Source organism: Diadema setosum, chromosome 10, assembly GCF_964275005.1.
Source record: "Diadema setosum chromosome 10, eeDiaSeto1, whole genome shotgun sequence".
Taxonomy (NCBI): Eukaryota; Metazoa; Echinodermata; class Echinoidea; order Diadematoida; family Diadematidae; genus Diadema; species Diadema setosum.
Genome location: NC_092694.1, coordinates 18,158,887 through 18,230,624, shown reverse-complemented (window position 1 = coordinate 18,230,624; position 71,738 = coordinate 18,158,887). Strand labels below are relative to the sequence as shown.

General features: G+C 39.2%; 3 protein-coding genes across 3 annotated transcripts; 2 read left to right on the top strand and 1 right to left on the bottom strand.

The window, feature by feature from the left end:
* Positions 1 to 16,254: 16,254 nt before the first annotated feature.
* Positions 16,255 to 22,165, top strand: LOC140234208 (patched domain-containing protein 3-like). Its single transcript, XM_072314272.1, has 4 exons — positions 16,255 to 16,737; positions 18,107 to 18,535; positions 18,845 to 19,148; positions 19,816 to 22,165. Exons 1-4 carry the CDS (start codon positions 16,432 to 16,434, stop codon positions 21,534 to 21,536), a joined length of 2,760 nt encoding a protein of 919 aa, XP_072170373.1. The 5' UTR covers positions 16,255 to 16,431; the 3' UTR covers positions 21,537 to 22,165.
* A 12,090-nt stretch (positions 22,166 to 34,255) lies between these two features.
* LOC140233828 (probable methyltransferase-like protein 25) lies at positions 34,256 to 48,905 on the bottom strand. The gene is made up of 8 exons (XM_072313920.1): positions 48,897 to 48,905; positions 45,078 to 45,306; positions 44,362 to 44,651; positions 41,009 to 41,272; positions 38,971 to 39,074; positions 36,984 to 37,077; positions 36,339 to 36,485; positions 34,256 to 35,012 (listed from the first exon to the last, which is right to left on the bottom strand). Exons 1-8 carry the CDS (start codon positions 48,903 to 48,905, stop codon positions 34,923 to 34,925), a joined length of 1,227 nt encoding a protein of 408 aa, XP_072170021.1. The 3' UTR covers positions 34,256 to 34,922.
* Positions 48,906 to 50,972: 2,067 nt separating this feature from the next.
* On the top strand, positions 50,973 to 56,669 carry LOC140234076 (uncharacterized). Its single transcript, XM_072314157.1, has 4 exons — positions 50,973 to 51,087; positions 51,840 to 51,900; positions 54,525 to 54,641; positions 54,932 to 56,669. Exons 1-4 carry the CDS (start codon positions 50,973 to 50,975, stop codon positions 56,511 to 56,513), a joined length of 1,875 nt encoding a protein of 624 aa, XP_072170258.1. The 3' UTR covers positions 56,514 to 56,669.
* Positions 56,670 to 71,738: the final 15,069 nt, after the last annotated feature.

Here is a 71,738-nt window from a genome sequence, read left to right as displayed (position 1 = left end):
AATAGTTTCCCTTGTACCCCCCCCCCCCCCTCTTTCTCTCTCTCTCCCTTTCTCTCACCGTATCTTTCGCTTGGCCTTTATAGAGTCCGGTTGTCATATATAATTCAAACCAGACTTGGGAATCATTGCCAGAGAATAAAAAAGACCTGCGACTTAACCTTGTGACTAAATCACATCTCCAGCCATAACCATAATATTGTGAAAAAAAAAATCGCTACTAAACGTAAACAGGAAATATAAAAAGAGGTTTGTTTTTTTTTGTCATCACAGTCGATAATAGTGGAACAATTCATTTAAAAAAAACATACAATATACATGTCAGTGTGTTACAGAAAGCTTAGACACATTTAAATAATATGAAAGTGATTTAAAAAAAACCGACAGTGACCTGTTGTAAGACATGATGAGAATGTTAGTCTAATTTCGCATAGGCAAAAAAACAAAAACAACAACAACAAAAAGCAAACATACAAGAAGTATTCACAAAATGTTATTTTATTCTTTATCTTTTCCTCAGTATTCAATTTCCTTTTGTTGGAGTATGAGGGAGTCACAAGATCGACCTTAGTAAACAATGTTGTTCGTACCTATGTGATTATTACAATAAAAATCAAGGGTAGTGATTGAATCTAACCGGAGCGTACAAGATTGCGACCTAGAAGGAATCAAAGCGACAAAGGATATCCCGATTTCATAACAGTTGAACACATCGAATAAGGATACTTCAAAATCATGACTGCCAACATTTCAGGACTCCGTTATAGTTTGATAAAATGGGTTTTGCACGAGAAAATATATAGGTCTGCAAGTTTGAGAAGATCAAAATGGAAACAATAGCCCTACGAGTTCTTCGTCAAGGCGAATCTTCGAGGGAATGTGAATCAGATAATATATGGCATGTATCACAGATAAATCTAGTGTAGGGCGTTGAATTACGATAGACTTATCACTGGGAAAGGATAGCATGAATGAAGGGTTGATGTGCCACTGACACCTACAACGAGTTTATATCTGTCAAAGTCGTCTTCCGAAGATAAAAGTGAGAAAAAAAAAACGACGACTAAAATACCTTTATTTGCACGAGACATAATATGACGGCTAGACAGAAATTTCAATATTTGTTCTCCTGAACAAAAAAAAAACAAAAACAAAAACAAAAAAAAGATATCCGATGCCATTTTATGGCATTTTTGTATACTTAGGACTCGGAGAGATTCAGTCCAGGCACTAGGAACGTTGCCAAAATAAACTGTAACCAAAAGGGGTATCATGTTCGGGGAACTAGTAAACGTGTACCATGTACACCAGTCCTCTCCGCATGATGGCGCAAGACCAAAGTATACCAGTAACCAGCATGAGGGGGAAATGAAAACACAACACAGAAAAGAGACCGCTGAGTGAAAGAGACACAAAGGTAGTACAGACTCTTGGTCGCGATTTTTGTCGGTAGAGGCCGCTATTCCATTCTGGCGGCGTTGCTGGAAAAACCCGCTGATCTCTATTTCACACAGAGATCAGTGGAAAAAACCTTACACCAGTAAATAAAGTGCGCCATCAGCTTGAGCCCTATGACAAAGATACTGAAATGAATCGTGGAAAACGTCCTAAAAATATGCCATACCAACCTAATAAGACCTACACTGTAATTAGATGTGATTAATAAGGAAGCATTCATCTTCAAAATACACCTCAGCTGGAGGCTGCACGAGGATTATTCATGTGGGCGTAGAGTCAACGAACAGGATTTTTGGTCTTGAAACACAAGTCTTCCTCTGAAGAACTCTGAGCGGAGTTTCAGCTGAAGAAAAAAAAAATACATTGCGGAACTGAAATGAAATAATTTGTTTCACAAAGACGTTGAACCTTTGGTGTGTTTTGTAATATTTCTGATATGTTATTTTGGCTGTGTCTCTATAATGGAGGACGATTTATAGAACGCGTGACACAAAAAACGGTCTATTTAAAGTGAAGAAGTCTAGTTTTCGGCATTTTTCATGTTGTTTATTTAGGAATCATTAACATTATTTTTCTAATTCGTGTTGAATGTATACTTAGGACTAGATGAAAATCGAATTGACAGAAGGATCGCTTTGTATCATGCATTTTTGATGGAAATAAATAAACGATTCAATTGAAGTGAATAGGAAGGAGAGTCGTCGCTAAAATGGTGAGCGACACCTTTCACTTTTACTGTTGTTTGCCATAATGACACCATTTACTAATCTCTGGATTTATTAACGATACCTCCAGAACCTCACTCGTCCTCCAGTAGTGAAAATTATAAGAATATCAAGCAACAAAAAACTAATCTGATGCTTACCGGTCAATTATGTTATGATTCTCTTTATTGTCACTACTCATACAGACAAAAACAACATCAACAAAGAAAGATAAAGCATTTTTGCTGTTTGGTCAGCATATTATTATAACTCCTAGTTATATAGATGATAGCATGAAGGTCCTTTTAGGGATTATCTCCTTTAGTTGAGTTTCCCTTCATAGGGAAAAAGATCCTCATCAAGCAAATTTATTACTGTAATGTAATTTGAACTGTAGATTAGACCACAAAGTATAAGAGGTTTAAATCTCGTACTATACTAATAGATGCACGTGTCCATTGTGAGAATCATCACCCGCACTAAGATGGTACGGTGGGATGTGATGTGAATCATGTTGCTATATCTACTATCTATGCATCCTTCACTGTCTGGGGCTGCCTCACCCTCACGTTGTCAATCATACATAATTTTAATCACAATTATGATTGTGAATACCACTACATACTGCGTATTCCGCAAGCCTTATTCCGCATACCTTACCATATGTCCGTTGATCTGAAAAAGAAATAGGGTGCGTAATAACGAACCTTTGGAATTAAGAATTACCTTGTTTCGTTTTCGGAAGCGAACCTTATTTCATTTTCGGATTAACGAACCTTCGGAATAACGAACTGTAACCATAATATGTATGAACACATTTAGATGAATAGACAATAAAACAAAATAAAATGTGCGACACAGCAAGATAGAGTATAATTGATACACCATATTTAGACGGAGTGTTACAAAATCTCAAAGGCATTCCAGCCCTGGTTTAATAATCAATGTAGAAAGGCTATAAATATAATAATCAATTCTTGATAGAACCTTTCCCCCTGTCTGATACATGGTCAGTCTCTGTCCGTCACCTGTCAAACCTTCCCTCATTGTCCGTTTGGTGACAGAAGGTCACCTCCGAGGACTTTGAACCCTCAGCATTCATGGACGACGAAATGTAGGTGATTGAACAAAAGAAGACAGCTTTTGTTTGTTCTAGAATTTACCCTCTGTGAGTTAATTAATAACTAAAATAAGCTGTCTGTATTGTTTCAAGTAGTGTGGAAAAGTTCGCTTACACCAAAAGCAGTGATAACGTCGTTATCGTGATGTTAAATGCTTTATCGGGACCCGTTTCTGGCGATAGGACATCGTGTTTTTGGTCTCACAATTCGAGTTAACCTTGACTCGAGATGCACGTCCAATATCGCCGAGATTGCGTTATCATCGTAACAAAAAGATACAGAAATGTAATATCTTTGCAAGAAGTAAGGTTTTACAGGCTTAGTTGACTTACTGCACTTCTTGTTTGTAATGATAAATATTTTTGTTATGAGTCCAGGAACGCAAACGAGTTCACCGTGCATATTTTGAGCATTCGTTAATGCAAATAACACATTAACATGTATGCAATATTATACAAACGTATGTGTGTGTACATCCATGTCTGCGTAGATATAAACATACATAATCATAAGCATTCAAATGATTTTAACACACACACACACACACACGCTTCTTTTAGTTTAATTGATTTACCGTTATCAATCAATGATTGTGCTTTTATGAAATTTCTTTGCAATTCTTACTTTTCAACAATATTTAAAGAAGCTTCGTCTCCTCAGAGAGAGAGAGAGAGATAGAGGGAGAGAGAGAGAGAGAGAGAGAGAGGGGGTGGGGGGGGGGGGGGAGTAGGGGTCAGGGGAGGCAGTTAATGGAGATGGTGCAATAATCCTAAGGTGTTTCCTTATCCAAATTATTCTTTGTTGTTTTCCTCTTTATGCCACTATAGTAATAACTAGAATAAACAATATAGTGAGCACATACCAAGAATATATAGACTCTGACTTCTTTTCAAAATGTATAAGAAAATTAAATGGCTACGCTCCTTTCAGAAAACGTGGTAATATATCGATAAAGTTAATGAATGTGTCCTGATTACCTTCATGACTTTTTCAATTATTTTAACTTCTAAGATGTTTTCACCCGTGCTTAACCTAGAGTTATCGACATTCTGTACGAAGTCCATGTAGGTTAGCCATGGTTAGCATGGGTAAGCCATCGTCTGTTTTACTAGCATTTGAGTCTTAGGTAAGAAACGATAAGATAAGCTACCCCATTCAATCTTTTGAACTTTGTCTCAGAAAAAAGAAATGAAGACCTCATTATTTATGGATGGATTAATAGATTACAATTATGTTGAATTTTGAGTTTTAATCTATCACCTGTCTATAGGGACAAACGAGATTTCGGATAATCAGTTTGAAATACTGAAACGAATCAATCTATGATATTTTGTTGTTGATTGAGGAAAGCAAATTTCGTATAGGTATGAATTATTTTTCAGGAATAGCACATCGCAGGCAATGTGATGGCACAATGATTGAACATTTATGAATTTGAATTACTGAAGAAAATAAATGGAAATGTATCTTCAGACCCATGAAATATTTGTCTCCAATGCTGAAGGAAATATTTCAGAAATATTAACGCTTTCTCCTTTCTTTATTTTCTTCTTTCATCTTTTGTTCATGCTGTTATTCGTTATCATGCTCTTTCAGCGAGCTTCATTCATTATCGTTATCATTTGTCTTGTTTTCCTTTCTCTGCTTAACACGTCAGAGATGTTGCTTGAATTGAAATCAAGAAGTTGGAAAAGTAATTTGTCTTCCCATGCAGGCGCTTATAAAGTGATGCGCGCTCATAGTAAGAACTCCACGTGGATATATTAGTGTAGTACTGTAATTAAACATGAGGAAACTAATTTGCTGATGAAACAATGAAAATGAATCTAATTTGATGCGTGCAAACAAGAGACAATATCAAAGAGACAGAGACATCTGTATTAGAGTAGAGGAAGGCCGCTTTGTCAGTCCCTCAAACTGAAAACTGAAACCAAACGCAGTATCACATTTTACATCCCTCATTTATGAAATCCTGTTTAGAAATGTGCCTATTATATGCAACCAAACATAACATTGCTGTGATGTTGATTAGGTTGAAAACAAAGTACCAACGGGAAAGAAAATGTACTATACTATGATATTAATGGTATATATAGTGCACTTTTCCAATAATGTCGTCATACATATGCGATTATATATATTTCTTTTCGTCGATAGCGTGTGTAAAATGTTTTTGGTACTGGTATACCGACCTCATCGGAGACCACCGCGGTTCATTGATCCTCTGCTCTGCAATATGCAATTAATAAACATTTTTATTTGAAAAAAAAAAAATTCTTTTTATTTTTCGATTCGATGGATGGATATAAGACAAATATACCATGCACCGTTTCGAGTCACTATATAGTTAAATATTGATTCACGGATGACAGACATTGAACTATTTCCTACGGGGCTGCCCCCCTGTGGAAATAGTGTTATAAGCGTTACCTCGGAATCCATACTTTCAACTACTAGAGCCTCTCATGCAATGCATGGTATATAATTGTTTACTATACAAGCAAACACCGGAGTTCGTCTACCCGAACGTTGCCCCCCGCCAAAATATTTCTATAATTGATACACATAGATAAACTTTGCCTGTATTTCAAAGATGAAATGATAACTGAGTCGAGTAAATATTAACCAGTAATAAGTAAAATGGGTCACGAGGACACTAACCCGAGAGGAAGCGAAACGCAGACTTTACCCTCTTTATGGGTTGTTGGAGGACCGCAAAGCGCGCCGCCGTCTCGCTGGGGGGGGGGGGGGGGGGGAGACTCTCCACTTGACCCCTTCCTACGTGCAGATCGTACATCCGGTCATGACATCAATGCCAGTACCATTGATAATCTACCAACTGAGGCATCTCGTCGGTATAAGCGTAATATGTTACGTCAGTGATAGATGCACTCCCCTCAGACAGAATTAGCCCCTCTATATTAGTACACAGTACTTTGCTCCTTTTTTGAGAGAAAAAGAGATAGAGAGGTAATACATTCTTAAGTATAAACCATGGGATTATCTACAATTTATGCAAATGTTACGCCCATCATCACTGCATTAACACTTTTGTCGATTCAATTTGTAACATGATTACTTGCGGATGTCAATAAAGAGATGCAGCGATGATGTACAATTACGACTCAAAATGACAACGTAATATATCAAACGTATGTCAGATGCAAATTTATCTAACTGACAAAAATTATTAAAACTATATCAATACTAACAGGTATTAACACTCCTCGTTTCACTTAAGATAGCATTCACATTAATCTATAAGCTTTAGAGAGATTATATCAATCTAGAATTCTCGGGTAATGACAACCCACTATGAGCTATGTGTCTGCCCTGTATAGGACCAGATTTAAACACCATACACGCTTAAGAGCAAGATTCAACCACCACATCCTGCGAACTGAAATGTTACTCTGAATATCTTTGTTTCCCGAAACATATGGCTTGTAAAATATGATTAATTTGATACAGCTCAGCAAATAGCTTCAAGAATCATTAACAGACCTCGTCGAAAGTTCGTTGACATCCCTGTCCCTCAGATTCTATAGGTGTGTTCGAGTGTGTGTGTCTGTATGTCTGTGCCTGTGTGTGAGTGTGTGTGTGTGAGAGAGAGAGAGAGAGAAAGGGAGAAAGAGAGAAGAATTGAACATGAAGTTGGGGGAGCGCCATTCAATTTATATAAATAGCTAGACATAACCACATGTTTACACGTCATATCGGGAAATGATGCATTTCTAGGAACACGAATTACCATGTCATTAACACAGAAAATGTATGTATGTATACATATATATATATATATATATATATATATATATATATATATATACATACATACATATATATGTATATATGATAAAAACCTAAAATATATAAATGATATATATATATATGTGTGTGTGTGTGTGTGTGTGTGTGTGTGTGTGTAGTGTATGATTAAAACCTAAAATGGCATTAAAACGTACCATTATAATCTTATTATAATCTAATATTGTTGTATATGTAGTAAAATACGTATAAACATTTACTCTTTCTCACGCTCGTAATACATATTGTGTGTGTGTGCGTGTGTGTGTGTATGTGTGTTTGGTTCCCAACTTGCTGAGTCAACTATAAGATGACGTCGGGACACTAAGATATACATACCTTGTAAAACAAGCCTCACGCATGAATGCTATTCTGACAAAACTAACTAGTCAGTGGAAATGTATTGGTTGTCAATAGCAACATGATGGGTGAATGATTATTGACGAGAACAGTGGACTCTTCTCCAGTCTCCTGTCATTGAGCTGGAGGGTGACGGTCATCTGATATTTCGCGACTCATGCTTCTCAGCTAGTCTATTTAAGAAGACCATGTATCTCGTAGAATGCAATTGCGCATGAGTTTTCAATCCCATACTGACCGTGTAGACACCAACAACATCGTAACTCTCTGTGATTCTTTACTGGACATGCAGTTGGAATTGTTTTCATTTGAGGCACAACGGGTTGATGCCATTATGTTTCAGTCAGTGTTACGTGTCATAAATAAATTCATGAGATTAAACTTGTCTGTGAGCTCAGACTACACGTGAACTTTCCGACAAACTTTTGCGATTTTGCCCATTGTTAGTATTGAGATAGCTACGATGATAAATACCAGCCAATGGTATTTGTATTTGTGTAAAGGATTTTCTCTTTTCCTGCTCCTGTCACCGACTTGACTCCTATATCACTACTTATGTCCATCTGCCATTTTGTGATGACCCTTTGGCCGATGCAAGGGTCATCGTGGTCTGACTACGTCTCATTCTGATCTAATGATTTAGCCAGATGAGTACATTGCAAAAACGTTCTGATTCGGAGTGAGCATTTCGAACTTTTTTCTCGCGCTTGGATCAGGAAGCGAGCGCATCTATATCATAATCAAGGTAGGACCTTTTCTGATACTGTATGCAGAGTCCAATCAATTTTCTCAAAATCTTTCCGAATATGAAGGGGGAAATGTGTGTCCGAATGTGAAACATTGTTTGATGGAATTTTCATGAATAAGTTGTGTGTGTGTGTGTATGTGTGTGTTTGTTTGTTTGTTTGTTTGTTTTCAATTGGTATAATCCGGAGTGTACTTGAGAGGAGGCATCAACGAATGACCGGTCTGTGAAAAGTCGTTTACTGTTTGGGAAATAACCAAAAGAAAAAAGAACGAAAAAAGAAAGAAAGAAGAAGTTAACACCTCATACAAGATTTTGGCAGCCTGTCTTATGAGGATGACGTGACAGTTACAGTTCCTTATTTAAGGTTCGTTACTCCGAAGGTTCGCTATTCTTAGGGTTCGTTGTTCCGAAGGTTCGCAATTCCGAAAATGACATGTGTAAGGTTCTTCATTCCGAAGGTTCGTTAATCCGAAAAAGAAAAAAAAGAATTTTTTTTTTTCCGACGCGTCGTGAATCCGAAACGAAGGTTCAATTCCAAATGGTTGTTAGTACGGACCTTCTATTCATTTTCGGGTTAACGAACATCTCGTTCTGTACGGAATGTTGTGCGATTCGGAATAACGAACTTTCGGGGGGGGGGCGCACCGGGCGCAACTGCTGGCAATTACTGGCAGCAACATCAGGAGAATGGCATAACGATTAAATGCGAGCGAGCGAAGCGAGCGAACTTGAAAATTTTGACATTTTACAGTCCAAAAACTGCCGTTTGTATCTATATTTTTCCGCTTTGGAAATTAAGACGGGGGGGGGGGGGGGCGCCCGGTGCGCCCCCCCCCCCCGGATCCGCCAGTGGTAGTCAAGGGTGTCGGTTTATGTTCATGATTGGGGGAGGTATGACCAGAGAGGGGGCGTCGAAGTGACCAAGCGGGGGAAAGACGTCCAAAATCTGCACTTTAGAGCATCCCCTAATTGTTTGTGTTTGTATGTGTGTGTGTTTTATATGCATGGAAAAGTTAGGAAATAGCCCAGGTCAAGTTTTATTATTGGCAATGCAAGGCATTTTAATATGGACTAGTATGTAAAGCAACACTGCAAAATCAATGATCTAGCTTTGATATGACGAAGCGTAAGGTACAAAGGTGTACATTCTACATCACATTGCGCAACATTGCAGCGACTTTTCTTCTTCTTCTTCTTCTTCTTCTTCTTCTTCTTCTTCCAGTAAAGTACAGACCGCCGTTGGCGTATTATCGTACTTGTGCTTGTCAAGTGCTCAGATGAAAAGTGCGAATAAAAAGATCACTACAGATTCTATATGTGCAGTTAAAAAAGACAGAAGAGGCTTAACGAAGCCTAATCTGTTGCACCCCCTGTTTCAAGATCTGTAGAGAGGTGCTTCTAATTATTCTTGGTGGTAAAGAGTTCCATAGTTTAATTGCGTCAGGAAAGAATGTCTTCTGATATGTTTGGGTTCTGGCAAACGGGATTTGAAATTTGTTTGGATTCCCTCGTGTAGATGGTCCAGTGGCTGGTATGAAGTGTTCATCCGGAATGTCGATCAGCCTGTGGATTATGGAGTACACCATGCACACTCTCTGTTGAGCCCTTCTCTCCTGAAGAGTGGCCCACTGAAGTTGCTTCAACATGTCAGTTACGCTGCTTGTACGGCTAAAATCTCCTACAGCAATACGAGCGTAGCGGCGTTGCACCATTTCAAATTTCATGATATTCTTCTGGGTAAATGGGTCCCCCACACCACGGCAGCATATTCTAGAAGTGGGAGGACAAGTGTTTTGTAGCAGAGCACTTTTGTTTTCAGGGGGCACTCTCTGATGTTTCTCTGAAGGAAGCTGCTTGTTGAGTTAGCAGACTTGGTAGTGACATCCACATTTTTGTTCCATTTGAGATTACCCTGGAGATTGAGACCAAGGTATTTTGCCTTTTCGGTTTCTGTCAGTGGTATTCCATGTATGCAGTAAGGTGTTGAACTCTTGATCACCTTCCTCTTGTTGGAAACGTGCATGACTTGGCATTTCTGAGGGTGAAATTTCATGAGCCAGTCTGTTTCCCACACTTGGAGCGCATCCAGATCCCTCCGCAGTTGTTCAGTATCTTCCTCCGTCTTGACCTTTCTATACACGATGCAGTCATCCGCAAAAAGTCGCACAGTGGTCTCTGCAGAGACATACTCGGGAAGGTCATTGATGAAGAGGAGGAAGAGGAGAGGACCGACCACACTCCCTTGAGGAACCCATGGGAGGACAGGTGTTGTATGTGATGCCACTCCTTCAAGCAGAACTTGGATCCAAGTGTAGGCGCTTCCTCTGATTCCATAGAAGTTGACCTTGTACATCAGCCTACCATGGGGAACCTTGTCAAATGCTTTTGACAGGTCTAAGAGAATAACATCAATTTGTTCACCATCCTCAATACCTCTTGCAAGGTCTTGTACAGCAAGTAGGAGTTGAGACGCGCATGAGCGTTTCTTACGGAAGCCATGCTGGGCATCACTTAGGATGTTATGGTCATCAAGGTGGTCAAGAATGCTGCTACACACAATGTGTTCCAAGATCTGACATACGATGGATGTCAGTGAGATGGGTCTGTAGTTCTCTGCCTTATATCTCTCCCCCTTCTTGAAGACAGGAACTACGTCTGCCTGTTTCCAATCATCAGGAATGATGCCTTGGTTGACTGATGCCTGAAAGAGGACAGTGAAGATAGGCGTGAGTTCCCTCGCAAGTTCCTTCAGAAGCCTTGCCTTGCCTTGTGTATCTGCAGGTTTGATAGCAGTTTGTGAACTCCAGCTGGATTGATATAAATTTGATCCATGTCTGGATAAGGGCTGGGTCCTTTATCTTTAATCGTTGTCATGTTTTCATCCCTGTTGAAAACAGATGAAAACTGATTATTCAAGATATGTGCCTTGCTTGAACTATCTGAGACAGTCCTTCCGCTGGGAGCTTTGAGAGGTGCCACTCCAGTGTTGTCAGTCCTCTTGCTGTTGATAAAGCTCCAAAAACGTTTGGGTTTTGATGACATATCAGAGCTTACTATGTGGTTGATGTAGGCACTGTACGCTTGTTTGCAGGCAGTCCTTGAAGACCTTTTCAGGTCCTTGTACCTCTGGAAGTCTTGTGGCTGGCCACCGCTCGCTTGAATGCACGTTTCTTCCTTCTAGCAAGTCGCTTGGCTGCAGAAGTGATCCATGGCTGGTTAAAACGACCTGATGTCATCTTTGATGGTACATGCTTTTGGAGTAATTTATGTAAGATGGTCTTGATTTCCTCCCACGTACATGTCAGCAACTGTGTTCATTATGTGACTTTAGGAATTGCTGTTGGTACGCATGACATTCCTTCCTCATTTCCTCCAGGTTGGCATTTTTCCAGGTGTGCACTAACCTCTTTACTGGTTTGCGTCTCTTTGCTGTAATATTTGTGTCTATGCTGACTATATCATGGTCTCCAATGCCTGAAAGTGGGGTGCACTTTTTGACCAGGGTTGGTCGATTAGTCAGGAACAGATCCAAAGTGCTCTCCCCACGTGTGGCAAACATCACCATCTGTTGGAGAGCACAGTTGTAAGTCATGTCCATGAATCTATTGTTCAGGCAGGCTGGGTGGCTATGACCGCTGATGTTGAGGTCAACCCAGTCAATATCTGGTAAGTTGAGATCACCGCCAATCCACAGAGCTGCTTTCTTAGTTTGCGATGCATTGAGGTCATTGAGGTAGTGAATGTCACTGTTTAAGGGCGGTATAGAGCTCCAATAATCAAACTGATCTTGGCACCAAAAGAGAGTTTTACAAAGACCTGCTCTCCAGTATCTGTTGTGTCCATGATGTCGTATACGATGTCATTCTTTATTGCCAGTAATACGCCGCCATAGCCATCCTGTCGATCTTTACGAACCACTTCATAGTCACAAGGGACGATCTCTGAGCTCCTGATGATGGGGTTGAGCCAGGTTTCGGTGCCGATAGTAATAGAGGGATTCGTTGTCTCAATGAGAACAGTCAGCTCTTCCTTCTTATTCTTGATGCTTTGAAAGTTTATGTTGAGCACTTTCATTGTTCTTGGCCTAGAGTGTTGTTTTTCCCTTCCAGCCTTTAATGGAGAAGAAGCCTGCAATGGAGAACCGGGACCATCGGCTGATAATGAAGAACTACTGGTTGTTGTCTCCATGCTGTTTGTAGCGATATTATCAAGTGATCCTAGGACATCAAAAGTGTTACTAACCTCTACACTTGTGGAGTTAAAGAGGCTGGATGAAAACTGTGGCATGCCGCATTTGATACAATGCCATGACACATTGTTCAAAGCCTCATAAACTTGCGTCGACATTCCCATGCAATATGCATGATACCACTGGTCGCAGTCATCACAGGCTACACTACGTTGTCTCCAGGTTACAGCACGTGAGCATATTTGGCATGGGTATTTCGGAGCTCGGGGTCCTGGATTCAGTTCAATGTCAGCAGCATTTGATAGTACGATAAAACTCAAGTAAAGAAGCGTATGGCTCTTACGATGCATGGTGTACTGGCAGTTCCTCAACTGCTTGCGAGCAAGTGTTGACATAAATAGGGAGTCATGAAACAAACTGGAATAATTGCTTTGGAGATTGCAAAGGTTCCCATGAATTTGTATGAATACACCACTCAGGTTGCCAGTCAATTGCAAGTTCATCAGCTCAGGATCGTCAGGCATGTAACATGATGAGGTACGTGTATCAGATGTGATTTGCCCTTGGTGTGCATGTATGTTGATGATAGAAGCTGCTAACAATAGCCAGCAAAGGTGGTCTACAAGAAGGCTAGGCATGATGACATGTACATGCAAACTTTCAGTACAGTAAGCAGTATTATGTGTTCACTCAACCACACAGCCACAGCATCCAGATAGTTGTAGAAGCAAAACAATCAATATTTGGGAGTCAAATTGTTAATCACAGAAAAGGTAGGGGATACCTTTTACAGACCTCCCAAAATGCAGCAAAACATTAAATATGAACCTCAGGGGACTTGTTTAGACCACTGCTGAGAAATTTGGAAGTCAACAGTTATCTACAATTTGAATAATGCACAAAACTCAACTACTCAGTAGTTCTGTGTGTCAGCCACACTTAAGCCTTTTTGTTGGAGTCTTCTGTATTTTTTTATCTATAAACACAAATCTAAAAGTATAAGAGCTGATGTAATAACGTATAGAGTGTGTGGCAAGAATGTATATAGAAATGTTTGTAAGTTTTGATGAACTTTCTTCACAAAATATACATGATGGACACACATGCAGTGCATGGATGGGTCTGCAAAGGTAGCCTAGTAATGTACTGGAATTTACGGTGAGCCCCGAAAAAAATTCAATTCAAAATCTAACGGTCAATAAAAATGTACTAAATGTTACCTTCCACTTTCAATACTTAATGGGAGTTTCTAAAATGATACTCTCTTCAACATACCACTGTATTTATACAACTCTTCATTTAAGGCCTGTAAATGGGATTCCCTACCTTTAAGACAGACTGATATAATTTGATCATCATATTGAATGATCATATCATTGATTGCCAAGTAGAAAGCATGCTGTACACTTTATGTCACAGGCCATAAATGATGTCTCCAAGCATGGGAACATCCAACATGAGACCTGTATTGTGTGGGACAAGGATGGCATTGCTTCCAACATGAAACTTCATGTGTGGGACATGAGTGATATTGGATCCTTCAAGCTGGTGCTCCAGGGTTGAAAAAAATATCCTGTAAAATGTCTGCAATCCTAAGCAAGGACTCCTTAAAAATTCAACTCTGAGCTTCTGCTGTCCCTAGTTGTCATAACAAAATAGGTTATAGCAACTATTTTCGAAATTCTTTGAACAAAAAAGATGAAATTTGGAGGAGGTTCCACAAGCACAATCATTGGGCACTGACATAAAGCATACCTTTTTGCCGTTCGGATGTTCTGAGTACACTGCGCACATCCTATATATTCAGAATGCCAACCAGGAATCACGCTGAATCACAGTCTTTTGTCGGCTCCGGGCTTTTTGAACAATGTTTCACACTATATACCTCTTTAATTATGGTTAAAAGAAATCTCAGAAAATATCTTATTTCTTGATCACCCTTTCATGTCGATTTGAAAAGCAGTTTATTAAACCCTTGAATTACCATTTTGGTAAGTCTTTTTTTTTTTTTTTTTACCAGCGGATGGGGGGGGGGGGAGGTACATGTCCCCCCCCCCCATGCCCCCACCCCCCCCCCCGTAATTACGCCACTGCATGCCCCTGCATACGAGGGGGCTTTTGCATTTTTAGAATTCAGATGAAAATATCTCGTAAACACATTTATGATCTGGGGAAATTTCAATCCCAGAAGTGTATACTATTTTTTTTTTTAGGGGGGGGGGGACCCTTCGTTAATTGAAAGTATCCCGTAGTTACGCCACTGCTAACAGTCGTTCTGTAATATAGCATATTATATAGAATGTGATAATCGAAGAGAAAAAGTGATCATATAGCATGATTCGGCGATGACGATATCAGTGTGATGCTAACACACCGATCGTGTAATAATGATGATGTCAACAATAAGTCAGATTACGATGTTGACGATAGTGATGATGATGACGATGATGATGACGACGACGATGATGATGATGACGATGATGATAATGATCATGATGACGATGATCATGAATCCCTTATTTCTTGTTACGTTAACGCAGTTCACCAGAGAAAGTATCGAGCAGTTTCCAGTTAAATACACAGTTTTCCCAAGACATGACACCGACTTAAAAAAACACTTTGAACTAAGGATCAATGACAATAAACATGATCACTTTACAATACGTCAGTTGGTCATAGACTAGTTTAGTGTTATGGATTCAAATCTTATAAATAGTTTACCCCCTGAATATCTCGCTGTAGGCTATTCATTTCCCCTCCATGTATCGTACATAAGTTTCAAAGCTTGAATTTCGTCGCTATGTCGGGCAAACCACTGGCAGGCTTCTGACTTGCAAGAATCAAAATTGTCATAAATACATTTGTCGGGAATTTAGATTATTTAGCAAACTCATCCAATCATGAGAAGATTTGGAGAGGCTGACACGTGAGCTGCGGATTGTCTGCATCACTAACATGCAAACTGCCAGGGGTTGCCCTAGTTAAAGTTTAATCCAGGCTCTCGATACACAGCGTCGACCTAAATATAACCGTGATCAAACCCTCAGAGCCTACCGGCACACGTAAGGGAGATATGAATATTCGGATTCTTATCAGATATCAATTTTTAGCTGCCTAGATGTCATTGTTGGTCTTCGCATCATGTATATCGTCTGCTTTCGCGCGTTTCTGTACTGTGGAGATGTGCACGAGTGGTATTAATAATAATATCGCAGTCGTGTACTCGCAATTTACGCGTGTGTCGGTGAGCAAGCAGTGACGGGTAGTTACCCCCTGAGTTCTGGCGTATCCTACCCGTAGAACGTGTTCTGTCCGTTTCTTAGGTGGTCGTGTTCAAACTTAATTAAGGTTTGTTTGTTTGTTTGTTTGTTTGTTTGTTTGTTTTTGTTAGGATTTGAACTGTAGGAATAGCTAGTATCCACTTCAGAAGATTACTTGTATCGGCTTCCGACATGAACTTGGTCTTTCTCAATGACGTGCATGAGCCTAAGTAATAAACCATCCTCACCAGTATTCAGTCTCAATCATTTATCCACACTCCACCTATGACTGTATCGCATCCAGTACTACAATCATATTACAGCATATCGCCTAATTATGATAGTCTATAGTTAAAACATCACACTCTGAGAATTGAACCTATAATTAGGTCAGTTTGTACGTGTTACATCTATCATCACGTCATGTCACTTTGCAGGTAGGTCCTACATTGCACATTTTTTTTTTTCAGCTTTTTGAATCTGATGTACTTTTTTTTTTGTGGGGGAGGGGGATAAATATTTCATTTATATTATTTTCAAAAAGGAGGAAAAACGGTCTACTTTTAGTATCAATAAAGAACTTATTTTCTGAATCCTTCCTCAGACTCTACCGCCTCGTTTGCCCGAAGGACCCCAGTCACTCGTATGTTCTCTTCGGTTCCCTACGGTCAGGCTGATGGTTTCACAGTGAATCGACACCTTTTCCGCTTATGATAAGATACAGACGAAGCAAACCAAACGTGCTCGAAGTGTTCACTGGTGGAGAGAGAAACCGGACTCTGGCATCATGTACACCCAGGAGGCACCCGAGAAGCAGAGTTACCGCTGCATCGACCGCTGGATGACCACGGCTTTCTACAATCTAGGCAAGCTCGTGTCGCGTCATCGAGTCTTCTTCCTTCTCATGCCACTCGCTGTCGCTATCATCTGCGTTCACGGAATCACCTGCCTCCATATCGAAGACGACGTCGTCTATCTGTTCACCCCTCAGGGCAGCACTGGCCGCGCGGATGGTAACGTCTTCATGCAGTACTTTGCCTCAGGCGACAACGAAACAGAGTTCCTGCCGAACCGAGAGCTCATTGACCGACAGGTACGGGTTGTCTCGACGCAGAACTGTTGTATTTTATTGCGAGACAGTGAACAGACTATTAACAAAGATATGAAATAATGTGTAGGCCTACTTATGCAGATTACCTTTTTTTCATAATTCATCAGTAAATTAACAGTATTATAACTGGTGATCATCTTTACTCTTTACACAACGCTTCCGTTATCGACGAACCTTGCATGATTCCCCTCTGAATTTACGACACGATGCGACCTGTCGTTAGGCCCTATACTAGTATTACTCCATCATTGTAATTCGCGATAATAACTTCTATGCGTTTCATTCCTTATCCGTTATCATTTCGCGTGTAAATCTTCACATCAAATTTGTACAAACCAATAATTTCACATTTGAATTTATACAAACGTATTGTTCTTAACACATATATATTAATGGACAGGACAGATGAAAAGTGGTATTTGACTCACTTTAATAGCATCAGGTTGATGTTGGCTTATGATGGTGAAGGATAAAATATTAATTAGATAGGGATCTCGGATAATAAATTGTCTTGATAAACGAAACTGCTTAGAAAACTAGACTGGTATTTCAATTTTAAGCCGCAACCCATCCTTAAATAAAATAAGTACATAAATACGTAAATTAAACATTTTTTAATCTATCAATAAAACTTCAAGAATATAAATATTTGTTTACGTCACTGTTGAATAATCCATAATCATTGAGATGATATTATTATTAAATGGTGATTGCCACTATCTGTTGCATCAATTGTCTTTTGGTATTAAATACCAACCGCGACACAATAATTCTCCTTCAAAGCCTTAAAAACAAACAAAACAAAACTCTATGCCTCAGTATTCTGTGTCTGCAATGAAAGAACACTACACGCGTCCTGCAGAGCGGAAATCTAAGTCTCGAAAATGTTAGTCACTCAAAACTCAACTAAAAACACCTTAAAGTTGCCATTTAATCACCAGACTGTGGAACCGTTAGCGTCAGAGTAAGCATGTCTTTTTGCGAGAATTTTGAAGCCTCATGCTTCTTAATTCGTCAGGATATACTATGAATGTTGGTGTCGGCCCTTGAAGATAGAATAAGTTGATTTCCTTGTAAACATCCAAGTAAATGCCATCTTTTGGTTTTCGCTAGATAAGGTAAATTCCGTTTTAATTATCCACACTTTCTGAAAACTGTCTCTATACTGTGCATTGTTTTAACTGCTCGTTTGATATTCTAATTGTTGATGTACCAAATTGTTCCTTCGGAGGTACGTGCAATCATCTATCATGAGAGCATATTGATTTCTGCCTTATGATATTTCTGAAAGCTGAAATAAGTTTAAAATTCCATTCATTCCCTATCCATTATATCAAATTGATCTCCGCAGACCCGAGGCAGCCTCATTATTCGGCAGATCGACCACGGGAACGTGCTCACCAAGGAAGCTTTTCAGGAGATCGTCCGCCTCGATGAGCTCATCCGAACCTTCACTTTCACTCACAACTTCACCGACTACAGCTACACCCACGTGTGTCAGACATGGCTACACGCTTGCCATGACAACATCATCATGACATTGCTACGTGACAATGTGGAGTACATTGAGCACATGAAGCTGACGTTTCCTTTTATGCAGCTGCCCACGCCCCATGAGGGGCGTGTCTTTATTGGGAACGCCATTGGAGGAGTCAAGCTTCTTCCCGATTCGAACGTGATTGAAAGTGCCAAGGCGATTCTCCTCATCTACAGCATCACAAGAGAAACGCAACATGCAGAAGAGCTCTCTTACGAGTGGGAGGAACACTTCATCCAAGAGGTAATTCTGACGAATCGAACTTATTCTGAGTTATCGAGTTTTGTTTTTGCTATTTTTTTAATGAAAGAAAGAAGGGGGGGGGGGGTGAGAGAGGTAGAACAACAGTCAAGCTCGGATATATTCCATCGTCAATTCAAGTTTAGGTATAGCATTCTAATGATCCTCACATTTTCCCATAGTTAAATTGACACAACCATAAATTGTTCTGACAACCATTACTGAGTAAACTCCAACTTTGGATAATTTTGTGATATATTGTCGCTAACTTGCATATCTATCAATTCTTTCACACGTTGCATTATGGACTAGGTGGAGAAGTTCATCGAGACGGCCGAGCACATCGTGGTTTCATACGAGACGAGCTTCGGGCTGGCTGACGAGGTCGGCGAGGCCAGCAAACGGGTGATCCCGCTTTTTGTGGCCACCTTCTGCATGCTGGTCGTCTTCGCCGTCGGCTCGTGTATCATGCGGGACTGGGTGCAGAGCAAGCCCTGGCTGGGTCTGATCGGCGTCCTGTCCGCCTCGCTCGCCATCGTTTCGTCGATCGGCTTCCTCAGCTACTGCGGCCTGTCCTTCAACGAGATCGTCTCCCTCATGCCCTTCCTTATCATTGGTGAGTTTTAATCTCGTGACACTTGGACATCATAATTGCCCCTTGTTCCGAGACATTTCCTGATAAGAAGTTTGGAGAGCAACAGTGGTCCGAAATTTGTCTTTTCTTTACAGATTTTTATGTGTTTTTGGTTCTTGCTTTCAAATAGATTACAATAACATCATAATTGTGCAAAAATTACGAGCAGGCAGTATTTACTCAAAATATTTCCAAATATCTGCTGAAATATAATTTTAATGAAAGTGATCCAAATAATTTCCATCATCTTCGGGAAATTTTCAGTTCAGCACGGATATCTCGCAATAAAATGTGTGAATATGAGGTTTATGAAAACGACAGGACATTCGTTGCCTGGAAGCGCGTATGGAACACATTATCTTGCTTTGGCAGTAAAATCTTTCTGAGATTAAGTTCCAACTTTTAACATAGCTGAATTCATTCACTATATACCTCAAGCTACAATAGAAGATGATGCTGAAAATGGGAATAAACATTCCGCTGTTCAGACTGACTGTAATCATAACGATAAAGATGTGGTAATGAGAACATGATCTCTAAAGATGTCGCTATTTAGGATAATGATAAGTGGGACATTTAAAACAAAATACAGACAAAGCACTGAAAATAGTGAGTCATCATTTTGATCTATTTCTATTCTATTTTATAGGTGTTGGTGTTGACAACATGTTCATCATGATTGCTGGGTGGCGTCAGCTGAGTATCTATATGCCCGTTCATGAGAGGATGGGTCACACGTATTCAGAAGCCGCGGTCTCGATCACCATTACCAACCTCACCACCGTCCTCGCTTTCATCATCGGAGCGACCATCTCCCTCCCCGCCATCAGGGCCTTCTGTATCTACGCCGGCGTGGCGATGATGTTTGCTTACTTCTATCAGATCACCTTTTTCGGCTCCTGCATGGCATTTATCGGGGACCGAGAGGCGAAGAACCTCCACTGCTACACCTGTAAGAAGGTCTTGTCCAAGGAGGAAGCACCGAATAAGTTGTACAGGATATTCTGCGCCGGAGGTGTGCCACAGCATGATATGAAATGTAAGAAGCCGGCATCACACATCATTCACCCGATCATGGTGCTCTTTCGGGACTACTACGGACCGTTTATCACCAGGAAGTGGGTCAAGATATTTTCGGTGGCGCTCTTTGCTGCCTACATCGGTGGCGCCATCTACGGTTGCATGAACATCACGGAGGGACTGCAGTTGCGGAATCTCGCGCGTGACGGCTCGCCGGCGTGGCGGTTCTACAAGGAGCTTGAAGATTTCTTCAGTGAATACGGTCCAGTAGTGAGCGTAGCTACCACTCAAGAGGTGGACTACTGGAATCTGTCAGCTCAGAATTCCCTGAATCAAACCCTTGCCGATATCGAAGCAACTGACCTGTTTCACGGAGCCGATCTATCTGTGTCCTGGCTGCGAATGTATGCAATGTACCTAAAGGCGATCTTCGGCACAAGTGAAGTTGACAAAGACACGTTTCTTAACATCTTACAACATCGCTTTCTTACTGACTACAGATTTAAAGAGTACGAGCTCGACATCAATTTCGAATACGGGCCTGATAACGTCACTGCCGTTGGCATCAAAGCCTCGCGGTTCCTCGTGACCAGCCGGGATATGTACAGTGCGATGCAGAAACGCGACATGATGCTGAAGATTCGGGAGCTTGCCGGGCAGTCGCCTTACTCCATGATTACCTTCCACCCGATGTTCGTGGTCTATGACCAGTATATAGGCACCTTGTCCAGTCTCTTGCAGACACTGGGCATTGCCATGGCGTGTATGATGATTGTGTCCCTGGTCATGATCCCACATCCCGTCTGCGCTGTTTTCGTCACGCTCTGTGCCATCAGCATCGACTCCGCCGTCATCGGTTACATGTCGCTATGGGGCGTGAACCTCGACACGGTCTCCGTTGTCAACATCATCCTCTGTATCGGATTCAGCGTAGACTTCTCTGCGCACATCACCTACGCCTTTGTCTCGGCGCCGGAAGAGAATCCGAACAAACGCGCCATCTCCGCACTCTTTGCCGTAGGTATGCCTATAGCACAGGGCGCCCTCTCGTCCATGATTGCTCTCAGTCCACTCTCCACTGCCCCTACTTACCTCTTCAGAACATTCTTCAAAACGCTGTTTTTAGCCATGGCTTTTGGCGCCCTCCACGGCCTGGTCTTTCTCCCTGTGTTGCTCTCCTACCTGGGCAAATTAATCCCGAAAAACCACTTAAAAGAGGAGGATGAGAAGAAAAAAGAAGAGTTTGAAGACTACAATATTTATATTAATTACATGATTGAACCACCAGTATTAGCAGGTGACAAAAAAGATGAATATTTCGTTGTAGAAACACTAGTTAGTACAGTATGACGAAATCACTGGAAATCTTCTGAAGATGATATTTCTTTTCCTACATGAGTACTTGGCTTTTGCAAAAAAAATTGTTACGTGAAGCCTTGTGCAAAGTTCAAGAGTTTTGAAGTCACGCAATTGCGATGTTGTTGCTCGTATTTTACGTAAACCTGAACAAAACTGAAGGCGTTATAATAGGTGCGATCTAGGAAACGGAAATCAGGAATTTACATGTCAAGCATTTGTTGTAGGCCTACATGCGTATATAGATTTGAAACGTCTGGTCTTGTATTTCCAGATTTACTGTGTCAGTATTTCGAAACATTTCCCTTTTCTCGGAAATACACAGTATTCAATGGAATGTCATTTGGTGTTACAATCAAGAAAGACCCTTCTTAGAATTGTAAAGTGTAGCGTGAATAAAGCTGTGTGCTCAGTTTCGTTGAAATGCGAGTCCAGCCGACGTATCAGAACATCAGACTACTACGTTTCAAACGTGAACAAGTCTTAAATGCAAAACTGAAGAAAGTTTCGCTCTTCGTTCGTGAAAGAGATGCTCCCGTGAAATCGTGAGTGCGATATCCTTATTAAAATATCGTGAATATTGAAGTTAGTTGAGATTTAACCAACAGTAACTCACAATCTTTTCAGAAACGCGTTCATATGATGATTATAGTGGCCTTTTTTGTACTACAGGAACAACAAACAGCCCTTCCACTGGCATGACTGGATTATATATCTAACGATGTATATCCTAAACACGGTTTTCTCGTACAAATGTGGATTGTCACTGACGGACCAGCAATTTATATAACTATCTGCAGTTAGAAAGGTGTGATTCAACTCCGTATGAATCAGTGACGAGCAGTCAAAGTACGAAATTGACTAAGACACATTTAATGGGAACTAATTTTATTCCAGCGGAAAAAGTTACGGCAGATATAAAAACTGGTTCATCTAGGTCGACGGTGTTTCCACGAAGCTGCTGAATTCTCGTTGCTGGGGCAAATCGTTAGGACAGAGTAGTAGTGAGGACAGAGTAGTAATGGCAACAAACCTGGGCTCAGTACACGTCAGGGCTTTGGTCTATGAGTGAAGTTAGTCCCCAATGGACGCAAGCTCTTTACGAACTACACGAACCCTGGAATGGCCCCTGGATTAGAGAGTTAATCGATTGATTATCTGAATGGCATTTACCGCAGCTACGTAATGGCTAGCCGGGTATGGAACAGACCTGGAAACTACTACAACACTTCACAATGTAGTATTATCGTCAGACGGTAATACAGATTGTATGCTGAATTCTGAACACGATTGATGGATGTAACCAAACCCTGGCCTGGATTACACTGATTATTGCAGATGGTTTGACACTGTTGCATTATTCTACCTCTTGTGTACAAACTGCGTTTTGACCCATACCATGCAGTATTTTCCAACTTTACATACTATACTAACTGTAATTGTGTACCATACTCTCTGGCGCCACGAATATACTCTGAAGAAGCTGCATGATCCCGCATGTCCAAAATTTAGCATATTATTTCTTCACCATATATGCGCACTGCAGATGCAGGGGTCGGGAGCGTGCCAGTCGAGATATTAGACAATAAGGATTGGTGTCTGTACTTCCACTATATCACCGTAGAGTTTCTGAAGGTCTAAACGACCACTAGTTCCTAACGCTGCCTCCTTAAAAATATCTGGTACAATACAAACTGTGGCGTTGTTAATGTTGCCAAACCAGATGTGAAAATGTTCTCATCTATAGCTGTCGAAATATTGGTAGATGCAAATCTATTTCCGGGTTGGTTGGATTGGCGGAAGGAGTAACTAACTCGCTATGTGGTGGAAAACAATGCATGAAGTGTCAAGCATCTAGAACACAACCTCTTCCCGGCTTCTGTTTAGATCACCTACAGACTGTATATTCACTAGTTCCAATATCCACTCACATACATACACTCTATGATATTCACTGAAGCCAAAGTCTTTCAAAGTATATCAGGAATGTTCCCATCATTCCTTTCACTTGTCACATTGCAACACATTTCTTAATGTCCATCTTAATGTCCATGGTATCCACAGACTCTGACTTTCCAATTGCCACAAATTTGCGGACATAAAGAAAAGGACAGAAAAAGCGTATACAGAGGCATGGTCACTGCGATAACTAGCAGCTAACTTCAATATTTTTGTTTTCCTACGTGTATATGGCAATATGGATTTATGTGATTGATGTGTGAACCAGACTACCTCAGTATCATTTATCCTTCAGATTGGTTATACTTGCTTGAACGAAATTAATGGTAAGAACCCGACACAAAAATACACACACTATCGCCCACACAGACACAGACACCCATATATATACCATCAGACATACACATGGACATACAACACAGATTGACATGCAGAAAAAAAAACTTTGCTAACGCTAAGTGATAAGATGATGCTGATTTCTTTCCACTGATACGAGGTAAACTTTGACAAATTGATGGATTCTTCGACATTTCTGACCTTATCAGTATCTTCCATTGTCTTAAACGAGAATGAAACTCATGGAAAACAATGGTATACTCCCAGAAACGGTATTTTCTCTCTATTCTTGTCACATAAAGAATGTCAGGTGGCACTTACTTGTCTTTAATGCAAAATCTTGTCAACATTTCAGTACATGGATTGGTGGTTTGGGTCTCCCGTTTTCTGTTTGTGTGAAATCACAGTATCTCGTATATCCAACGAGAAACTGCGTTAGATTAGCATGATTTTGCCACCCCTTTTTTATTTTCTAATCGAGGGACAGGGGAATGTTGAGTACCGTAGTGGTGTAACAACCCTATGTTACACTCGATTGCCCGATCCCAGAACAGAAATATAATGCAAGTTCGGTGCTCTTAGAATTGTCACCAGTGTTTGCTTTCAAACACCAGACAAGTTCCATTCCCTCGGAACACGGGGTTTACCTGTTATCTCGGGGTCATGACTATCGTGCGTGTTTTCTTCAGTTATACAATGTATTATGCTTAATGTAATGGTGTGCTCGAGTATTTGAACATTTCGTACAATGCATTTATGTCAAGACATATTGTATTGTACTGTAACTATGTTTAGATTGTTTTAGTCGGACAATCTTTATGCACTATAATGAATTGATGAAATTGTGAAGTACACCTAACATGAGTAAGTGCGGCTTCTTACGTTTATTAATACCTCTGAAGGGGTTGTAAAATTTGGAAATGGAATCGCAAAACAACGGAGCAAGAAGTCTCTGGTATCATATCACATCTATGTCTGATGTATCCAGATATAACCTGATCGATACAAGTACTCTTGAACCTTCCAAGATCTTTTGATGTAACATGAGATGATAAGAAGAAATAATGGCAATAAATTAGTTTGCAGCTCTTGGTAAAACTTACTTTACGTTAAGATGGTGGATGTATCTATTCCGGTCAAGTGCAATTCATGTCAAATTTTGTCATTTTATAATTTACTGTTAACTGTAATGCAATCTTTGAAATTGGAAGTTATGGGAAGCAAAACTTTGAGTTTTCCAATGACAACTGCCTCTTTAGTTTCTCAATGCTCCCGACATGAAATGTAATAAGATGCAATGTGCAAAAACTTGAACTCTTTGACTCGCAGAAGAAAACAGATTAAAAAAAAATAAGTGATTCAGTTTGTAACATAAACAGCTCTATTTTTACATCTGTATGTTTACAATGAATAGTGTTGCACTGATATGGTGCTACTGTGATTGAGAAATAAAAAGTATAATTTTATTTCCCAAAATGAGACTGAAGTGTTGACGTGTTCCTTTTTACAATGGTGGTCTTACGTGGCAAGTCTACAGCCTTTTGCTTGATGAGTTTTGTAGCTATTGTAAGTTGCAATAATTATAGCTGTGGCGACAACTTATCTTACTGATTTGTTGTTTCTGAAAAGCTTCCCTGCAATAATTAACACTTGCAATAATTGCAAACTTTTGCATAGTGAAACGGGTACCTGGTGTTCTACTCTAATGCCATAATACAGTCCCTCAATAATTCATCATGATCATATGGCAAAGCTTGTTGAGGTGAATGCAGGCTTTCTCTATTCTTTCTCTATTCTATGAATCAAATTCAATATCGATACTGTTAGAAACATGTAACATGCTTTTTTTTTTAAAGCAAATAAACACACACACACACCCCAGACACACACAAACACACATACATAATAAAGACAAACACGCACACACACACAAATACACGTGTAAGTTGAATTTCTCAATGAGCCTTGCTACGTATTTATACATTGTATGTAAACTCATGTCAATTACCATTTGCAAGCTGTTTGAGTGCAATATTGACAACATTTTGAGCTCATGTGTCTGAAAGGGTCACGATAGTACCAGATACCATATCACACCTTGCAATCAGCTCTCAGATCTCTGAACAAAATAAGCTTATTGTTGTTACAAGCTGTGCCATGGGTATCTGTCCATTAGAATATAAATCTTTACATTCTGACACTGATCATTTTCATCTCCAGATCACATTATTAGAACACTGTTCAAATAAGATGTGTGTAGATTATCTACCTGGGGATATTTATAGTTATAGTATCTGGAGTGCCATAAGATGACAGGGTGCCTGGAATATTCCCTCTCCAAAGGGAGTGGAGAGAGAGCATGGTAGATAAAAGTTTGATTCTAGTGACTGGGATATTAAAGTCATAAGGCACTTTAAGCATTACATGGAGAAAGGGCACTCGAAAAACAAACACACAAACATGACAAATAAAAAAGAAAACAACAAAACATATCATAATTTAGTTGCTTCATGTACAGTGTATAATATAAGCTCATAGATTATTTTTTTCAAACAAAATCATTGTCACATGGCAATAAATACAATACAAAAACTATTTCAACATTGCAAGGTCACGATGCCATGTTGTCCAATGTCACTGCAGCATTCACATCTCTATTGAAAATGACTGCATTAATTTAACACAAAATGATTTCTGCAGTGTGCCGTTCAAATCATGGATATTTAAGTTTCACCCCCCCCCCAAAAAAAAAAAGAGAAGAATGTTAGCAACACTCACTGTTCAGCTTTTACTGATACAGAAGTTTAACACATTGTCACTGTGTAAACATGGCACATTAAAAATGGTTTATTACAAACGTCAACACCAACTTATCGCCAGACTTAATTCAGACATTTTTGGTGCAAGATATATTTGCAGCCAGATATTCGATGGAAACTGTTCCCTTTTCACAAGGCAATACACTTGTTCAGAAATGTATTCAAACCTATGGGCATTTTTTATGAGGTCCGAGGACCAAGCATGTAATATATTCCACAATATACATATCCAATGGATTTCATTTCAATACATGTACTTATAATAAAGGCAGCACATACATATATCAGTTTGCTGCTGTATCAAGTAAGATATCTTGGTAAGCTTCCTGGTTGTCAGTGCAACATTTGTTGGGAATGTAAGCACAAAATTTGCTACATATGTTAGGAGACAGTCTATTTAAATAGGTGCTTAAATTACAGTCCTACTCCAACAGCTGCTGAATTTTGGCTTTTGAATATTTATCGCAATATATTTCTAATGTTAGGCATACAAATGAATTCAATGTCTGTATATCAACAAACAAGTGAATGGGTTTGACACTAATCAGGACGGATGTAACCTTCCTTAAAGGTTTCAAGTCCCTCAAGAAACCCGGTGGGATTAGGGTTAAACATCTGTGTGATGGGGCTTTGATGGTACATCAATGAATCAAAGCTAGCTTTTTTCAGTGGCCTCAAATCAAAAAAAAAAAAAAAAAAATCAAGTATTCTTCTCTATGACGGTGTATAAATGGTCAATTGACACACTCATACTACTAGTTATAAGTAATGAGAAAGTCCCACTTGAGCCGGAGATGTAATCTATCAACACTGCTTTGAATCTCCGGGGCAATACTTTGTGGCCTCATTTCTGGAACAAACTGAGGGAAATATGTTCAGTTCTATCAATTTGTATACCCTACTCCTTAAGGATGATCTCTTCCAAGCATTACACATGCAGGTCTTTTTCTGGAGATTACAATGTTTACCCTTGGCTCCAATGTGGGCCAGCAGTAATATCTGAACATCGTTGCACCCCTGCTCCCAAGAATAATTCATGCCCAGATAAATAGAAATCCAACGGTGACAGTTGGAAAGTGTTTTTGTAATAAAAAGGTGTGTGATGCACAGCATATGATAAAGCTCATAGTTTACAAGGGGCATTGACAGAACCAAAAACTATTGCAAACAATCCCTGCTGGCAAGTTTTACAATATCACATTTGTCTCAGTATTATTGCTATGTCATATGACCCCTAAAAAAATGGTTGAAACATATATGCTACTGTTTCTATGCATCTCCTGACTAGACTGCCTTGTAATGGTGTCATCTAACATAGACACAAGCCTCACACCTCATATATCATGGCAGCAGTGGTTAGCTAACCAACCATCCATCAATCCATCAAGGAAATGAAGTGTGCACATAAGAGACGAAAGCAAGGTGGAACTGCAAACTGTGAAGCAGAATGGCGTTGATCACAAAGTTAAGCACCATATAGACTGGTGCAGCTCCAAGACAACAAATGGTCAGAGGACGGTTCCATTAGTTTGTGTCTTGACCACAATGACTAAACAACTCCCTAAAGCACTGTCCACACAAGGTACCAATGCTGGAAGAGGTAAACCCAACTTTTGCAGAGACACGATACTTCGAAATCTGGATTAGTCTGTTCACCTGGAAGACAAGGGTCAGGAGCGACGACATTCCGCACAAAGTCTGGAAGGCACTGCTTTCAGCGGTTGGTTACCTTTGGGACTGTGTGTCAGCCAGAGCATATTTCAGCAGCACATGGACTGAACTGTTGATGGCATATCATAGACGTTGCAGTCGTTGCTCACACTGAAAAGGAACATGACAGGAATGTATGCCACCTGGAAGAGGAGGCCTAACAGAAAGGCCTTGTCTCCAACAGTGCAAAATGTGCCATAAAAAAGAAGACAGCACTGACTTCTTCATATCACTCTACACATAGAGTGGAATCCGACCAGATCCAAGCAAGGTTGAAGCTATCAAGTCAATAGCCACATCTACAGACAAGGACGATGTCCAGAAGAGCCATGGAATTGTCACGTTCCTTGCCGGATACATTCCAAACAGCTCTGAGAAGTTGTTGGCACATCTCTGAGAAGTCGGCACCACTCGGGGAAGTGTTGAAGATGGATACACCATTCATGAGGGAATCTGACCATGAACACGCATTCAGTGCACTCAAGGATGCAATCCTGGGGGTGTTTCAAAAACCACTCTATGACCTTGCAAAAAAAAAAAAAAAAATGCAGTGGACCTTTCCTGGCATCTTTGGAGAAGACAAGGTACTTTGTGGTTATGCTAGGTGGGCTCCACATTAGGATAGCTTTATGGAGCACAATGGGAGATCTTCTACGTGGGTCTGGATGGCCTGAAACCCTGGAAACAACTGGGTTAGGTACATTGTAAGACAGAAGCAGAAGACACATCTTTTCCAAAAGCATCCGATGCAAAGAGAACAATGCATATCAAGTTACTTTTCTAATGCTTGAAAACCTTCTAAAAAGCAAGCCTATGAAGACAGTGGAACCAAGAGGACTCTTGAGGATTGGGTCATACGGTAGCTTCCCATGAAAGTCCAATATTTAAATTCTGGCTACCTGTACACAAGTACAAACAGATCATATTAATGTGCGAGTTTCTTCAATTTGTCTCCCTCTACAAATTAAATTTGTTAAGATCGCAACTGCTGATCAACAAATTAACAAATGTGACGGAAAAAAGGAACTAGTTGGACTCAAACCTGTCATCTACTGCTTTCTAGGCAGTGACACTGCCACCAGGCTGTCCCTAGTTGCCGGCAGTGACACGATGAACATGAAACAAATACCCCAGCTCCGAAATTCCGACATTGTTATGTTAAATAGTCCAAAGTGGACAAGGCATACTAGATGAAGACCTGCGATCTTAACAAATCTAATTTGTAGAGGGAGACAAATTGAAGAAACTCACACCTGAACCTTCATCCCTCTGAATGATATCTTTCTTTGAGAACCAACAAAAGGTGAAGAGAGTTGGTGGCATTATTGGTCTCACAGAGAACCCCATATGCTGGAACACTGGATCATGACTGGCTCAGAAATTAGCCGCGTCAATGAGGAGTTCACTGGTGGGAACAATTTTGATAATGGTGAAGAGCTTCCCCATTATGAGCAAGGTCATGCATCTTAGAATCTATAATTTATGCCATGCCAGAGATCTGACGGAGTTGTTGCTGAGCAATGGAAATCCTTTTGAGGAGCACAGTGGAGTCCTGGTTACATTAGACAACTTAAGAAAACAAAGTGTGTGAGTCTCTGGCTTCTGCACAATCTGTCCATAAAGTTGCGTCTATTGGACAAGATCAGTAAAACAAGTTCAGTAAGCATGTGCTTGCCTCAAAGGACACACCTCTGACAGCATTGCTTAATGGAGACAACTTACTGGTGTTCCATGAGAAGAAAACACAAAAGAAGTCAGGGATTAAGCTGAAAATGCAGCACTTCAATATTAAGCAGAGCTTTATGGGCAAGATTTTCTTGTACTAGACAGCCCCAGAGGGTATTTGGAAGAAATTTATCACCATGAATCTTCCCCATACCCACTTTCATTGTCATCCCAAGGGTCCCTCAACTCTTGTACAAAGTCAGACATGTTGGCATATGTATCATGGAAGACACAACAAGTAGTGCCATTCATGTCAACAAGGAACTAGCCGCACCAGATCACTACGGTTTCATTGTTATTGATAGTGGAGCACTGGTACACTCACTTCCTGGTACAACTGTCCAAGGCAAGAACTTCAATTCATATTTCGACAAGGTATTCTGCCCAATAATTTATCACGACTTGGAAGTGATCGACAAGAGTAGACATTGTCTGGGACCAGTATCATGCACTGAAATTCAAGGGAGGCACAAGAGAAAAACATGGAAAGGGCACCTGAGTATCTGGTTCTGCAAAAATTCTAGGAAATTGGAATAAGTTTCTGGCAGACGATTACAAGAAGAAGGAACTATTCTCATTTTTGTCTTACAGGGTTCATACTCTTTCTCATGAATTAAATTCCATAACTTTCCATGACCTTTTTAGCCAGAATTCCATGACCTTTCCATGACTTTCACACATTTTTTTTTTCTTTAACACATTAGACTGAAAATTTGATCTCAAATCAAAGCAAAGCAATTGTTAGGGAATACTGTACATACACATCTCACACAAACAACAGATAAACTTCTATAATTTTCGCAATTCCATGACTTTCCATGACCTTTTGATGGAAATATCAATTTTTCATGACTTTCAAGGCCTGGAAAAAGACTAGGCCAATTTCCATGACTTTCCAGGTTTTCCATGACCTGTATGAACCCTGTCTTATAAGATCACAAAAAAGCATTTCCCTGATGAAAAGAGTGTCTAGGTCACTTCAGGTAAGTGCTCCATCTGGATACGGTTCACTGATGGATCAGTGCAACCTTGAAGAAGCCGACACGCGTGTTGTAGAACATCTGCTCCATGCCCTCCAATCTTCGTCACTTGGACTGATGTATACTGGTGGCACTTCTGTTGTCGTAATCCTTCTGAGTAATTTCCATCACATCAAGACTCTGAATCTGGCTGCAGAAATCTGGATCTCCTTCAAAGCAGGAAAGACAACTAAAATAATCTCCCTGACCAGTATCGCCACAAACCTGGGTAAGACAATGAGTAAGGCCATGGCCCTTTTCCACACATTCAAGGGATCAGACAGTGGTGTCAGGAGTGGGATTGGTGTCTACCGGCAGATTGGTGTCTACACAATGAGGCTACAGAGCATCAAAGACAATGCAAGAAGAGCAGAGAGAGAAAAGAAACAAGAGACCCGCGGGTCTAGCGCTCACCTGAGTATCGCAAGTTCACCTTTCACGCAGTCACTTATCTAAATTATTCACAGCTCTACTAAAATTTGACCAGGCATTCTCAAGTAGAAGATGAAAATGTACAATAAAAAAAAAGGGCCAAAATTTTTTTACATTCCTTAATTTGGGGAGATTGGGGCCATCTGGGGCCCCCTGGGTGGGGCATGGTGCCCATTTTGATAAATTGAGATCCTGACCCCCTAGCGATGCTACCTGCCAAGTTTGACGAAAATCCATCATGAGGTTTTCAGGAAGAAGATGAAAATGTACAATTCAGGCCCCCATTTGGACCTTCCCCCGCCCCCAAGAGGGGCACCCCTGGATCTGCTATGAACAAACTTGAAACTACAGTCATTAATGTACTCACTCATAGTATTATCTTAGTTCTATAACTTCTGATTCTAGAGAAGATTTTTAAAGATTTCTTCATTTTGGGGGGTTTGAGGCCCCCTGGGGGCCCCCTTGGTGGGGCATGGTGCCCATTTCAACAAATTGAGATCCTAACCCCCTAGGGATGCTACCTGCCAAGTTTGATGGAAATCGGTCCTGGGGTTTTCAAGAAGAAGATGAAAATGTAAAAAGTTTATGCACGACGGATGACGCATGACGCACGACAGACAAAATCAAAGGGTAATCAAAATTAGAAATTAACTAGCCCATGGCATTGGGTTCTAACAAGGTCAGATTTAGTATGAATAAAGATCCAAGAGAGATGTAGACTTGTTTACTGTTCATATACATAATTTCAAAATATCCCAAGTCTTCAGTCTAGCTGCATCTCGTCATGAATAAGATTGACAATCAGAGCAATATATTCAGAAGTTTTGTACGATTCTCTTTGTTCAATATCTTTCTTTATTAGTAAACCAAATCATGACGATCCATCACACCCCGATTGTATTACGACGATCTTTAAGTACAGAACGAGTGGTGATGTAGCAAAAAAGATGAGAAGATACCACAGTCTTAAAAGGAGACAACTGAATGTATGGTGTTGATAGACCAAGCATCAATACTAATCCTGACACTTCAGTGGATATTGGTGATGTAATTGAGCTCCTATTAACGAGTTTGCAACCCAGGGTAGACACTGCTGATTTTGCCACTGCTCCTTAAATTGTGAAGAAATTAAGTCATGGAATGAACCAACCTTGGTAAATTTGACATGACTGCTTGCTTCAAAGGATCATCTCTCGACAGGGAGAAACTCTCAGGGCATCAAGGAGAGGTTGGAAGAGTACCACAATGTGTTCTCCAAGAAATTTAGAGATTAGGTGCACAAGTGCAGTCAAGCATAGCATCAACCTACATGATGAGATCCCCTTTCGAGAACCTGTCTCCAGATCCCACCCTCCGACTAAGAGGATGCATGGAACTGTCCAAGGGATTTTCTGGAATATGGCATCATCCTGGAATTGGAGAGCAAGTTTACCTCTCCTGTAGCATGGGTTCAAAAGAAGAGAGGCAATTTGCATCTGTGTATCGACTACGGAAAGTTAAACAACCAAATGATCTATGACTAGTATGCATCCCTCGCATTGAGGACACATTACATTCAAAGAATAGTGCTTAATGGCTCTCCTGCCTGGATTGGAAATCTGTCTACTACCAAGTTGAACTTACCAAGGTAGGCATGCTCTGGCATCTCTTGGGGTTTCATGGGATCAACCTGATGCCACAGGGAATCACCAATACCCCTGCAACATTCAGCAACTGATGGAGAAGTGTTTCAGCAACTGATGGAGAAGTGTTTCAATGTTGCAGTAAGGTCACAAGGTGTAATTCAAACATAGCACAATTAGCATTTTTTCCTACTGTTCATATGTCACCAGATGCCAGCTGTATTAATTACCGTTTTAATCTGTATGGCAGTAATATTTAAACATCTGAAAAATATGCTTTATCTTTCCTGTAACATTCTATTTTCATAACTGGGATTTGAAAGGATAAGTTTCCTTAACTCTATTATACTCATAATTTTTGTTTCTACAAGTCTGCTTTTGGTGTATGTAAACTCTCCTGTGAGACCCAAACTGGGCAAAGTTACAAAGAAATCTGCAACACACAGTAGTGTGCTGAGGTTGCTAAAGCAACCTCAACACATGGCCCGATTGGTCAAATCTGTAAACGTAGCACACAAGAGTTACAGCATTCCAGGAAATTGCTCACACGGATATCTTTTCCTTCAATTGAAAGTTATCATTGAAAGGCTGTAAACGTAGCACACAAGAGTTACAGCATTCCAGGAAATTGCTCACACGGATATCTTTTCCTTCAATTGAAAGTTATCATTGAAAGGCTGATAAAAGTTAGCAACAAGTAAATGCCATCATAGTGACATTCTAACTGACCTTGAAAAAACTTTAAAAGCAGAATATTGCTTCATGGAAACATCTGAAAAGTGACTGCAATGTCTGCTGCACTTCACTACAATATGCACAAAGGCAGCATGACAAATGATATAAGATATTTATTTCAGACTAGATTTTATCACATGATATCAAATTCACTGGTATCAAAATTATATGGATGATATCAAATTTACCAACATAATATGCTCTGTAAGAAAGATCCCCTAACCTCATTTCACACAGGTAGTCATTGAGAGCATAATCTTTCAAAATTTCTAGCATTTTGAGAAACACCTTCCATTTACACACCCAAGATATTGTGGGAAATTGCACAACTCACCTAGGAAAAAAAACCCCACCCTTTTCTAAAATAGATTTTGTATAGATATGTCTCTTACAGCATTCAGTGTGTCAAGACATGCTTTTTACATTCAGTCATTTTAAGGTATGGCGCCCATTTCACAAAGATTGATCTTAACAGTGATCTTATGAGTGATGCAATTCAAAGTTACACTCCATCTGCTATCAAACCTGTACTTTAAATCAGGTGTAAGTACGATCAATATTGATCATATGCTCAATTCACTGAGTCAAGCTCGATAAATTGAGCATAAGATTAAGCCGAACTCTTTATGAAATGGGATGCAGCTGGTAAACTAATAACCAAAAGTGTTAACTGCTAGAATATGTCAAGTCTTAAATCACCCAAATCTACAAAGAGGAAAGTTTGATTGTGTTTTCTCTGATATGCAGCGAATTGCAACTCTTCTCCACTTCAAGTGGACCCTGGTTTATAGAAAATAGAAAAAACAAATACAGAGACAGTCACAATGCTCACTCCGCGACAGAGTAGAGACTGTAGTAATGAGATGAGTTATATTTGAGGGGCCATGGAAGTCAGTTTGTGATTCCTAAAAAGCTGTCAGACATGGACACCCCTGTTCACGGTGAGTGTTCATCCTTCACTGGAAAGGCAAGCAATGGGCATTATTGGCAGATCTTTCCTGAAGCATACCAGAGTGTGACCAGCTACGAGGACTTCACCGCCAGGATTGCGTAGCAGCGTGGAGAGGTCACGGGGTCAAACAAGGGAACAATGCTGGCCATCTGGATATTGGGCTGAGAAGGACAAACAGTCCAAATGGAATAAATAAATGATGACTTGACCACAGGTATATCATATGTTTAGTTGCATATCAAAGCACTTAGAACTATACACAAACATGCAATTTCGAGCACTAACCTCTCATCAATCATGTGGAAATGCACAAAAAAGAAAGAGAATAATCACTCATAAAAGGTGGGACCCAACTTTTATTAGGATCTCTTTGTCTTACTTTGTTTTTGGATATATCAGCCATTTCAAAATCAATTTTCATCAAATAAACTTAAAATTCCTTGTAGGATGGTATGTTGTTGTTGTTTTAACCCTATTCTAACTGGGGGGGGGGGTCAAATTGACCCCCCCTCGACGTTTCGCGCCACGATTTCGCAACGCGCAAAGATTTTGCCGCGTCGTTTCATGACTTTTTTCATTGAAGTCTCCCGCATATTTTGAGACCAAATTTGCGACGTCCGGGTACACCGTTTTGAAGTTACATAATGTTTTGCATATGCATGTCAACCAAAAAACAGCTCAAATTCATGATATCGTGTGCAAATCCAATACAAATTGTGTTTTTTGGTTAAATTGATATAAATTATATTATTTCAACTTTTAACCATTGAAATTAATCAATTCTAGTGTAGATAAGCCTGAAAAAGTGCCTGCAACAAATTTTGGCAAAAAAACAATAGAAAACAAAAGGTCGAAAAACAATAAAATACATAAGAAATTAAAAAAAAACAATAAAAAACAAAAGAAATTGATTTCGATTGTGCTAATTTTTTTCAAGAAAATTGTTTGATGTGTCTTGAGGAATTCTGACACAAAAATTTCGCAATCCTCCAGTCTTTTTAATGGAGTTATAGGTGAAAATATGATTTCATGCACAAATTTGCATAATTAATTTATTAAAAATAGAAAGGCAATATTTTTCTATTGTATGACCATGTTATCTTGTAGTTTACATCCAGCTCTATCTTCAGGCAAAATTTCGCGGCGATTGCACGATCGGCGGCCGAGATCTGAAGGGGGGGTGAAATTGACCCCCCCTCAGTAAAAACTTGGTCTCAAATAGCCCAGTTAGAATAGGGTTAAAGAACGAAAGGAGAGAGAGAGAGAAAATGGGGCCCTATACAAATAATTTGCCCCAGTATGCTATGCCCAGTATGGTATGCTCTGTAACCTTTCATAAGTAGTTTCTCAGTACCTTGCAAAAAAGTTTAAAGCGCAATCCCCATCCCTGTCAATAGTATACCATCCCTGTAATGGCAATGTCACTCTATACTACAAGGTACGACTGTGTGTTTCTTTGAAAGGGAGGAGTCTGAGTGTGGGTTCACCTGTTCTCTGAGGTAGGCGAGTCTGTCCAGGAGAATGAGAGCTTCGATGCTTGGAGCCAAGGACGCCCTCAGCTGGTTGTATGCTGCGAGGTTCCTGTGGAAAGGCCGGTATCGCTCCTCGTACCCTTCTATCACAGCATCTGAGAGCTTTGGGCAAGAACGAGAGCCTGAATAGGTCAAAGGTCAGATGTCACAACAATAACCACATTGACCTTTCCTGTATGAATGCACAATTTCCAATGAACGTTTTTCCCTAATCCAATGACAGCATAATCAAGATAATATCAACTGTGGTGCCTGTAAAGGAACATGATATATTGCATATATTTTCAATTAAACCAATACCAACTTTTAGTATAATTCTACAAAGAGTTTACTGTAGCATTTACCCATAAAGTGAAATTAGCTTTCAGGTGGGAAGCGGGAGCATGAAGAGAAAATAAAATGAATCATTGAAAGTGTAAATACAAACACATAGAAATACAAGCAGATTGACATGAAATGTGATACATACTACATTGATCACTTATCAAATGCAAAGTGAAAACACATACACAAACATGAAAATAGGAAGAATGAGGGAAAATTATGCTTTGTAAACACAATACAAAAATAAAATACAAATGGAAATGAAAGGTCACAGACCTTTGACTCATCCATGCCAAGCTTTCGCAGAGCTCTCCTTGTGTACTCTAAAAACGTCTTGCATTTCGGTGCAAGCTTCCCAACGATTTGCTTCCTATAGGTATGATAAAACAAACAAACATAGTGAGTGACATACGACCTAGCGAGATACTGTTAAGATGTCATAAGTATTTCATCTTTAAGAATACTAAATTAAACTTTGAATTGAGTGTATGGGAATTTGCTGTGTTAATAATGGTATTCAAACTCAGCATGCATGCTAATATGTACCTGTGCTCCACTCTCCACGAATGGTTTTTGTCTTATTTAAAACAAGAAAAGGCCTCCTTAGCAATGGAGAAACACTGCAACAGTCATACAAATTTTACTATCAGCTAAATGTGAGTTGCACATTTGCCAACAACTACTCTGAAAAACTATTTTCATTCAAATGTTGTCCTTTAAATCTGTACAATGTTAATTGTGAAGCTTTGCCATGTCTACTGATCCATGATGTGCCTCTGCAAACAAAGTGTCTGCACGGCATGGTACAATGTGCCTGTTTTGTATAGAAGACTACTCCATTATTAATGTAAGCCCTCAGCATCACAATGTTACTTGTTTGCCTGCTATACTTGAGAGGTTATTCCAAGCATGTTCATATACATGGCAAGCTGCCATGCACATATTTTCCCACAATTGGCACACCCCTACAAAACGCATTGTATTCATGGTTAATGTAGTTCAAAGGGTCATGGTTTTAGTCGTATGCCTGCTAAGAAAACCTGGTGCTGAGTTCACCCATTGCTATCTATCCTTCTATTTGAGTCTGTATGGAGGATTAGCATTTCTGGTTGAAACCTACACCGTATCAAGATGTTATGGGTACATTACAGGTTAACAGAGTGACAAACACATACAACAACACTCTCTGTGCTGTATGTGTTTGTCACTCTTGTCATTTCTGGGGCAAATTATCTGCTGTGCAGGGCCCCATTTTTTTTTCTCTCTCTCTCTTCTTACTTTAGAACACATTAGATTTTTATCTTCAAAACAAAGTAATATTTGAAAAGTATAATCTATGTTTTATATGTTGTGCTTTAATTGATGAAATGATGTTATTCTTATGTCATTCTGCCATGTATACACAATTATTTGCAATTCAGCTACTCAGCTGTGAAGAAGATTGAATAAACCATGAATTGAACTGAATTGAATTGAACACAACAACAACAACACTATCTGACAGTAAAAAAGTTGAGAAAACAATATAAATATTTTGTAATCATCATTATGAATTTTCAAATTTTGAAGATATAATCATTATGATAAAGACAATTTTTTTTCTTTATAAGGCATCAATGCTCGTGTGCGACAAGTTTATACTGGGAAATAGCCCTTCTCATTAACAATAAATAAAGTGTTTACTTGATCTTATCTACATGTACACTAGTACAGGTAGCAAGATATAAAATATTTTATAGCCTTTCTGGTTAGTTTGAAAGCTTTGGATATAGACAAGTTTCTTGAAGGGTTTAGCTAATGCAACACAAAACCACTTTATGTTTAACACATTTTTGTTTCAGCACTCCCACTACAACAATACAGTACTTTACACCTACAGTGCACAATGGCTGTTTTTTGTTCACCGGCATGATCACAATGTTGTTGTTTTTTTGTTTCTTTTTCATATAAAAATTAATACTGGTACATCAAATATCTAATCATGAAATTGGGGGGGGGGGGGGGACCTCCCTGATGGTACACTTAGTTTTGTACAAGACTGAGAGCCAGAATGATCTCATGTTTAGGAAGCCAAGTCATGAGGCAAAGCATCCCATGCATGAATGTCTTGAGGCATAAACTAACCTACTGTGTAAGTCAGTAAATGCATCAACCAACACAAGATTAATGCAACTAAATAGGGGATGAAGGGAGAGTTTAAGTGGGCGTTAAACCTACACCTGCCTGTACAATCATCAGAGTCATCGAATATTAGAACACCCACCTGGTTGGAATTACATAATGCTCTTTGCAGATGACTTGTAGAATGGCCCGGTAGAACAGACCTTTTACATCTAATGAGTCTCCAGCAGCAACTCTCTCTGCAGCCTGTCAATTCATTATTTAAACAAACAAGAGGATCATGGAAGAATTATAGAATACAATATCCTAAGGACACTTCAGTATAACAGAAGTAAAACGTATCGCCCTACTGTCATCTACAGCATGATATGGCTAAAAATATACACTGTAGATCATGTGTATTCAACAATATGACTTGACACTATGGTAGTGGTATAATCTTGGCAATTGTTGCATCTTGTTGTCTTAGCTATGAAAAGTAGCGTACACGTATGCGTGTGTGTGTTATATTGCAATTCTGGTACCGGAGTGCCTTACATTGTGCTACTTGTCATTGTAGAAAAAAAAAATGGCCTTGGTGCCCTTTAAAAGTGGCCTTAATGCCTTTTTGAGTGGCCTTGATGCCCATTAAAATTATGGGGTATCCAAGGCCACTTTGCCCCAAGCTAATATTGCCCTTTTAAACATGGCCTTGACCTTCAAAAATCTTATTTTGAGCCCTGCTGTTCTTTTGTAAGAGACAAATGATAACATGTATTGAGGGAAAAATCATTGACAAATGATACACATGCACATAGCTGAGTATGCTTTCATATACAGTTGAACCTCTCGTATCCGGACAAGTCGGGACCGGGGCTCATCCGGATAAGGGATTTGGCCGGATACGGGAGACTCAATGCTTTATACATACATGTACATATACATACACATGTACTAATGTAGCCCATTGTAGTACCACATGCAGTAATATGTATACTGCAACCTTTTCATTGTTACATTTGGGGATGTTTGGGGATGTTAAAATGTCTGAGGGTAAGCAATTTGGAAGGAAATTTGATGTAATGTATGTTAATCATGTTGGAAGTAATATGTAATTCACGTGTATTTGTGTAGGAGTTCTCAAGGAGTTGGGAATCCCCCTTTCCTCCCGTACTTATAAAAAAAAAAAAAAATCACGGCGAGATTGCGTCCGTAAAATAGAGAGATCCGGATAAAGGGAGGCCGAATAATAGAGGTTCAACTGTACCTTGATTGACATACTGTATTTGAGAGATCGAAAGGAATGTTACAAAAAGTAGGGTTTGATCATAACCAAGGGGAGAAGAAGAAAACAAAAAAATGAAATTCTGTGTTCTGCAACTCGAGATCTATACAGTGGTAGTCGTAGCTTTACAGTAGATTCTTTCTACAATGTTTGACAGAAGAATTTCCCTTTGATGCATCATTAGATCCACAAGTATTTGTGAAACAAAATTTTACAGATGGCTTTCATACACATTAAAGGGAAGATAAACCCCAAGAACAATGTGGATTGAGTGAAAGCAGCAACATTAGTAGAACACATCAGTGAAAGTTTGAAGAAAATCGGACAATCGATGCAAAAGTTATGAATTTTTAAAGTTTTGGTGTTGGAACCGCTGGATGAGGAGACTACTAGAGGTTATGACGTATGAGTGGACTACAATATCAAGAAAATATAAAGAAAATACTACAAAAATCAATTTTTCATGAAAATTACAAATTCCATCAACTTGATATTGACATATGTTAAGGGAAGCAATTATTCCCCCTGCTTTCTGAAAGCGGTTGGTCCACTGCTCTTTCATAATTCTAGAAAAGTGAATTTTTGTTGAATATCCTTTATATTTTCTTTGTATTGTTGTCCACTCATACGTCATATCCTCTAGTAGTCTCCTCATCCAGCGGTTCCAACACCAAAACTTTAAAAATTCATAACTTTTGCATCGATAGTCCGATTTTTCTCAAACTTTCACTGATGTGTTCTACTAATGTTGCTGCTTTCACTCAATCCACATTGCTCTTTGGGTTTACCTTCCCTTTAAGCCAAACTTAACAATGTATGACATAATTGTAAAGGGTCTGACATTGACATGATGATTTGCTACAAATGTATATCTGAAATATTTTTGTCTGTCATCATGTCTGATAATCACACTAACCATGCAAGCTGTCATGCGAGCACCCCTCCCCAGGGCAAAGTTTCTTTCTCTCAGCCAGCTGCTCATAGGGAAGCCGTAGGATGTCCCCATCTCCACACCGGGATGCTCACGGTCCCACTCATCCGTCTTAGCAAACTCCTCTGTGACGTGATGATAGCAGCAACCAACACCACACAGGCACTGAAGGCTGGGATTGGCCACAAAGATCCTCAACATAGAGGGCGCCAGATTGCCGCACGTGTGCAGACCGACCATCATGAATGGCTTTAGGACCATCAGCAAGAACATGATTGAGGAAAGAATTATACATTGAGATTAATAGTCTGGGTGCCAAAGCCACTTTTTGGGCCTAACCTTGTTTTACCGTCCACCCAATGTTTTTTGATGGTTTTACCCTATTTCGGGGGTGCTGAATCCGAATCTGGATGATGCAACTCTTGCATCCTTGAGGGTTTTGAGATATTCAAGATGGCCGCCAAAATGGCCGCCCGAACTGCAAATTCCCACGTATTTCCTTCTAAATGGTGATAGATTGAAAACAATTGACGGTTTTACCCTATTTCGAGGGTGCTGAATCCAAATCTGGATGATGCAACTATGCAAACATATCATATTGTGATAGTGATGTAGAGAAGTGTACTGAAATTACCCAATATTACCTGTCTTAATCCATGAGCAGTTTTAATCTCTTCATCCATGAACACTCAAATTGGTTATTTGGTTTATATTGATGGTCTTGATGACATTGTTGAAGACACGAGTGGGACATTTTTATAGTTATGCTTCAATTTTTTTTTAAAATTATGATGTTACATTATATATACACGAGGGGACGGTCATATCACAGGTAACGCGAAAAAATTGAGTAAAAAAACAAACGACAACATGGAAGGTAATAATTTAAGTATAAGAAAATGTACAGGAGTTTCCGTTCATACAGGACATTATAGATGTCCCAAAACCTTCAAAGACCTTCAGCACCCTCGAAATAGGGTAAGACCATCAATTTATTTTACAACTTTTACCATTAAGAAAAAATATATTAACATTGGAATTCTGCCACTTACTTTGGCTGTCATCTTGGTCGTCTAAAAACCCTAAAGAATGGATAAATTTCAACAACAAAGTTTCGAGGGTGCTGAATAGGGTCTAAAATTTTCCCATTTTTTTGACAGTTATTTTGGCGGTCATCTTGGACATCTCAAAAACCCTTAAAAAGAATACGAAAGTTGCATCAACCAGGTTCGGACTCAGCACCCTCGAAATAGAGTAAAACCGCCAATTGTTTTCAATTTTACACTATTTAGAAGGTAACAGAGGGCTTACATGGAAAATTTCGTTTTTAACGGCCATTTAGGGGCCATTCTGGCGGCCATCTTTATTATCTCAAAACCCGTAAGAAAGCAAGAGCTGTATCCTGGAGCTTCAAATTCAGCAAACTCAAAATAGTGTAAAACCACCAACTGTTTTATATTTTACACCATTTAGAAGGAAATAGGGGGTCTACAGATGAATTTCCGTTTTTGGCGGTCATTTTTGGCGACCATCTTTATCATCTCAAAACCCTTAAGGATGCAAGAGTTGTATCCTGAGCTTTGGATTCAGCACACTCAAAACAAGATAAAAACCACCAATGGCTTTCAATATATGGGAACTTCCGTTTTGGGTGGCCATTCTGGCGGCCATATTGAACATCTCAAAATCGTCAACAATGCAGGAGTTGCATCATCCAGATTCTCATTCAGCACCCTCGAAATAGGGCAAAACCATCAATTATTTTCAATTTCTCACCATTTAGAAAGAAATACGAGGGAATTTTCGGTTTTGGCGGCCATTTTGGCGGCCGTATTGAATATCTCAAAATCCTCAAGGAAGCAAGAGTTGCAATATCCAGATTCGGATTCAGCACCCTCGAAATAGGGTAGAGCCATCAATTGTTTTCTATATCTCACCATTTAGAAGGAAATACGTGGGAAATTCCGGTTTTGATTGGCGGCCATTTTGGCGGCCATCTTGAATATCTCGAAAACTTCATGGATGCAAGAGTTGCATCATCCAGATTCGGATTCAGCACCCTCGAAATAGGGCAAAACCAACAATTATTTTCCATATCTCACCATTTAGAAGGAAATACGTGGGAATTTCCGGTTTTAATTGGCGGCCATTTTGGCGGCCATCTTGAATATCTCAAAAACTTCACGGATGCAAGAGTTGCATCATCCAGTTTCGGATTCAGCACCCTCGAAATAGGGTAAAACCATCAATTGTTTTCAATTTCTCACCATTTAGAAAGAAATACATGGGAATTTCCAGTTTTCATTGGCGCGGCCATTTTGGCGGCCATCTTGAATATCTCAAAGACTTCATGGATGCATGAATTGCATCATCCATATTCGGATTCAGCACCTTCCAAATAGGATACAATTATCAATTGTTTTCAATTTCACACCATTTAGAAGGAAATACGTGGGAATTTTCGGTTTTGATGGCCATTTTGGCGGCCATCTTGAATATCTCAAAACCCTCAAGGATGCAAGAGTTGCATCATCCAGATCCGGATTCAGCACCCTCGAAATAGGGTAAAACCAGGAGTTGTTTTCAATATGTCACCATTTAGAAGGAAATACTTGGGAATTTCCAGTTCGGGCGGCCATTTTGGCGGCCATCTTGAATATCTCAAAATCCTCAAGGATGCAAGAGTTGCATCATCCAGATTCAGATTCAGCACCCCCTAAATAGGGTAAAACCATAAAAAAACATTGGGTGGACGGTAAAACAAGGTTCAGCCTCTGGCACCCAGACTATAATGACAATGCATAAATGTCACAAGCATATTCACTGAAACATATGACAGTCATGAATGTCAACACACTCTGAACAAAATAACAAATACATATACTTGAAATAATATCTCTTCATACATTCTACTTAAAAGTTTTGAATTTATAGTGATATAAAAATCCATCATAGTTTGTATGGGGTTTTGGCACTTAAAGTGGAAAGACAGTGAATCAAAGGCAAGTATGACTGTAATGTGGTTTCAATGCACGGAGCTTCAGTTTTCAACACACAGTACAAAGCACATGAAATCATGCCATAGAAAGGCATTATAACCTACATGTAATTCTAACATGCTTCAGATTGCTGTGACCTGAACAATTGCTCAATTTCTACCCCCTGACAAATTTCAAAGATCTTTAGACTACTTTGCAGGGGAAGTGGTGTAACAGCCAAATCTGCTGAAAGGTTTTGTACAGTGGATGCACACTGAACAATTAGTTTAAACATATCAAATAATTTTATGAAATATTAAACAAAATTAAGAGTTTTGTGTATCTTTGAAAACTTTATACCTCTGTCAAGTCAAAGTGATTTGTCTCTTGATCTGACCCCAACATGTTGCCAATATCAGTTTCCTCATCCACATAGCCAGTCAGGGAGACAAATGCTCCAGACTCTTCCCTTGTTCTGCCCACATTCCTCTGGTCTGTAACGTCTTCACTATTGACGGTTTCTGTCTGACATGACTGCTGGCAGGATCTACTTTGGCCTTGGTTAGAATCTGGCCCTTCAGTAGAGTTTGTGACACGGTGACATAGTACTGCACTCACTTTGGTTGAAACAGCCGGGGATTTTGTTTTGCCTGTTGAAGACAAGAGCTTGGCACATGGAAGATGAATCTCAGGTGAAGAGAAATTCCCTTCATGCATGCATGCTTGGACTGTAGGCTTTGACGCTAATCTGTTTACCATGGATGAGGGCTGCAAAGACACTGACTGAGATGAGGCTAACGAGGTTTTTCCTCTTCCACTGCCGACAGATTCATGACTAAATTCTGTAGTCATTGGCAATACTAAAGATGCAGGCAGATTCGCTGATGACCTACGATGCAGACCAGATCCCTCAAGTTTGTCATTATTACATGATGGTACACTGTCATCCGCAGACTTGGAAACCAACGTCACACCTGTAGGCATGTTTGATGTTGATGAGTCAGCTTCACTTCCAATATTGCACACTGTGTCACATCTTGGATCTATTTTGACATGATCACTGCCATTCAACAAACTTGCCCCTGATTTCATGTCTTGTGATGAAGCATTTGGAATATCACTACTGACAGCAACTCTCTGAGCCAAGTTTCGAATGATTCCATTCCACTGTTTATCCAGACGATTGCTTCGCTTGAGGGCACCAAAAGTGTTGATCTCTGAGACATCTACACTGGCCACTGTCAGTCCATATTGCTTGGAGAGGAACTGGCCCAGGTATCCTTTGCCACTTCCAACGTCGATAACCTGAGGACAGAGCATAGAGAAAAATAGAAAATTATATATTTTTAAACATTCTCTATCAACAGGATACAAATTAACTTTACAGTGATCACAATCACATGATCTAGAAGTAAAACACTCTCATCAGCGTGTGGGTTAACCCCACGGCGCTGTAATCAGTAACTATGTGTTGAGGTCGCTGGTGCGCTTATGTGTGGGTGTTCCATTTCAAAATTACAATCTTTATAAAAATAACTGTTTATGTACAATGTTTTTGTATGCCTGTTCTCTCAGCTGCTGGCTGGTGGACCACAGCAAATTCTCAGCAGTTCAGCCATGACAAGATGACTTTAAGTGAACAACCGACTTACAATACAATGTAAATGACTAATAATGTACTTTATTCAATTTCGCTGTAGACCTCGACATCTGGAGTAGATCTGTGCCAAATCATGCATAAAATTAACCCCACATCATGATGTAGAACATAAACTTATTTAAGGCCCCTGGCCCTGTTGGCACTACAAAAAAAGTACAAATGTATGTACCCTAAAGTGGCAGCTGGCAGACTAACCCCAGCAGGGGGCGCTGTAACTAGTAACGTGTTGGGGGTCACTGGTGCGGTTACTGGCAGACAAGCAAGGAGTCTGACCAGCTACGAGATGCTGTGCGCAGCCATTAGGCATGATAGGGCTTCTAACTATTTTAAAGCGACAGGGCTGAAGTGTAAACAAGCAAGATGACATTTAAAGGCAATCGGTCGTCGCAGGCGATTCGCAGCTCAGTAGAAAAGCACGACAAGCTGCTCCTCCCGTTATTGTACCCCCGTACGTACCGAATGCCGAACACGACGCTACGCAGCGCACCAGCGAAAACCAGATGGGGCACGAGAGCCGTGCGAGCCGTCCACTGTAATTTCAACATGGACGCCCGAATATCTACCGAATGGGGCCGAATGGGTGCACGCACAAAACCGCACAACAGCCATGCGCATGAAAATCTCTCTCGGTCGCGACACAACTGAGAGAGCTGTCGGGTGTACGTACGTACATGTACGTATCTGGCTCCAGTCGAGCAGTCTCTGTTTATTTGCACTATGGTGCCAATTTCAGCAATCTAAGCAATAATGTTTCAAAATGTCTGAAAATATTCTATAACAATATCATATATTATTCATATATTACTTTGTTTAATATTTGGTATTTATAAATATGCTTTGATGAAGAAATATTAAAACTCTAAGCTTCATGTATAGCAAGTTGCAATGCCTATGGCCATATGGCAGGTTGTTATGATCTTGTCATCGTGCAATGTTGTCTGCTGCGCGTCAGCTGCATATGTGTTACTAGTATACGTACAGCTTACAGTACGTTGGGCCGGATCGTAACACAACAAAGTTGATAGAAAGTCGTCGGTACCGGTATGTCAATATCAATATTGTGTGTGGTATGCGTGTACTGTTTGCAATAAAAAGTGCTGTACTGTTTCGGCTTAGCCTTGGCTTTGGTTTAATAGTAATGAAACCTCACAATGGAGATCAAACAGCCGTCCAACTCGAGGCAACGACAACGTATCTACTTGTTTGACGCTATCGACGAGTGGAGAACGCAGAGAGACGTGTTCTTAGCTGGAGGACAAGTAAGAGACCAGATGCAAAGGGGAAGGCTTCAGCGTCAGCGTGCCGATGAAAAATTTGCTTTCCACTTGCTGGAGTTGCATGAACAGTTTTGCAGGAATTTAGAATGGGCAAATTCGTGTTACGACATGCACGGTGGAATTGTGTTGCCACGGCTTACGCCAATCAAGCAACCCCAGCTGGCCAAGTCAACAACTTCAAGGAATCCAGATCCAGATGATGTGTGAGTAGGACTAGAAGTCTACACATGAATCAATGATTGAAGTGGAATGACTTTTTCTAATCTAGTATCAGTAACTTTAGGGCCTTTACGTTTGATCGACAAGTAGGCCTATTTTTCTATGTATAATTCCGCGAAAAACTTCTCTAAGTTCTCAGTTTATGTCAAATTATGATAATGCCGTAATTGAAATGACATTTGCTGGGTCAGTTTATAGCTTCTGGCAATAGATCTGGTAGAACTCTTAACGTTTAAACAGGGGAACTATAGGTTCAAAGATGATAGATCTAACAATAATAGATTCTAGTTTAGGCCCTACTTCGACTTGAAGGTTAGTTGTACAAAAATGAAAGTAAAAATCCATTTCCCCATGCATGAATAGTTCTAACGTTAAGTTTTCCTCTTTTTATTTTTAAATACAGATTGACATCGACATCCCATATGTCAAGTCAGGGAATCGCAAGTAGTGGTAAGTTTTTTTGTCATCACAGTATTGAGAATTTAAAGTATTTCATGTGCAAATGTATAATTTGTCTTGACTGTGGAGCAGAATCTAGATAGATACAGAGAGGTCACTTTCCTGAGCAGCTAGCGTCAACAATCCAGGTTGAATTTGCATAGCCAGATTTCATGGCTGCGATTCAAATACTGTTTGTCCCCATTGACTTAAATGTATAGCAAAGTCTCCTCTTTTATCATATTTAGGGGCCCTACATTTTAAGTTTGGTTAAGGAATTTGGATATACAAATTGTAATTTTCATAAACTTGGCAAAAGTTTCAGGCATCTTTATTGCATTTATAGTCAAACTTCCAATACATTTGGTCCAATAATCTTGAAGCCAAATTCAAGTGATCCGGTGAAGTGTACATCTTTTCATGTGAATTTCTACAAGTATGTTGATATGTAAATTCTGAAAAAAAAAAATTAATCCTTTACAGTTGAAATTCATTAAAGTTTGGTTACACTGACAGTGTCAGGTCAGTGGCAATAAGTACTACAGAGTTACAGTAGTGTACGTACAATACCCTTGCACGTGAAAGTTACAGTTTTATTTACCTTCACATCTTCATATAGGAGTGTCCAATGGGTATGTTGATTGGTGTGAAAGTCGTCGATGAACAACAGTTCATAAGAATCCATTGTTTGAATTCTAATACAGATATTGGTCATAGGTCAAGGGGCAATGAACCTATCAGTTTGTAACATGTAAAGGTATGAGCTTCATCAATTACCGTTAATTGGTATCAGTGGCATAACTACAAGGGAGGGGGGATTGGACACATCCCTTATTTGTTGATCAAAGGTACGCCTATGATTGGTATTTATCAGTGTTTGGTAGAAAGCTAACCCAATGGCTTTGCGATGTTACACTGAGTTGACTATGGAAAAAGGTCTACTATCCACGGTTTTCATTAATTTGTAGGGCATTTTTCACACATAACCTCAAATACTGATACTTGTGATAGGTTAACTTATAATGGTTATCCTTCACACTGTAATGTTGAGACAATAGTGTTTTGTTTGTTTAAGAGGGAGATAGACAATAATTTCTTTATGCTCCTGCCTGAAGGAGGCATTACATCTTATTTGCCATGTACTTAACTATGAGTTTCTACGTTCAGTTTGTGTGTGTGTGGTTTTTTTTAAGATTATTCACACCAGACTAAGCTGACAGAACTATAACTGTGAGTTTACCTAGTCAAATGAAAGGGTTTCGGCATGCTTCTTTATTCCAGGCAGGTGATACAACGCTCACCTTCTTCATATTAGTAAAACAATGAAGAGTGCAAAAATACTGCATAAATGGATCTTTTCCTTGAAACTATCATAAAGCTGTCAGCAGTGTAATCCTCCTATCTTTGATTTACCAACTGAACAAACTATCCATGGTGGGAATTCAGTTTACACTTCCCCAAATCCTTTCATACAAAAATGTGTGATGTGTGCATTTCAAGCATATCTTTCTTGCAAAGATTTGGCTACACATATTTTTCACATGTGATTTTTAGACTGTCCTTCAACTCTATTTTAACCTCCAATTCTCATTGCAGGTTCATCACACTTGTCATCAGTATCACATAGCACTCAGCAGAGTAGTTCTGTTGAGGACACTTCCATCGGGAAAGGTTTCTTCCATGATCACACATATTCTAGGTAACAGGACAAACCAGAGTTCTTTGTAAAAGTGTTGCAAATTGCATCACAGAACCTTATGTATTATATGAAACAACCTTGTGAGATTTTGTTGATTCTGCTTGATCAATATACATTTGTGTACATTTGCAATCCAAATTCTAGTCGTGTTTCTTCTCATTATTGAATCTGTATATTATATACATGTAGGAAAAGATAGACAGCTAAACATTTGAATGTGGGGGGACTTGGTAGTGTGGTACATTGATCAGTACTTAGAACATAATTTGATTTTGTAGAGTTTGAATGAACATAAATGTATGTTTTTCTTTTTTCACCATGTGCACGCAGTTCTGCAAAGTCCTGTTCACAGACTCAGCCAGGGCCAGTGATGCCTGTAGGAGAAACTCACATAGATGGAAGTGGTAAGAATGTTTCTTTTCTTTCCTTTAGAAAAAAAGAGAAAGATATGTAAATAATGTATAGTGAAGAAGTCTTGAGAAGCGTAAAAAAAGGAATCATCAAGACGTGAGACAATCAAGCCATTATTGTACAGTAAAAGACATCTTATCATGTAAAGAGCTATCTGTACACATGGAGGTGGATGAGCCACTCCATTATGCACTCACAATTTCTATAGGTACATGTACCTACAGACATGTAAAGAAGAATTCACCTCAGACTTTATAAACATATTTGTATAACCTCAGTAAGTTACTGTAACTGGAGCAATAGATTTTGTGTGTATGCTAAACCTTAAAATCATTTTACCCAGCTGTATTTAGTTTTGCGATTCTGTTGGACAAAAGAAATAGCTTAATTATTGACTTGGGAAAAAATTTGACTCGTGAAGAGTTATAAACAACACAATATAAAGAGAAGGGACCATGAATAGACCTTTGATGTTTGGAGAGTTGAGTGTATCTAACAATTTTTCTGTGGGGCTAATACTTCATACAAGCAGTAGATGTTTGCATATCACATGTCGTACAAATTGATTTATGAACCCTTTGAAGTAATGAAAAAAAAAAGGATTAAAGTGGCCTATCAGCAACCATAATACCATGTAACAGAAGAAGAAAAAAATACAGCTTTGTTAACACATTACCAAATGTTTATTTGTGAAGACATCGCCACATTGCCACCCCCTGGAGTTACGTCCCAGACTTGTAGTACTTCAGGATTGCACCATGACCACACTTACTTCAGGTTTGTATTGTACATACTATGTGTATTTCTTAGAAAGTTTAACAATATCGTATCAATTGATGTTGATAATAGGTGAGTGAATGTGTGCAATAAAAGTAAAAATGTGGGAGATTGAGTTGTTGGGATATGTGAAAGTATATATGTCGGCCTACTTTGTGTATTATTAGAGAACAAGAAAATGTGCATCTAGATTTTTTGTTTCCAGTGCCAAATTTTTACCATGTGGTTGATAACATAGAAACAATTTTTAATTCAGAATTGACAATATATCTTTTTACAAATTTTCATTTTATTTTCTTCTAGTTCCTTCACATATGTAATCTTTAATCTCCTGAAATCTAGTTAGATCTTATCATTATAGTTGTAGTATTAGTTACTATAGTATTGTTATTTGTATTATTTTTTCATATTGTCACTGTTATTAGAGTAATTATCTTTGTTATTACATATTATATGATTTCATATTATATTATGTTTGTGTTGAAATTGTATGTTACCCTTTCCATCATACCACAGATCAGGCTTGCTGTCTAGAGATTCCGAAGAAGCCTCCTCATCTGCAGTAAACATTCCCACCATAGCCAGTCCCAAGGAAACCTTGTTTGGTGAGCAAAATGCAAAATCCACTAAAAAAAAAAGATGAAATAGAATAATGACCTCTGCCCTCAAACCTCGCACAGCCTATCAAAGATATAGTTATTTAAGTGGGGGGGGGGGGGGGGGGGCAGGGCAAAACCCTTCAGATCACAGTGGATTGCGCAATTCTCAGGAAAATTTGCACAAAAGGAGATGATGTAATCTTCAAGACTGTGTAGTTAGACTTTTCACATTTTGATTGATGTATTTAGTATAAATGTATTCTAATTTATGAAAGAAAAAGAATCTTAAAGAGGCATGGCTTCAAAATGGTACGCTCAGGAGCAACAAATTAGGTCTCAAAAGTTGCGTGACACTTGAAAGAAAAAAATCATAAAATGTCGCTGAAAGAGCATCTTGCGTTGATGAATAATCATGGAAAACATTGGAAGTGGGATTACAGTACGAGAATGCAGCAAAAATTTACGCACAAGCTTTAAGTTGTGACTGTCATCTTGTCAGTTTTGAAAAATTTCTGACAGTATTTCTTAGTCATCAAAACTACTCTTCTACGAAGCATAGCGACCAACTCCTTCAGTGGTAAAGAAGTATCTCATATTCATTTTAATAGAGTGCAACTACAAAGAAAAATAGAAACATAGAAAATTAAACTTATTTCACATTATTATATCACATCACCACAGCAAAGTATTTGATTGTAGACTATTTTCATGAGAAATGATTTACAACTACTCATTCCGTACTTTCATTGATTGCACAGAACCAATCCAAGCATCAACTCCGCGAACACGGAAGGCCCTCCTCCCATCTTTTTCAGGAAGGTTCGTTTGTGTGTGTGTTTTCTTTTCTTCCTTGCAACAGACAATAGGTATAATGGACAACTGATTAAAGTATTTATGGGAAAACCAGTAGTGTTGGTAGTTGCTGGACATAGGACAATGATTAAATACCTTATTCAGATGGCGGGCAGAATGCTCGCACCAAGAAATTATGTGATTTTTATATGTACTTTTGGCATGAACCCTCTTATGTGCATGGATGTGACTGCATTTTATAATACAATGTATTGTTATTTAATTATTTATTTTTTCATTATTATTGTTATTTTTTTTTCGGTTGCCATGAAAGCAATATATGCAGGCTGTGTGTCTGTCTAGCTGTCCAACATTGTCCATCTTTACACATTGGATCTGGTTAAGACTTTGTTCTGATGAAACTACCTTATATTTAGATGCTCTGATAAGTTTTGTTGTAACTTCAAACATCAAATTTTTCTCAAGTAATGAATGCATGAGGGGTAAATGCTCAGCCCCCACCCACCACTCCATTGCAAAATGTGCATTTATTCCAGCACCTCTATCAAATTATCTTTTGGGTGGCATAAGTGGCCATATTTGTTATGTTCTCCCTGTCCTTCAATACAGACATGAAGTGCCAAATATTACAACCACAGTGCCTGACCTGGATCCAGGTGACCTACCTCCCTCAACAGGTGGCACTGCTTCTGGAATTCCTTCACAGTATGTATTACACTTGTTGAACTGCACACTTAAACCTCAACCCTTGTTCTGAGTGAAGAAATATCCCCAGTCCTATGAAAATAAAATTGACAGTCTTGTATCAAGTATAAGTTTTTAAAATTATCAATATTCCCATCAACTTGGTACCTCATGTTCCATTGAAATCCTGGTGAAAATGTGTATTGTTATTTGTCCTACAAACTGTAACAGAGGAGTGGGGTTTTCATTTGCAGTCACATACTTTTGGGATTACTTGGTGAAATACTAAGTTATATGAAGCAGATAGATATATATGTTTGAACATATATTTCAACAAGTATTCCAGATATGAACCTACATCCTTTTACTTCTTGTGCATATTGACCGATTCGGGTTCGTTGAGGGCAGCAGACATTTTATGGCACTGGGCGCAGCCATGAGCTCAAATTGCGGTGTCTCAGCCGACCCCCCCTGCTCTCCCCCACCCCCCGGGCAACATGTTTATCGCGCACTTGTAACAAAGGTTCGCGCACTAAGCAAGCATTCGCGCACTCAGTACGAGACGCCCATTGGCTAAAGCAACCATGCATCAGTTTTTCATTCTGCGCGCGTGCTAATGTAGGGAGAGGGGTGGGGAGTGGGAAGGGGGGTCGGCTGAGACACCGCGTAATGGCGCTGCCCATGCCAAAAATACACATAGCGCGTCACAGAATCGGTCAATACATGTAGCACCCTTCAATAACGTGCATGAAGACATGCAAGAATACATTATATTTGTATGCACTATATATTAGGTTAGTTAAATACTTATGTCTTTTTTGTCCCCGCCGAACGAGTTCGAGTAGGGGACTATGAAACAGGCTCCGTACGTGTGTGTGTCTGTGTGTCCGTGTGTCCGTCTGTGCGTCCCTGTGTGATCAAAATGTTCAAAATGCTACTCCTTCGCCATTTCTAACCCGATTTTGATTCTGTTTGCTTTATATGATAGCACTACATGGGAGCTTTGAAACTTCTATACAGAATTTCAGTTGTGATCTTTGACCTTGACCTTTGACCTATATTGTACATTTTGCTTCAAAATGCTACTCCTTCGCCATTTCTAACCCGATTTTGATTCCGTTTGCTTTATATGATGGCACTAGGTGAGGGCTTCAAAACTCCTACACAGAATTTTGACCTTTGACTTCTTTGACCTTTGACCTTGATTTTTGACCTATATTGTACATTGCCTACAAAATGCTACTCCTTCGCCATTTCTAACCCGATTTCGATTCCGTTTGCTTTATGTGATGGCACTAGGTGAGGGCTTCAAAACCTCTACACAGAATTTTGACCTTTGACTTCTTTGACCTTTGACCTTGATTTTTTACCTATATTGTACATTTTGCTACAAAATGCTACTCCTTCGCCATTTGTAACCCGATTTCAATTCCGTTTGCTTTAAGTGATGGCACTAGGTGAGGGCTTCAAAACTTCTACACAGAATTTTGACCTTTGACTTCTTTGACCTTTGACCTTGATTTTTGACCTGTATTGAACATTTTGCTACCAAATGCTACTCCTTCGCCATTTCTAACCCAATTTCGATTCCGTGTGCTTTATGTGATGGCACTAGGTGAGGGCTTCAAAACTTCTACACAGAATTTTGACCTTTGACTTCTTTGACCTTTGACCTTGTTTTTTTACCTATATTGTACATTGGCTACAAAATGCTACTCCTTCGCCATTTGTAACCCGATTTCGATTCTGTTTACTTTATGTGATGGCACTAGGTGAGGGCTTCGAAACTTCTACATAGAATTTTGACCTTTGACTTCTTTGACCTTTGACCTTGATCTTTTTACCTATATTGTACATTTTGCTACTAAATGCTACTTCCGGCGGGGACATATATTACGCACCGCGTAATTTCTACTTGTTTTTCTCATTCTTGCCTTTCAACACAGAGTTCGGCAGCCCATGGTGTTGGCGGACACGGATTCTGACACAGATTACCTTCCTTCTCGTCCTCAGCAGCAGACATATCCTGAATATGAGGCCATTGCTTCTGAGACATCCTCTGTGTATGTTTAAGTCTAGTGTTTTATTAATCAACATTCGTAGTAACTGGAAAAGCTGATTCCACAAACTTGAGCATCACAATGTGGTAACATTGAATAATTTCAAAATTTATAATATCACAAGACAGTGCACATTTCGTAAATATTAAGATAACTATACACATGGATCATATTTTGACCTTTTCATTATTGAGTAGAAAAGAATAAGTTCAGTGATTAATTTGTACATGCAGTTGTTACAAACTTTATATGCAAAAAGTGCTGACATACATTTTCCAATTTTGTTTATGCAGAGTGGAGGATAAAATACTAGAAGGACTGGACCTACATGTGTTTGACCATGAGCTTGGTGCCAACGAGGATGTCTCCGATGATGAAGATGATGGAAAGGAAGCAGAGGAGATGGCAATGATAAATGAAAAGAAATGCATTGTGTTTGAAGGCAAACTACTTGAGCTTGTGAAAACTGTGTATGGAACAACATGCCCAAAGTGTGAGCAACCTTTTGCCTATAGAACTGTGCAGAAAGGAACAGCCATCATCATCATATGGGAATGCGCAAGAAAACATGGCTCCTCATGGACATCTCAGCCCAGATACAAAGGTGTATTTGCTGGCAATCTGCAGGTGTCATCATGCATAGTAATGTCAGGGAACAGTTACCAAAAGATAGCTACAATGGCTAAGTTCATGAGCTTGAGGATGCTGTCTAGAACAACATTTGACAGAATCCAAAGACTTTACATCGCTCCAGCCGTGAAGAAGTTCTATGAACACAAACAAGAAGAACTGTTAGCAACATATGATGGCCCTGTGGTTGTTTCAGGAGATGGACGTTCAGACTCGCCGGGTCATTCTTCGACGTTCTGCACCTACTCATTCTGTGATGAGCAAACGTCTAGAATACTCCACACCAACACCGTGATGATGCAAGAGGCTGCGGGAAAGTCACCCAATATGGAGCGCATTGCCTTCACACGAGGCCTGGACTTCTTGATGACCAGAGTAGAAGTTGAGTCAGTCGTAACCGATGCACATCCGCAGATTGCCGCTACCATGAAAAGAACAGCCAAGTACCAAAGTGTAAAGCACCAATGGGATCTTTGGCATGGGAGCAAAAATCTTGTAAAGAAACTGAGTGCTGCAGCGCAACAGAAGAATTGTGCAGCATTACAACCCTGGATACGCAAGATAAGTAACCATTTCTGGCACTCATCACAAACATGCGAAGGTGACTCCGAGAAATTGGCTGGTAATTTTGCTGGCGTTCTCCATCATGTCGTCAATGAACATGAATGGCTCTTCACCGTGGATGGTAGAGCCGGAGAATGTGACCATGAACCGCTTGAGGATGCAACAACACCTTGGCTATCTCCTGGCAGTCCTCCACACCAAAAACTCAAAGAGATCATCATGGACAAACGCTTCTTGAAGTCTTTACCCTACTACACTGATTTTCGACATACTGGCAACCTGGAGTCATTCCACGCAACCTTGCTCATGTACGCCACCAAGCGTTCCTACTTTCATCCAGTAGGCTACACCACAAGAGTTTTGTTGGCTGTTCTTGATGTGAATCACCACGCTGACCGAAAGCAAGCTAAAACTGAAGATGGACGTCTGCGGTGGGGTAAGCGCTGGAACAAGAGGACAAAACAATTCACAGTCTTCCCAATCAAGGAACCAAAGACCTACTTGTACATCCCACAACTCATGTTGGAAGTGTTCAGGATGCGAGCCAAAACACTTGGGCATCTGTCACAACATGTCTCACTGGCAGAAGATGACCCCCGAAGAATTCACCCCACGATCGCCATGCAACCATCACTACCAACAGCGGAACTTGTGAAGGAACATCAGAGCAGGTTTACTTAAGAAGAGTACTTCCATGACATAGACATGACTGTATTGCCAGCTGTCATGATTTAGGCACAGGAACATCATCATCATGTTAAAGTTTGCATGTTTGAGCTTCAGGTCTAAATAATCAGGTTTTAAGTGAGCTCTTAAACTTTTTTAGACAGGACAGATTACGAGTGTTTTGTGGGAGTCTATTCCATAGGAATGTGCCAGCATACAGAAATGATCGATCACCCCAAGAATTATGAGTTTATGGTACAGCAAGCAGAGATGAGTTTGAAGATCTAAGGTGCCTTGAAGAATTTACTGTTTGATTCAGGTATTTTGGTTTCATAAACATCTCTATGTGTTAGTAATTCACATTAACGTTTGTGAAGTAATTCTTGTTTTTTATTGTCTCGCCCACTGGAGGTGAAGGCGAGACTAAGGGATCCAAATGGCGTCCGTCTGTCGTCCATCGTCCGTCACAAATGTTAAAGTTTACCTGCAAGACTCTCTTATGGTGCATAACTTGGCAACTGTTACAGCAATGGTAGCCACACTTGGGTGATAGAAGCACTATGGGGTATCTTCATGTTATGGTGTTGTTGGAGGTCATGTGATAATGTCAAAGGTCATTTGAGGTCATATATTAAAGAGTATGGGCAAGACTTTCTTTTCTCTGTTAAAGTTTACCTGCAAGACTCTCTTTTGACAAATAACTTCACATAAGTTGCTTGGATTACAACCTAACTTGGGTCATACATGCACTGGTGGTACCTTCATGTTATGGTGCCATTGGAGGTCACATGATAAGGTCAAAGGTCATTTGCGGTCATACGTTAAAGTTTACTTGGAAGACTCTCTTATCACACGGAACTCGACACATGTTGCTACAATGGCAATCAAACTTGGGTGATGGATGCACTGGGGGTGCCTTCATGTTATGGTGCCGTAAGAGGTCACATGATAAGGTCAAAGGTCATTTGAGGTCATACGTTAATGTTTACCTGCAAGACTCCCTATGATAGATAGCTTCGCAACCATTGCTCCCTTTTCAACCAAACTTGGGTTGTAGATGCACTTGGGGGACCTGCATATTGTAATGTTGCCCTCAGGGGTGACATGGTTAGGTTAAAGGTCGTTTGAGGTCATATGTTATATTAAAAATGTATTTCTGGTTATTTTCGCAAGTGGGCGAGACACAATATTGCTAATGCCTTGTTATTCATGAAACCAACTTCAAATATCAAAAGAAAACAAATTTTTTATGTAGGTTAATAGATGTATTTTTAAGCCAAACTTAGCTAGTTTCGGTGACTTCAGCTTTTCATTGTTTTGATCTTCAGACAGTGTTGCAATTCATCTCAAAACACAAACAAACTTTGCTGCAATTCTTTTGAATAAAATTTTGCAATGTTTTAAAATAAGTAGCAAATATCATCATGTACATTACCCATGGGAGTATTGGGAGGTCTTCCAAACGATTCATTGTATTGCACATTTGTTGCTGTTTTTTTTTTAACAAAAGTATTTTTTTTTTTCTGTGCAAACAGATACATGTAGCTGGACATAAATGTTTATGTACTTTATTTAGCACTATAGATTGATACATTAGCAAACAATTTGATTTAATTTTGTGTCACCGGAAAGGATGTTCACAGAGACATATAACATTGACAGTGATCCAAATTCTTTATGTCCATGCCTCTGAACATCCTGATCCAAATTCTTTATGTCCATGCCTCTGAACATCCGTCTGTCCATGCAGGTCGAAGGTCATGTGACAAGAATGTTTCAGGTCAATTTTTATAGTCATCTAGAATAACCCCTTTTTTTCTCAATTTCTCATTCTGTCCGTCCCTCATTGTAACTCTGATTTTGTGTCTGTTGAAAGTTTCTCAGGGGCAGGTGTACAACCATCCCATGTGCTCATTGATACAAATGTCAGGTGCATGATCTTGTCATGCCATGTAACAACAATGCTCATCTACAAGTACAGTTATTCACTTGTAAATCCTTAATGGAATTTCAGATGAAACCTGCATTTCATTCATACTTCCAAGACCTGATTTTATCTATATGTATCTCCCCTGTGCAGAGATCCATATTTGTATGTGTGTGTGTGTGTTTTGATGTGATTGTCCCAAGTGCTGATGTGTATACTTGTGAGCAGAACCATGCACAACTCTCAAATTTATCAGAACTCATTCCTCAATTCTCGCCACCAACAATAGGCGATATCAAGTGATATCATACGACACCTCCGATATCAAACCTCTCTGGCCGGGCATAACTTCCGGTTTCATGTGCGCGAGCTAGCTCGATGCACGGCCTGTGTACATGTGGTGCACCTTTACTGCTTTATCCAGTTTTTTTCCTTTTAGCATCAGCAGAACTTGTACACTCTGCTGCCTCACAGAAAACCCTTATGGTGTAATGGATAGTTATATTCGGGAAATAAAAAAACTAAAGTCTAAACAAATGTATTTCTTTGGATCCAAAACAAAGCTGGCAAGTTCTCAAATCGAAAAGCACACGCGCAATTCAGTAACTGGAAGTCCCTACCCTGGCCCTAGAGGTTCGATATCGGAGGTATCGTTCGATATCACTTGATATCGCCTATTGTCAGTGGCGAGAATTTACACTTGTGGTATTTTGGTCATTTCCATAATAGTTAACCTCAATACAGGTTTATAGTTTATTTGTTTTTTCAGTCTCGAGACACATCTCATAATCACATGTCTTTGCACACAAATCCAGCCACCAAAGTTGTTTTGTATTGGTTGTAGAAATACATGAAATGTGAAGAATTATGAATGTTTCTTGTTCTATTTGAGCACATACAGCTGTTATACTACACAGAATATTCCATCCTACATGCTATTTTTACATGCTTTAATCAATTGTTTGAATCAATCAAGCTACTTAAACAAAAAAGAACACGTCAGTTAACCCCTTGACTACAGTATTACTACTGATCCAATCTTTGATCACCCAGGATCAATACATGCATGCATCATCCATTTCAACTACAAGTATAACCTCCACATAATGACAATTTGTACATTTCTTGGGTATCCCAGTATAATCTTTGGTTTTATTTTTTCATGAAAACAATGTACAGTATAAAGTGTTCATAAAAAATGTCATAAACTTCCTGTAAAAGTTTGTAAAGCTTATCCACCATCACTTTTTGCTCTGTCACACGTACAATGTGTATCTTAGACAAGCTTCTAAAGGTTGTCAGAAACAACATTTGCTACACTGCCATGCAAAAATTTGACACAAATAAACAGGTCAAAGACTGTTAATAAAGAGGAAAACTTACAAATATTCCTTGAGTTCCACAAGTGGGCCACATGTACTTGCACATATAAATATGTACATTTACATTTGTAGAAAATTTGATGACATAATAATGACTACTTTCTTTGTATCTATGAATAATAACAGCCAAACAACTTATTTAACTCTGAACTGATAACATACACATAGGCAGGTAAATACTTGATACTAATGAGTATTTTTGCATATTCAATCAAGTACATATTTTGCATGCCACTAAACAAAAGCACACCTACATGGAAATGCCCAGGAAGAATTGAATACAATTTATAGCACAGTTTTAGCAGTTTTAAACAATCCATGAAAGACTCCATAAAATACTAGTGTTGCAAAAGTACAACTCCAAGGAAAGATACCCGCAAAAAACCATTCACTATGTACTACAGAACATGACATTAATCTGAAACAAAACAAACTTATTTGCATAGCAAAAGTAGAAAGACTATGCAGTCAGCATACTGTGACTTTTTCAAGAGAAAAATATGTAACTTCAACAAAATGTTTTTCAACAATTTTTATATACATCTACGTGATGAGTATACATGCATAGTGTAATGTACTCTGCATTTCAAACATACATTTGTCCTTATCTGACATATTTGCACATCAAAAAAAATTACTACATACAATGTACTGTATATGTAGCTACAAATAATAGAGGTCAGTACTTTGTGCAAGTAGTATTTGTTTTACCGATATGGTAATCTGGCAAGTACTCGTATTGAAAACAAGGCATGGCATTCCTCGAGTCTTTTTACACACATGACAGGGATATACAGTTTGTACATCTACATGTACGTATATATGAGTATATACATGCATAGTCTAATGTACTCCGCATTTAAAACAGGTTTGTATCTGACATATTTGCACAACAAAACAAATTACTATACAATGTACTGTACAAATGTATATGTAGCTACAAATAACAGTTAGGTCAGTACTTTGTGCAAGCAGTATTTTTTTTACCGATTTGGTAATCTGGCAAGTACTCGTATTGAAAACAAGGCATGGCATTTCTCGAGTCTTGTTACATTACTGAATACACATGAAAGGGTTATATACACTTGTAAATCTACATGTACGTGTATATGAGTATACATATACATGCATAGTCTAATGTACTCCGCATTTAAAACATACATTTGTCATTATCTGACACATTTGCACAACAAAACAAATTACTACATACAATGTACTGTATATGTAGCTACACATACCAGAGGTCAGTGCTTTGTGCAAGTAGTAGTTTTTTTACCGATATTGTTATCTGGCAAGTACTCGTATTGAAAGCAAGGCATGGCATTTCTAATTCTTGAGTCTTTTTACATCAATGAATACACATGAAAGGGAAAAAAATGGCAGTGGAAATTATACAAATGTATAAAACTCTCATCGATGCAAATGGTTCATTTTCATAAGGTGTAAATCCATATTGCATCGTTCAAACTGTCAACATTTTGCGCAATTACTTAAAATGACGCTTGAGGTGTCCTGCATTACAATAGAAACAAATTTTGCAATGCTTTTCAATTAAACACTGTCAATCTGCATATGAAATAGTGGATTTTTAATCATCAGAACATCAAAAGCATTGCCAAATGAAGGCTGTCTTGATATTTCTCAAAAAGATAGTCTGCATTTGACTCATGTGTGGGACTGGTTAGGCTCAAATAAAAGATGAAATTTTCTCATTCTTGACTACTCTCAATTCATGAGTTAGACGACCAAAATGTGAACTTTGTGCATAGATGGGGTTATCAGAATATCCTACAATTGCATAACCATTTGTAGAACAAAAAAAAAAAAAAAAATGGGCAGTATATTATTGGCTCTAGGGGAACTTGTAATGATCTAACAAGTCTACAATCTAGAAGCAACCAACTGTTAGATTTTTAAAAATGCAAGTTTTATATTCCACACACACACAAAACTTGACTTCTTGTAATTTGTTTAATAAACTTTTTACTTTTTATACTCGTATCAGAATGGTTGACGGATAATGAATGATGGCAGCAAGTCTTTGAATGCATATTTCTTTTTTTCATACACAACTCATTGATATCAAAAGCACTATCTGGCAAGTAAACAAAACATAACTTTTTCTCTCTTTGCACTTTTCATACATGTATCGGAATGGTCAATAGAGATTATGACAGTGGCAAGTCTACGAAAGCTTTTTGTTTTTGTTTTTCACACAATGCATTATATCACTACACTTTATTACTGGTACACAATCTGGCAAGTAAAAAAAAAAAACAAAAAAACGATATACAGCTGTATTTTACTTATTGCACTTTTTAAACACATATCAGAACAGTCATTGCAGATGTATGAAAGTGGCAAGTGTATGAATATATATTACAGTACCCGGTAATATAAAAACTGAAGAAAAAACTTTGAAAACAAAATCTGGTCAATCATGACTACACTGTCGACAAAATCGACAATTTAGAAGCAACTGGCTGTTAGATTTTAAATAAATGGAAGTTTTATTTTTCACACACACTACTCCACTTTTTGTAAAGTGTATGCGACATTTCTTTGCTCATTTAATAAACTTTTTATACTCGTATCAGAATGGTTGAAGGATGATGTAAGATGGCAGCAAGTCTATGAATGCATTCTTTCTTCTTTTTTTTTTTAGCACACATAACTCAGTAATATCAAAAGCACTATCTGGCAAGTAAACAAAACAAAAAATTATTTCTCTCTGCACTTTTCATACATGAACCGGAATGGTCAGAAGATTATGACAATGGCAAGTCTATGAGAGCTTTTTGCTTTTGTTTTTCCACACAACAAATTTATATTATTTACTATACTCTGTATTAACACAATCTGGCAAGTAAAAAAAAAAAAAAAAAAAACCATGATATATATTACTCATTGCACTTCTTACACACACATATCAAAACAGTCATTGGAGATGTATGACAGTGGAAAGTGTATGAATTATATTACAATAATATGAAAAACTGAAGAAAAAACTATGAAAACAAAATCTGCTCAATTGCAATATGTGACCCTGTACCACAAAACATACAAAAAGTTGCCAAACATGGATTTTAAGCTCACCTGAGCCAAAGGCTCAAGTGAGCTATTGCGATTGCCCTTCGTCCGGCGTCCGGCGTGCGTTGTCTGTAAACTTTTTACATTTTCATCTTCTTGAAAACCCCAAGACCGATTTTCATCAAACTTGGCAGGTAGCATCCCTAGGGGGTTAGGAACTCAATTTGTTAAAATGGGCACCATGCCCCACCCAGGGGGCCCCCAGGGGGCCCAAACCCCCCAAAATTAAGGAATCTGTAAAAATCTTCTTCTCTAGAACCAGAAGCGATAGAGGTAAGTTAACACTATGAGTTACAGTAGTTCATTGATGACTGTAGTTTCAAGTTTGTTCATGGCAGAATCAGGGGTGCCCCCTTGTGACCCAGGGGAGGGAGGGGGGGGGGGGGTGGGGAGGGATTCTAATGGGGCCTAAATTGTACATTTTCATCTTCTTCTTGAGAACCCCACGACCCATTTTCACCAAACTTGGCAGGTAGCATCCCTAGGGGGTTAGGAACTCAATTTATCCTGTCAAGAGTTATCCGAGTTGAAAGTGAAGAATTTGCAAAGGGTTATCACGAAATGAAAAGGGACCTCTAAGACATGTACCTGATACTCTACAAAAAAGGGTTGTAGAAAAACTACTGAAAATGCACTTTCCCATTCACTTTATGATCCCAAACTCAACAATAATGTAGAAGAAGAATAGCTCTTTCAGAAAATATGGAAAACTCAAAATTGACTTGGTTGACCCATTTCACCTTTCTTGACTCCTCACATGAAATCAAGAGGAGCAACTTTTTGTTCGTTTTGTGGTGCACGGTCACATATACATACAGACATGTAGGTACAAGGCCAAGCTTCAGAGTTTATGAACTACTGTATATGGGCAATTCCACGGTATATAGGACACAGGTGCTAAAAATTCAAAATGATATTTGTTTCAAACACCATACATTTTCAGACAATACTTGAGTTGAAGTTTTAAGAATCATTATGTTTTTCAATAAAAGCGGCCATTTCGATTTTCAAAATGGCTGCCAAAATATGCCTATAACTCAATGGTAAAAAGAGAGGATTGTCACATAACTTACTCTCTGTATATCCACTTTACTAGTACTCTAAACAGCAATCTTTTATATGTATGCAGTTACCAGAGACGTCTTTTACCACATGATGGAAAAAAAAGCTGGTCACTTTAAAGAATTTTATAAAAACTTTTAATTAGTTTGACAATGATGGATGTAACGTCAGTTACCAAAAACAAGGAATTTTTAACTTTATTCGTCAAAGAAAGTGAGCTGTATGATGTAACTTGGTATTTCTAATGTATGCCTATATGCCTTTCTTTTAATACCAGAAATAAGGATACTTGGCATACTGGAGAGTCAAAATGAACACTTCAAAATGTGTAACGTCAGTTACCGAAACATCATACATGAGTATGTAACGTCAGTTACCATGACAGTAATTATAACTGAGGCAAATTTTTTGACTTCAGGCCATTTCAATACATATGGGAAGTCAAAGATTAAATGTTGCTCAATGTTCAACATTGATGTTGCTCAAAGTGAGAGGTGATTCTAGGGTGATTTTTTTTTTCATATTTGTTGATTACTTTATTTCATTCATGCAAGGACATTTTGAAATACATGATAATTTAAATCATGAGCAGGAAGATTTGTTTATATTGATCTTGAATGGATTTTTTTCGTTGCAAAGTCGTATTTCTTGGTATCTGGGATGTATTTGCAAGCCTTGATACATCAGTGAAAAGGAAGAGAAAAACAGTTATATTACTTTATTACATTACATTATTTATGCCCAACTGTGCTATGACATGGGGGGGGGGGGGGGGGGGTTGCCCCCTAAGGGCCCACCCCATTGGTATCTTTGGATTTTGTTTTAATTTGTGCTAAGTAATTGCCTGGGATTGTTACTGGTATACTGCAGCAGTATAATAAACCTGTTAAATAAATTTGTTCTCTGTAAACCCCATAGCAAAAGTATGTGTAACGTCAGTTACGTAATGTCAGTTACTGACATGTTTACCTTTAAGTTTTCATAGAACACAAAGAAAATGGCCTAATGTTTCATTTCATTTGTGTATTTATAATTGATGAACCAAGGCATGATGCCATATCAAACAAATCATTCTGAAAGGTCAGAATTATAAAATATCACAAAACTATTTCCAATCATGATTTTGCATGTGAAAACCCTATGGCAAATGTAAGCACAACGTCAGTTACCGCCATGCCTTCACTGAAATTGGCATGGTGCTAAAAGGAAATATCTAAAGTGCACATTATTTTGCACACCTGTTCCTAAGAACCTAGGTGTATTGCCATATTAAACACATAAAGGCTAGAAGTCAGGGACATGAGATATTTCCATTTAAATCTACACCATAATTTCCCATGTCCTTTTTCCGTAACGTCAGTTACCTACACATTTTCACTTGCTATGTGATAAGAAATGCAGTTTGAGAGAAAAACTTTCCATCTATTTCTTCATTCTCATGAACTCATTCATCAATGCCAATTGCAAGCCCCAGGTGCTTTCATTTACAAAACTACAACGTAAACAATTTCATGAAAATCCCTACACGTAATGTCAGTTACCGTGGAATTGCCCATATGATGAATTAGTCATGAATTCCATTTACGAAACCTCTGTAGACATTGGTTGGTGAGGGGTATGCACGCCTTATTCGAAGAACAACACATGATGGACAAACTCTGCGGTTCCCTGCACCCAAACGCCTATGTGTGATGTACGTATATTGACGGTACGCATAGTGCCTATAGCTATCATTGCTTCTAGGGATGTCCTGGGGGAAATGATCGTTACTGGCTACCATGCAGGCAGCCAGAACACTTCCATTCAGGACTGTGTCCATGAAGTGCTGCTCACTGGTAATGCAGCGACGAAGGCGGCAACACTTGTTTTCCATTTCTGTGGGCATGTTCCTACAATTGCCACAGATGCACCATGGCGGCGCCTGGCCGTTGCTCGGCATGTCCTCCATGGGTTGGAGTGATGCCACTGCATCTGCGTAGATCTCTGGGAACCGACAGAGGATGTTGCAGGTCACCTTCTCCAGCTCCTTTCTCTCCAATCCCTCTACAAATCTCTATTGAAAGAAAAAGACAAGCGTGCATTGACGAATAATGCACAAATGTGGCTTGAATATTAGAAATTATATTTGTATGTTTTGGTACGCTGAAAAAATTAAATGCAGGCACTAAACTTGTTCTTGTATACAATGGACAGGATTTTATCTGAATGCTGATTATTAATGAAAAAAAGTGATCATCAATAAAATAAAGCAACTACAGTACAAGTGTAATACACATTAACAGGTTGTAATAATTTCTTATTTTAATGAGGGTTTTAGAATATTTTTTTTTTTTCATCTCATCTGGCTTTAATTTCATGATCTCATGGGGAAATTATCAAGTAATTTGTTCATTATTAATAGAAAATGTAAAAAAAAAATATATACAATTTGAAGTTTCAGATACTGGGAAACAGTGTTTGCAAAAGGCAAGACTGCAAAGAGTCAGGATCAATGAACATAACTATACTTGCTTAGGTATGGACACATGTCAAATGAGCCACCAAACAGCAATGAACAGAAAAATTGCTTACTTTGGATGAATAAATATTTGGTAGTTTTCTTTCAAAATTGTTGTTTGTTTGCTTGTTGTTGCATTTGTGTTTTTTTTTGGGGGGGGGGGGTGTGGGAGTTAAATTTCATGCAGGCACTGACGACAACCATGAAATCAGCTTTCTTCAGTCTAATACATTTTAGTAGAACTTGGGGCAGAATTTGTTGGGAATCTAACCACATTTTCTTTGGAGTCAAAAGGGGCCTAAGCTTTCAATCCAAGCAGAATCTTTGTCAGAGGCAAAATGACAAACAAGCAGGGAAAGCAATCACCAGTAAGGACTTCACACAACAAGAACAGACAGGGACAGGCTGGGTACACAGAACAAAGAAACCAAAGGAGAGGGTGGGAGGTCATGGGCAAGGAGCCCAAGAGGTAAAGGGAGGGGGATTAGAGCAGGAGGGTGGACAGACAAAAGGCAGAGGAGAGTGGACAGACAAAAGGCAAAGGAGAGTGGACAGACAAAAGGCAGAGGAGGGTCAGTAATGATCGTGAGGATCAAGGGGTCAACAATTGAAGGAAAGGATGAATAGGGAGGCAACATCAAAGAAGATAAGGAACACCAGAAGGATAAAGAACTGGAAAGAGTGAAAAAAGCAACAGTCAAGGGAAGGGGGGGGGGGGGGCTGAGCAAACAGTGAGCCCTAATGGTGTACCAGGAGGAGGCAACAAAAGGAAGTAATCAAACATATCAAAGTATATGCACACACAATAATGACAATGACATAACAGTAATGAAAAAATAATATTGATAAAAGAAATAAAATAAAGCATGTGTGAAAAACTAGGGGAGAGAAAATTGTATACATGTACATAGAAAAGCAGGCAGGGCATAATAAGCACAAGTATGTCCATGTATAAAAAAAAAACAAACAAACAAACCTAGTGTGTGTATGTGTAGGTGGAAACAGGCTGTATAAAAGAGACTCTGACCAGAGGAAGGAATCAATTGGGAATAAAAGGGCCTGCAAATGGAAAAAGCATTTTTTTTTGAGCACTTATCAACTCTATAGAACTTATAAAAAATTCATTTTTTGCACAGACAGCACAGAATTAAATTACCTTCACATTTTCTGAATGCAGATCAGTGACTGGACTTGGCTGTGAAGGTGCATTTGGTCTCCGTAGTTTGGCAAGCGGTGCATCATCAGAGTCATCCTGTGAAGTGTCATATTAACAAAATATACAACTTTGGTTTGTTTAACATAAAAAGTCAAACTCAATTACTTCCAGGGCTATGCACTATATTCAAATGTCAGTTGCATCAATTGTTACTTGTTAGAATTTATGATGGAGCCACTGCCACTTTCACATAGGTATATTTAATTAAACTTAACATTGGATTACGATAGAATTTGAGGATTTTGAGCTAATGGAAGTGATGGTACAATTTAAGTTCTGAAAGTCAAAGACAAATGTAGAGTAACAAGTAACAAACTTTTATGATTTATGATATCTAAACTGTATGCATGCAAATGTGTGTGAAAGTCTAGTATTATTTCATGTGCACACATGTATGTTGTTTCATTTCGAAGTCAGAGGATGTTTCATAAAGAAATATTTTACAGCATCATGACAAATTTAATAAGCTCCTAAAATCTTTAAATTTGGTTGAATGATAACAATTTTGTCAGTTCAAACATGTGCATGGATTAAGATGTAATCTCAAGTGATGTCTAAGGAGAATGCCTTTATGAGAATTTGACTTTCACAGCAGGCAGTATGTACAGCCAGACAATTTTAATCTCTTACAGTATTTCAACACCTAGTATGACAGATACACTTGTACCTCATTTTTTTTAAACACACACATTTCTTTTTCTTTACTCTGACTGGCTCACAATGAATATTTTGCTTTTTTGGTTTTCTCCACTCTCAATAATTCAGTGGTTTTCTTTATAACATAGAACAATATCTTTTTGGACTAATAATTCATTAAATGTTTATGCACGAATACATGTAGTATAACAGTGTATGTATAATGAAGAATGCTGTATACATGTGTACGTTTGCATCTTACATCCTTCCACAGATACAGGATCACAATTCATGATTTAGATGAAAACATTTCAACACTTAAATGCACATGCTCGCAATCATGACCATGTTTAATAAGCCATAACCCATGGGCAATGGCATAACTCACGCTAAATACTGTACCACACTCCTACCAAGATATGGCAGCAGCCTGCAGCAGCATGCATTCAGTAATTAACTTACAAGTCTTTATAGTAACTTTACAACAAATGCGACCAAGCTACTCGCCTACAGTACCGTAGCCTGTCTAGTTCTCCCTCAATACTGCAAATCAGCAATTGTTTGAGAAAAAAATGCGTACAAATGTATGGACTAGGCCTATAGCTGTACAGCTACAGGCATGCAGCTGTACATGAACACAGTTTTTCACTGCTATCTTTGGTTTGGAGCATTAAAACTTTTGATAAGAAGCATGTTGTCATGATCTCACTTTTGTAAATACGAATAAGGACAAACATCAATTTACTGAAATATGCCTGTACATTGTAGGACCTACAAAGTGTAACCATATACTACAAGATAGTTTGACCAATGCAAAGACTATGTTTGAAGTTGATTGAACCTAGCAGAAACCATGCAGGCGAGGCTACGATACTGCAGGGTTGCCAACCTTGAGTGAGAGTTTGGCTAAGACACTGCGAGGGAGCGGAGCGACCTCCTGGCTGGTGCCTGGCGGCCTGCTGTGCGGCCGTACATACATACAATATGTATGTACTACGTACACTGTCAGTGTACGTAAAGCGATGTAAAGCACACGTCATAGCCATACATGTGCTGTACTAGTAATTTTCCAAAAGTACAAGCTACGCTCACGTGGCATAGGCCTAGGTAGAAACCAATCGTAACACAACAGCTCGTCTTTGCGCGTGAACCAAAAATGATTATTATTGTTCAAGCTTAAAGTTTACACCCACGCGGGAAAAACTCAAATTTTTGGGCTTGGTGCCTTGGGCCTATCGATATTCGGAATATCAGAGAATTTAGAGATATATTTATTTTTGCATTCATGTAGGTACAATTGTACTTTCCATTTGGGGGGTTTAGCATGAGATGTTGTTAATCAGAGTGAGACAGTCAAAACTGGTTGAATTGCTTGAGTGAGCGTGAGTCTCACGCTCAATGACAAATGTGTGAGAGTTGGCAGCCCTGGGACCCTGGGTTGTCACAAATACAATTAACATTAATGTATAGTTACATTAACTATACACAGCCCAGTCGCTGTACATGGTACGTCGCGGTAACAGTGTCTGGTCGGGCTACAGTTACATGTACAATTTCACAAATAAAGTTTATGTCCTTGGACCTTGTACAAACTCATAAAATGTTACAGTACAACTTACAAGTGAGTTACACTTTAACATCAATATTTTACTGTTAGGCTAGTTAGTATATAGACTTCTAGTATAAACAATTTGCTACAAACACTCACAGTTACACTTACAATGTATTTACAGCCTTGTTCTCTGTTTAAACCTAGTCAGTGTTTAGTTTCTGACACTGACAGTGACAGTTTCTGTTCAATGTATTCTGCTACAACCATTGGCAGTGTGCAGTGAAGCAAACATTTCAATAGGATATTCATCAAGACAAATTACTAATGAGCAAATATAGCTATTGCCAATGTTAGTGTGATTTGATTCTGGTATTGATTAGATATAGGTTTTAGATATATTTACCGAAGATGATGAAATTGTATGGCGGTTGGTGCACGGCCCCCTTCTACCACGGCCACAGGTACACTGTGCAGTGCAACTGTGGCCGTTGGCCCTGCACGGGCACAGTCGCTTCCCCGTCCTGAATTTACACAAGCCAGGGCAAGTACAAGACACAGGGTCTCCGACCCAATCGTCCGCGTTCAGAATGGAAAACTCGGCGGTAATATCCGCTACCCATGACGATGTGTCAATCTCCATGATGGCCACATTATATAATCTGATCTGACGATTACAGTGTAGAGTCTAGTTAACAAGTGACGACGATCGACGGTGCGATGAAGAGGCCTGTAGTCGTACAAAGTATAGGCAGCTAGCTAGCTAGACGTACACTAGCTCATGGCATGCGAACATTGCATCACACAGTGCATACAGTATACCATACATTCAATTCACTTACACAAAACGTACTCCCCGCGCTCAGATCAATCAAGCGAGCAATCGAGATACTATAGCGCGATACATTGCTTTAGGGATGTCTTGCGCACACACACATTTCGCTTCGTAGCAACTTCGGAAGCGAGTTTACGTGCTGCCGCCCACGGCTGAAATATGTCCATGTATCCTGGCGACTGGGTGTCTTTAACTATACACAGCCCAGTCGCCGCTGTACATACGTAGCGCGACAGGGCTGTACCAACGAAGCTCCAAACACGAAGAGGGTCCAACGATCGCATGCGATCGGATTGAATTTTGATACTTTAGATCATTTTTTTGTCACTTCAAACTCATCTGACGAACAAAATGATAATGAGACTTCATATCTATGCTATGAATATTGAAATTTAGATTTAATAACTTACCTAAAATGATGGTTATATGCAGCATGTGTGAACGGTTCACGAACGGTACATCGTCTTTCACGCCAGGCCATTTCCAATATCCGGGAGGTCACATGATCTGAATGCCCTTTCAAAAGGTCGCGCTGTCGACCGTGCTGCTACACCAACACTCAAGCAGCGCATCGCACGCACGCAAAAGATTTCCGCAGAGATCAAGGCGCCATTTTGAATTCTGCAACGATGAACCCTGACGGTGTTAGGGAATCCGCCAGAAAGTATCATTTTTTGGTTCCACGGACTTATCACGAGGGCTCTCAATGGACTTACGAACCTTCTGTAATACAAGCATGCACTTAAGGTGAGTAACGTTTGGTAATGTGTACATTGTTTATAAAGAACGTATGAATTTTCATAAGTTTTGTAGTTGTGTTGTGGTTCCCCACTTTGTAGGTGCCCGCTCGTTGGTCAGACGCTGTATTCGCGTAGCGTATTAACAGCGTCTGGTCGGGCTAGATGACATTTAAACACTTGGCTTGTAATACCGGTATGGTAGGGGTCCAACCCACCGACCGGGTCCATAACGACCGGCCGCGCATTATAATGGCATTGCGCGTACAGAAAGAAAATGTACGCATGGGACTACGCGCAACGGTGTTC

Excerpts from the sequence above, each read along its gene's own strand:
- LOC140234208 (XM_072314272.1), top strand. The coding sequence starts at position 16,432 with ATGTACACCCAGGAGGCACCCGAGAAGCAGAGTTACCGCTGCATCGAC. Across the intron at positions 18,536-18,844 it reads AGGAACACTTCATCCAAGAG|GTGGAGAAGTTCATCGAGAC; the intron begins GTAATTCTGACG and ends ATTATGGACTAG. Across the intron at positions 19,149-19,815 it reads CATGCCCTTCCTTATCATTG|GTGTTGGTGTTGACAACATG; the intron begins GTGAGTTTTAAT and ends TCTATTTTATAG.
- LOC140233828 (XM_072313920.1), bottom strand. Across the intron at positions 37,078-38,970 it reads CATTATGTAATTCCAACCAG|GAAGCAAATCGTTGGGAAGC; the intron begins GTGGGTGTTCTA and ends TCATACCTATAG. Across the intron at positions 36,486-36,983 it reads TTGGCATGGATGAGTCAAAG|CTCTCAGATGCTGTGATAGA; the intron begins GTCTGTGACCTT and ends TCTTGCCCAAAG.
- LOC140234076 (XM_072314157.1), top strand. The coding sequence starts at position 50,973 with ATGTTACCCTTTCCATCATACCACAGATCAGGCTTGCTGTCTAGAGAT. Across the intron at positions 51,088-51,839 it reads TCCCAAGGAAACCTTGTTTG|AACCAATCCAAGCATCAACT; the intron begins GTGAGCAAAATG and ends TTGATTGCACAG. Across the intron at positions 51,901-54,524 it reads CTCCCATCTTTTTCAGGAAG|AGTTCGGCAGCCCATGGTGT; the intron begins GTTCGTTTGTGT and ends CTTTCAACACAG.